At 40.2% G+C, this 63051-nt stretch overlaps 2 protein-coding genes across 5 annotated transcripts in view; both read right to left on the bottom strand.

The window, feature by feature from the left end:
* Positions 1-46, bottom strand: part of LOC122090655 (pentatricopeptide repeat-containing protein At1g06710, mitochondrial) — a 17710-nt gene extending 17664 nt beyond the window's left edge. For all 4 annotated transcript variants that reach the window (XM_042660299.1, XM_042660295.1, XM_042660297.1 and 1 more), the window contains exon 1: positions 1-46. This exon is cut by the window's left edge and continues 3167 nt beyond it. The gene's annotated coding sequence lies outside the window, so the exon portion shown is untranslated.
* A 39892-nt stretch (positions 47-39938) lies between these two features.
* On the bottom strand, positions 39939-52533 carry LOC122091805 (probable methyltransferase PMT19). The gene is made up of 6 exons (XM_042661954.1): positions 51593-52533; positions 48737-48947; positions 48344-48647; positions 47100-47489; positions 41166-41243; positions 39939-40504 (listed from the first exon to the last, which is right to left on the bottom strand). The coding sequence occupies exons 1-6, from the start codon at positions 52256-52258 to the stop codon at positions 40270-40272; spliced, it is 1884 nt and encodes a 627-aa protein (XP_042517888.1). The 5' UTR covers positions 52259-52533; the 3' UTR covers positions 39939-40269.
* Positions 52534-63051: the final 10518 nt, after the last annotated feature.

Below are 63051 nucleotides of genomic sequence, written 5' to 3' on the forward strand. Positions count from 1 at the left end.
GGGTTCTTCAAGAGACGTCCGTTTAGCCGTTTAGGGTTTTTCCACTGGGGAAAAATAAATGGGACAATTACATGATTACCTACTCGTAGAATTGAATTTACAAAATAGCTACGCCCTCTTTCCTTCAACAAATTTATATAAAACCCATAAGCAGGTAACATGTAATTTTACTAAAAAATTATTTAAATATTATGAAATAAATGAAAGAATGGAAGAGGATACTGTTGACTGACATGCGTACGGTAATGGATTCGGCTCTTCAACATACAAGTGCGTACCTCAAGGTGTTTCAGACTATCGGATGTGCGTTGTCACCTCTGTTGTGTTGTGTCACAGGTAATCAGACACTTATGTTTGACACTTGCAAATCAGGTTGGGCCCATCGGAAACATGTGTCAAGTTTCAGTACAGACTATAATTAATTATATTGGGTTGTAGTAAAAGTACAAAATTTTGTTTAAACAAGAGCAAATTTTTTTTTAATTCTTTTTTAATGAATGAACAATTTTACACAATTGAAAACATGGTGGTTCTCTCGCATATGGTGTGAGTTCAAAGGAGTATCTTGCTTTGCCTCCAAATTCTGCTCTATTTCATTACATTTTGGACAAGGTTTTTAACAAGCAAAGAGGTGATGTTGGAATTTGTTGCTTTCTTAATGTTCAATTTTACGGCCTCACATTTTTAACTTTCCGCATTATGTTATAAGCAACTTCGTAGTGCAGTAGCAAATTTCTATATGGATGATTACAATGCTAAACATTAAATTCACTAGATCTCCTAGAAACGACTGTGTCATTCAAAAGAGAAAGGTGAACTTGGTTTTAAGAATCCCTCTCTACACAACAAAGCTCTACTATCTAAAGTGGCGCAACATCTCTGTTATGAATTCACAATCGTTGTGTGTAAAGTTTCTTAAGACTATATAATTTTTGAACTAAGTTGGGCTTGACGAAGCATCATGGAGGGATGTGATGTTCTCAAAGAGGGTTTAATATGGAGGGTTGGCCCATGGTGATCAAATCTATATTTGGAATGAAAATTAGATGCCTTCTGTACTAGATCTAGACAACCCAGTGCACAAGGCTTCCATTACTACAGGTTCTGGCGGGAGCAAGCTTTTGGCTATTAGTGGAATGAGATAGTAAGAATATTGTTGCTTACTTACACCAGGATGCTACTTCATCACCATTGATCATCAAACCAATTAATTTTTTTTTTTTAAGTGAGTGAATACTGCTAAAATCGTCTAATGAAAATAATTTTTCAGACATCAAAACAATAAAAAAAATTTGGCTCACTTTTGGTTTTTAAAAATGTTATAACATACTAAAAATTACAGAATTTTCAGCATTTAGAAAAACCCTGACATTTTAAAGTTAAAAATCACCCTGTCAGAAAAGAAAATTCAGTTTTTTCTTCTTCAACTAAGGGGTTGCCCTTTTATCTTTTCGAAATTTAATTTTGAAATTAAATTTATTGGATCCAAGTGGGGGTATTTTCTTATTTAGAAATAATATCTTAAGTAAATGAAATACAAAATATTAAAAAAAAATTGCTTAAATTATATTTGGCATAAACCAGCACTACAACAAATTTGCTCTTTTACTACGAAAATTTTTCATAGTAAAAAAAATCTACTGTGGCAATTGAAATATATACGACGATTAATATCCGTCGCATGACCATCGTTAAGATTGCCATCGTATTTGTTTATGACGAAACTATGGAATGTGTAGGTTTAGGTTATTAACTACGGAATTATTATACTGTAGCTTAAAATCAAACTTAAACAATGGTAAGTTATTATAGTATAAAATAATTTATTACTACGGAGTACAGTACCGTAGTAAAAGTTTCTCTTTTACTACAGAAATATACCATTGCATAATGTCAATATATACGACGGATACTTGAAAGTGTAGTAAAAAAAATACTTTTTACTACGAAAATGCAGTCCCGTCGTTAATAGTATACATTTTTTTTTTTAAATAACTATATTTACATAAAAAATCCCTGTAATAATACGTCCACGAAAAAAATATTGGGCATATCCCAAGCAAGGAAACTATGTAGTGACCATACTCTCTCCACACTTTGCTTTCCTTGGACCACAACTGGTGAATTGAAGCAGCCATGAGTTGGTTTTAAATTTGAGGAGAGCGAATAAACTTTAGAACCCACAATAAGGAGTGAGCAAATACAAACATCCACAGAACCCCGTGGTTCTAGAAACTGGTATTCGATTGGTTGGATCATCCAATGTATATATAAGTAACAGATGAGAGCAATCCAATCAAGCACATAGCTAGCCACGTATAGTGGATTGGTCGATCTAATAGCAGTATTGGGGGATGTCCTTCACTGGATTAGCAAATCCTTTTGTTTTGATTGTCTATTCCATACAAATTCTGGTCAATATCCCTGAGGAACCATCCAATTTGAAATACCAATGTCTAAATCATTGTGACCCCACTAATACACTAACACAGCTGGTACCTCTAAGGAAAACACATAAGTGGGAATACTAGTGCAAGTTCTACTTCTCCCTTGGTTAGAGTAGTAAAGGAATACTGTAACAAACAAAAGACTTATATGTGCACCTGAGATATCAAAGCATTTGCTGTCAAACTCTTAGATATCTTGTCACACCCCGTTCATACAGAACCGGACCGGTGATAGGGTTAACTCCGGTTAATCCAAACATGTCAGGATCATCTGATACAGTATCCAACCACAGCATACACACAACTAAGAAAATGTTCAACAGTTCAGCGGAAGACTTAATTTACCTATAAATATCCCCATTATACTTGATACCCAAATTGTAGTACATGGTTAAGTACATGTGGGCCCACATGCATGATATTTACACAAAAAGAATACAATTTACATATCAAGTACACAAAAGGGATCATCAAAAGAATCAAAAAGTAACCCTGTATGGAGTCAATGTTGTGGTCCCACAGCACAACCCTCGCACGTGCAATCTGTGCCGTGCTCATAGTCCTCGGGGACCCACCAATCATCTTCAGGGAATTCAACTATGGGGCCCGACCCTTGATCTTCAAGCTGGTGACCTGCAAAATCATCTAAAAGAGGTGTACACGTGGGATGAGCTCACTAGCTCAGTAAGTGAAAAGAAGGACCACACAACATGTCACACCCCATTCACACAGAATCGGGCCAGTGACCGGGTTAACATCGGTTAACCCAAATCTGCCAGGATCATCTAATACAGTATTCCACCACAGCATACACACAACTAAGAAAGAGCTTATCAGTTCAGCGGAAGACTTGGTTTACCTGTGAATATTCCCATAATACTTGATACCCGAATTGTGATACAATAGTTAATTACATGTGGGCCCGAAGGCATGATATTTACACAATAAAAGTACAATTCACATATCAAGTACATAAAGGAAACCATCAAAAATCAGAGTATACAGCTCAGCTCGGTATCAAAGCCTAGAGCTCAGCTTGGTATCAAAGGTTGAGCCCAGCTCGGCATCACATGGTAGAGCTCAGCTAGGCCTCAAAAGTGGAGCTCAACTCAGCATCAGAACTGCGGTCCCGCAGCACAACTCTCACACAAGCAATCAGTGCCGTGCTCTAACTCCTCAGGGGCCCACCAATCCTCTTCAGGGAACTCAACCGTGGGACCCGACCCGTGCTCTTTAGATGGATGACCTACAAAATCATCTAAAAAGAGGTGCACACGTGGGATGAGCTCACTAGCTCAGTAAGTAGAAAGATGGACCACACAACAGTCCACACAACAATCACAACCATCTGCACTATATGCTATGCATTACATTTTAAATCACATCCACCTAAGCAACATTACTAAGTCTTTGGTTTAGTGCTACTACAACCACAGTGCGCGTATACTCCAGGTACGAGTCGTGAACTCCATCCCGCGATACGACCATAGGGCTGTCAGAGAAGGCTCACCGTGAGTACTCGAAAAAATAAAAACATGTCGACCACCGGCTCTCAACAGAAAAATAAATGACTAAAATTAAAGGTGCTGACTCCAGCAATTTAAAAGCAGTACGATTGGCCCTCTTGAATATACCACCGGGGTTGCCGACTGTCCTAATGACCCGTTGGGCGTTATGTCTAACCGCCACAGTGACCCGACAACCGCGACCACTGCTTCCCCCCAAATGGTAACGCAACACCTTAATCCCTGTTGGGAAGGGTCGTAGCACGGGAAGGTGAAAATCCTAAACCATATGCTCCTATATGACAATAGTACGATTGTGTAGTGCCACCGCATCCCATACCACGGGCCACAAATGCACTCGTTTTCAAGCCGACTACGGAATCTAGTCTATTAATGCATCATGCATAATGATGTCAACATTCATCACATAAGCATCTCATCACTTGGTATTTAGAAAGTAAACACAACACCCATGCATAACAATGTGAGGATGACTAATCTACATAGCATTTTCATGATGGCATGGCTAGACTAGATACAATTAAATGAATTCCAAACGATGCCTTGAAACAAGGCCAAACGTCCTCTCCCCACTTACCTGTAGTGTACAAGGACTCCCGTTCGGTACGGGTGAGATCCGATGCGAGAAGCCTGAGATTTGGTGAACCTATCATGAGTGAGCGAGGTTAGTATTTCGCCACTTTGGGATCAAGATTAACATGATCCAATGACACGATCATGTTTAGAATCCTAAAAGAAGGTCACACGTCCGATTTGGGTCCAATCGGACGTAAAAATCACATTCGGAGCCTTTCGGGTGGGTCAGACAGCCCACCTGTCTGACCCACCGGTCTGGACTGGCGGGTAGGTTGGCCCGCCGGTCTGGCCCACCGGTTGGGCCAGAGGGCCTGCTAAGACTGGCAGGCAAGGTGGCCCGCCGGTTGTGCCCGAGGGCCCTGCCCTCTCAGGCGGGTGCCCACAGGCGGGCCATATGGCCCACCGGTCTGGCGCACCGGTCTTGGCGGAAAACCTGCTGTTTCTTCCCAACTTTCTCCATTCTGTGGGGATTCAAATGGGGCTTTTCCAAACCCATTCTTCACACATTCAAGGTTTTATAGGATGGTTCTAACCCAGATCTAGGTTAGATTTAAGGAATGGGAAGCCATCTTACCTTCTTTGCTCAATAACACCTTCAAACCCCAAAAATCACTTCAAATCCACAATGCTTCTCCAACCTTGTAAATACTTCTTCAAATCCTTCAAGATCAACACATAAATCATCTATTAAACGTTAGATTCATCATTTCAAGGGGGATTTACAAGATCTCAAGAAACCCTACCCAAATCAAGGGTTTTACTTGGGTATGGTGAAGGTTTAAGGAACCCAAACTTTGCTCACCTCTAAATGTAGATCTAGTGTTGAAGATCACTCTTCCCGCGTCAGAATGGAAAGATCAAGCCTCGGCGCTACTGAAATCCATCTCTTCTTCCTCTTCCTTCTCTTCTCTTCTTCTTTCCTTTCTTTTCTCTCTCCTCTTTACTCTTCTCACCAACGTACGAGTGTCATAATTGAGAAAAGAAAAGAAAGTATAAATGCTATATATACTTCTTTAAAATACTAAGTAATTCACATGGGTGGGTCACTCAGGTGGGTGGATGCGCCCACCTGTCCACCCACCTGAGGGCCAAAACTTGGGATTTTGACAGAATTCGGCCCTCGGCACGAATCTCACTCTTGGCATACGATGTAATATATGTATGCACCCTAATATACGGCTACATACCTGCTTTTTCCGTACATGGCCTTATGATAGGTGCATGTACACGGCTTGGGTATTCCCGTCTCTTCTGGCATTGGCTCGGACGTGTCGGGCCAGCCGGTGTTTAAGGTCACCCTTGCCATCATAGTCCATAGGGAACCCGCTATAATTCTCTCCGATTCGGGTCCTACATGGTTAAACCAGGTCAACCATGTAATCAGACCGGGTTTAAGAAGTAGGGTATTACACAACAGTCCACACAACAATCACAACCATATGCACTATATGCTATGCAATTCATTTTAAATCACATCCACCTAAACAACATTACTGAGTCTTGGGTTTAGTGCTACTGTAACCACAGTGCACGTATACTCAGGGTACGAGTTGCGAACTCCATCCCGCGATACGCCCATAGGGCTGTCGGAGAAGGCCCACTGTGAGTACTCGAAAAAGTAAAGCATACCGACCACCGGATCTCAACATAAAAGTAAATGATAGAAAATAAAGGTGCTGACTCCAGCAATTTAAAAGCAGTACGATTGGCCCTCTAAAATATACCACCGAGGTTGTCGACTGTCCTAATGACCAGCCGGGCGTATGTCTAGCCGCCACAGTGACCTGATAACCGCGACCACTGCTTTCCCCCAAATGGTAACCTAACACCTCAACCCTTGTTGGGAAGGGTCGTAGCACGGGAAGATGATAATCCTAAACCGCATGCTCCTATATGACATAGTACGATTGTATAGTGCCATCGCGTCTCATTCCACGGGCCACCAATGCACTCGTTTCCAAGCCGACTACGGCATCTAGTCTATTAATGCATTATGCACAATGATGTCATCACTCATCACATAATCATATCATCATTTGACATTGAGAAAATAAACACAACACACATGTCATAATAATATGAGGATGGCTAAGCTACATATAATTTGCATGATGACATGGCTAGTCTAGATACAATTTAATGAATATCAAATAAGCCTTAAAATAAGGCCAAATGTCCTCTCCCCACTTATCTGTTGTGTACAAAGATTCACGTCCGGTACAGGTGAGATCCGGTGCGAGAAGCGTAAGTTTTGGTGAACCTATCATAATGGGGTTAGCATTTCGTCACTTTGGGGTCAAAACTAACAAAATTTGATGATAAAATCATGTTTTGAAGCCTAAAAGAAGGTCGCACGTCCGTTTTGGTTCCATTCGAAAGTAAAAATCACGTTGGGAGCCTCTCGAGTGGGTCGGACAGCCCACCTGTCCTGACCCACTGGTCATGACCGACGGGTAGGTTGGCCCGCCAGTAGGGCCCGTTGGTTGGCCCCGAGGCCTTGTCCTCTCAGGTGGGTGCCCTCAGGAAGGCCATTTGGCCCACCGGTCTTGGCGAAAAAATGCCATTTTCTCCAAAACCTTCCCCAACCTTTAGGGAATCAAATGGGGCTTTTCCAAACCCATTTTCCACACATTCAAAATCTCATAAGATGATTCTAACCTAGATCTAGGTTAGATTTAAGGAATGGAAGCCATCTTACCTTCTTTGCTCAAGAACTCTTTCAAAAACCCCAAAATCACTTCAAATCACCAATGCTTCTCCAACCGTGTAAAAACTTCTTCAAATCCTTCAAAATCAACACATAAACCATCTATTAAACCTTAGATTCATCATCTCAAGGGGAATCTACAAGACTTCAAGAAACTCTACCCAAATCAAGGGTTTTATTTGGGTTTGGTGAAAGTTTAAGAACATAGCCTTTGCTCATCTCTAAACATAGATCTCGTGTTGAAGATCACTCTTCCGGCATCGGAATGGGAAGATCAAACCTTGGCACCGCTTAAATCCATTTCTTCTTCCTCTTCCTTCCCCTTTCTTCTTCTTCGTTCTCTTTTCTCCCTTCTTCTCTCTCTCCTCTTAACTTTTCTCACCAACTATTCAGTGTAATAAATGAGATATGAAAAACATAATAATAGCTATTTATACTTCCTGAAAACCATTGTAACACATGGGTGGGTCACTCAGGTGGACGGATGCACCCACCTGTGACCGCCCACCTGAGGGCCGAAAATTGGCCAACAAGTGGGATTTTGATGGAATTCGACTCTCGGCACGAATCTCACTCTCGGCATAAGGTAGATTATACGTATGCGCTTTAGGATACGGCTACGTACCTGCTTTATCCATACATGGCCTTATGATATGTGCATGTACACGGCTTGGGTACACTCGTCTCCTCTGGCACTGACTCGGACTTGTCTGGCCAATCGGTGTTCAAAGTTACCCTTGCCATCATGGTCCATAAGGAAACCGCCTTAACCCTCTCCGGTTCGGGTCCTGCATGGTTAAACCGGGTCAACCGTGTAATTAGACCGGGTTTAAAAAGTAGGGTATCACATTTACCCCCTCTTTCTAAAAATTTTGTCCTCAAAATTGGCGTACCTGGTTGTTCCAAAAGATGAGGGTACTTGGCTTGGATTTCATCCTCTTTCTCCCAAGATGCTTTTTCAAGTGAATGATTATCCCATCGCACCTTTACGAAGGAAATGGAGCGGTTGCGAAGGGTTTTCACCTTCCGGTCCAAGATTTCAGCTGGTTGCTCTGTATAGGTCATATCAGCTTCTAGCTATTCTGGTTCCACGGGTAATACATGAGAGGGATCATGAACGTATCGCTTCAGCATGGATACATGGAATACGTTATGAACATTCCCGAGTGAAGGTGGCAGAGCAAGCATGTAGGCTATTGAGCCGACTCGAGCTAAGATCTCAAATGGGCCAATGTATCTCAGGCTCAACTTACCCTTTCTATGGAATCTTTGCAACCCCTTTGTAGGAGATATCTTAAGGAATACCTTTTCTCCTGACTGAAATTCAATGTCTTTTCTACGGGTGTCTGCATAGCTCTTTTGACGGGACTGAGCTGCTTTAATCCGTTCTCGAATAAAATTTACCTTGTCACAAGTCATCTGTATCATTTCAGGTCCTAACATTCGGCGTTCGCCTACCTCATTCCAATACAAGGGAGTTCTACACTTCCTACCATATAATGCCTCATATGGAGCCATCCCAATTGTAGCTTGGTAACCGTTGTTATAGGTAAGCTCCATAAGGGGTATATATTCTTCCCAACTACAACACATTTCCATTGCACATGCCTTGAGCATGTCTTCTAATATATGTATGGTTCGTTCCGACTGACCATCAGTCTGTGGGTGGAAAGAAGTACTCAAATTCAATTGTGATCCCAAGGCATGCTGGAAGCTTTTTCAAAATCTGGAAGTGAACCTTAGGTCCCTATCTGATACAATGCTCACTGGAACTCCATGCAAGCGCACTATGTTATCCATATAAAGTTGTGCTAACTTGGCTATAGAGAACTTGGTCTTGATGGGAATGAAATGAGCAGTCTTAGTAAGCCGGTCAACTATCACCCATATCGCGTCCATCCCCTTAGGTGTACATGGTAGTCCGGTGACAAAGTCCATTATAATCCTATCCCATTTCCAGTCTAGCACTGGGAGTGGTTGAAGAGTACCATAAGGTCGATGCCTCTCAGCTTTTACTTTCTGGTATGTAAGACAAGTTGCCACATACAGGGCTATCGTGATTCTCATGCTTGGCCACCAGTAATTTTGTTTAAGGTCTTTATACATCTTTGTACTTCCTGGGTGGAGTGAGTACTCAGAGCTGTGTGCTTCCCGCACTATCTTATGTTGTATATCCAAATCATCGGGTGCACACAATCTGCCTCAAAACATCAAAGCCCCATCACTGGCTAAAACAAAATCAGGGTCGTTCATTGTTTGATCTTGAACCTTAACTCTGATCCGCTGTAATTCAGGATCCAAAGGTTGTTTCATTATCACCTCTTGCCTAATAGTCGGATGCACCTATAGGGCCGCCAGGGATACAATCAACCATTTAAGGTTTTCTAGTCGATGTTCAAGCTCTAAGGTTGCTCCTTCATATAAGAGGATTTCATCTATTAGCGTCACTTCTTGTACAAGTGGTGGTTGACTACTAAGTATGAGAGTGACACAGTCTGTGCCTTCCGACTCAACGCATCTGCCACTACATTAGCCTTGCCGGGATGATACTGGATGTTGCAGTCATAATCCTTTATGAGCTCAAGCCATCTCCTCTGCCTCATGTTCAAATCTTTCTGGGTGAAAAAGTACTTAAGGCTTTTGTGATCACTGTATATCTCGCACTTCTCCCTATACAAATAATGTCGCCAAATCTTTAGCGCAAAAATGACTGCAGCTAGTTCCAAGTCATGAGTGGGGTAGTTCTTCTCATATTCCTTTAATTATCGGGATGCATACGCTATCACCTTATCGCGTTGCATGAGAACACAACCCAACCCCACCTTAGAAGCATCAGTATAGACTGTCATTCCACCTGTGCCTTCGGGGATGGTCAACACAGGGGCCGACACTAATCTTTTCTTCAATTCCTGAAAACTCTTCTCACATTCATCTACCCATTCAAATTTCACACCCTTTTTCTTTAACTTAGTCATTGGTGCTGAGATCCGAGCAAAATTCTCAATGAAGCGCTGGTAGTACCCAGCCAAACCTAAGAAACTTCTAATTTCAGTGACATTCTTAGGGCTTTCCCATTCTACTACTGCTTTCACCTTATCAGGATCCACCTCGATTCTGGCCTCAAACACTACGTGTCCCAGGAATCCAACTTGCTCAAGCCAAAATTCACATTTGCTGTATTTGGCAAACAATTGTTGTTCTCTCAATCTCTGTAACACCATTCTCAAATGTTGAGTGTGCTCCTCTTCTGTCTTAGAGTAGATCAAGATGTCATCAATAGAAATAATTACCCATTTATCGAGGACATCGTGAAATACTTGATTTATTAAATCCATGAATGCTGCCGGTGCATTGGTTAACCCAAAAGATAACACTAGGAACTCATAGTGACCATACTGAGTCCTGAATGCTGTCTTGGGTATGTCGTCGCTCTTTATCTTGAGCTGATAATAGCCTGATCTAAGGTCTATCTTTGAAAATACCCTTGCACCCTGCAGCTGGTCAAACAAATCATCAATGTGTGGCAATGGATACCGGTTCTTAATGGTTAGCTTATTCAATTCCTAGTAATCGATGCACATACGCAAGCTGCCATCCTTCTTTTTGACAAACAATACTGGGGCACCCCAAGGTGAAACACTAAGGCGAATAAATCCCTTCTCCAACAATTCTTGCAACTGCATCTGCAACTCCTTCAATTTGGCTGTGCCATCCTGTATGGAGCTTTAGACACTGGAGCTGCTCTAGGAATCAAGTCTATGGCAAACTCCAACTCTCTATCAGGCGGTAGATGCATCAGATCATCAGGAAAGACGTCGGAAAATTCTTTAACCACCTTTACCTCCTTTAGAGGTGTAACCCTTGCATCAACATCAAGTACCGATGCTAAGTAACCCTGACATCCACCTTCCAACAACTTTACCGCTTGAAGGGCGGACACAAGGACCTTTCTCGCCCGTTTCATTTTATCTGCTCGGTATACCAATTCTTTTCCTTCATCATCTGTCACCCTAATTAATTTCTCAGCACACATCAAATTAGCTCGATGGGCCGATAACTAATCCATGCCCAGTATAACATCAAAATTCTGCATATTGAATTTAATGAGTTGTGCATCCAATTTCTTCCCATTGATTTCCACTGGGCACGGCCCATACACCTCCTTCAACTGTGTAACTTTACCTGTAGGCATACTAACAATCATCCCATGATCTACTGTCCTGGGTGACCTACCCAGTTTCTCAGCAAATCTCTTAGATATGAATGAATGTGTAGCTCCTGAATCAAATAAGACATAGGCTGGTATGCCCGATATAGGTAGGACACCTAGTGTAATAATGCATATAAGTACAGCAGGTCATCAATATTTAACATAAGGGAATTCTTAAATTTAAAATGTACCTGCTACCACTTCCGTGCTGGCCTCAGCTTCCTTAGCTGATAGGGCATACATCCTTCCTTGCGGTTGATTCCCCCGAGTTAAGGGAGGTCGGTATGCAGAGGGTTGACTGGAGGGTAAGGCTGGTCTGACCCGACAATCTTTAGCATAGTCCCCATAGGAATGGCAATTAAAGCAATGGATCTGTGATGCCGAAACTGGGGCGGGGCCCCTCTGCACTTGACCCGCTGTAGATGGAGGTCGGGGCGGCCTTGGGACTGTAGGCGTTGACTAGTGTTTGGGCGAAAAGATGTGGAGCCCGAACCACCAGCTGGTCGAGGAGGGTAGCCAGATGGCCTATAGGGCTGTCTATATGTAGGTCCAGAACTATACGACCCACGGTATGCCTTGGATGAGTTGCCCATGTCCAGAAATGGATTTGACCTTTTCCACAAACCCGAGGCGAGGGACTGTTCTCCCTTTTGCTTATCTTCCATGGTCTTAGCTTTCTACACAATCTAGCCATAGTCTGTCAAATCTAAGACCTCAAGTACTGACCCAATGGATGCCTTTAATCCCTTCAGAAATCTTGCAGCCTTTTCTTCAGCTGACCTCATATACCTAGGGGAAAAATGGAACAAGCTTTTAAACTGCTGCTGATACTCAAGGATAGTCTTATTCCCTTGAGTTAAGGCCATAAATTCCGTCTCTTTACGGTCTCGGAAGCTACATGGGTAATGGTTGGCTAAAAACAACTCCTTGAACTGTTCCCATGTGGGTTCCAGATGTGCAGCCAACAATATGGGCTTGGAGGCTTGCCACCAAGAGTTGGCCTCCTTCTTGAGTTGCAACCCCGCAAAAATCAGTTTTTGTGCCTCAGTGCACTCAATCACCTCAAATATCTTTTCCAGCTCTTGGATCCATTGGTCCGGCTCTAGAGGATCACTTCCCACCTTAGAGAATACAGGCGGCAAGTTCCTCTTAAACAACTCCACTACCCTTGACGTATTATTCGTCGACGGGGTAATTGGGTGCATACGCCAGATAGTAAGGGTATGGAGGGGGCACCACATACGGAGGAATACTGAAGGGTGGAATTGGAGGTGTACCTCCCGCTTGTGGTCCCGTACCAGACCCTACAGGCGGGTCCTGTGGAGTAAGTATCCGGAGAGGTTAACCTGTTTGAGAAAGGTCTAACTGTTGCTGTATAGCAGCCATAAATGCTTGTTGCTACTGAACCATTTGTTGCTGGAAAGCCTGTTGTGACTGCTGAATTATGGTAGCAACATCACTCGGAGTGATGACCGGTGGAGGACCTGGAAGTGTAGTCACAGGTGGGTCCCCTTGTGCCACACCCTGACCAAAGGTTTCTGGAGGTTGTGGGAGTGGGGTTTGCCCCACAGAGCATGACCTTCTAGGATTTGGTGGTCGACCGATCGGATGAGGACGGCGCGAGGTACCTCGTGCATTGCTTCCGGATCTAGTACGTACCATCGTATCCTTGCACCTGGATCATACCATACACCACATTGGTTAAGCACCTTAGAATTTATATCGGCACATAATCATATGCCAACACAGGGTATTATAGTTGATGATGTTTTGCAACTAGCCATAACTTAATCCTGAAAATACAGTGCTAGTGCTTCAACAAGTAGTACGATGGTCCCACTCGACAATATGGTGCTAGCCACACACACCCCTTTTTTTTTCACAGGCATATTATAATAATAATAATAATAATAATAATACCCCCACCCCCTTTTTTTTCTTCAAGTTTTCTCCCAACCGGCGGGCAGGTTGGCCCGCCAGTCGGCTCATCGGTCCGACCCGAGCAAAAATACGAACAGGGCTTTTAAGCCCCTGTTCCTCTTTTTCTCTCATTCCTTCCCCATTCTCTCACTCAGGCGATTTTTTTGAGGGTCCCTTAACGCTTCCACTCGCGATCTCACTCAACGATTCCGCAGATTTTGGGAAGATCCAACTCCTCTACTCTCAAGTAAGTCTCTTCCCCATTTTTCTTCTTAGAACGTGTACTTTGTAGGTAGAATCCATGTGTAGTCCTCAATCTTGATTTTTTCCCGTGTTTCTTTCCATAGAACAATGATTCCATGACAATGTGATGTTTTCTTTGTGAATTATTTCTAGTTTTAGGCTGTACTTCTCAATTTATGAGAGAAAACCCAACCGTGCCCTAATTTTCTCTAATTTGGGGATTTTTTATATCTCCACCATTTTCTCCCCAACTAACGACTCAAATAAGTTCCCTTATGCTTGGTTTGCACTTAAAATGTTGGAGAGATCATGGAAAGTCGTGTATGCTTGAAATCCCATCTCCCTCCATGAAAATCCATCTCTTTTCCATGAAAATCCATCTCTTTTGTGTTGGGTTTCTTTGATTCTTTTTCCACCACTTCATACTTGTGGATTCCTTGCACCTCAATGTCAAAATAGAAGCCTTCTTTGCATATTCTAGATTGTAATACGATGGCATTTCATTCATAGACATGTAGCTTCAAGCTTTAATCTATTGTGAGACTCTTCATTTTCTTAGATTGCATTTGCATATTGAGATTTGGGGTTTTTCCATCATTCCTCACTTGTCACATTTCGTCACATTCTATTTTGCCATGATTTCTGTTTTATCACTGGCCATGCATTTCATCCATAGACTTTCTATCATTCCTCACTTGTCACATTTCTGTTTTGTGAGAATTGGGGTTTTGGGGCTTCCTCCTATTGCTCACCCCTCTATTTATTTCCCTTGTTATTCCTCTTCCTTACTTATCATTCTTTCTCCTCTTTTCTTGCCAGGATGTCCTCTCGCAAAGGCAAGGAACCCGCATCCTCTTCCGCTCGGCGAAAGACCACCGCTTCCAAACGAAAAAGTGCAGGGACTTGTTCCCCAGCCCCTCGCATAAGGCGACCCGAACCTACCCCTATTGATCCTTCCGACTACGATGAGGGACTCTTCCATTGTTCAGAGGCAACAACCAACTGGCAGGCCTTCCTGAAGAGGTCTGTGACGATGGAGAAGACTGTGGTAGCTGGCGACTTCCACAAGGTTCAACTTCAGGAGAGGTTCACCGCACTGGGTTGGCAGTCTATCCTCCACATAGACCGTCCGTGCTATGAGTAGCTGGTTTGTAGATTCTACTGCAACTTGGAGGTCTCTTACCAATATGGAGAGTATGCAATAACTAGCATGGTGAAGGGGGTGGACATTTAGTTGATTGTGGATACCCTGGCTAGCATCTTAGACATCTCCTCAGTTGGGCAGCATTTCTACAGTCCTCCAAGGAGTAAGCCCGTGGGCCTATTCTTGAGTTTGGAGACACAGGACCACATCTATGAGACCATCTCTGTCAACAAGGAGCTTTCGGATTCTAAGACGTTATTTTACCCAGAGGTTCGTGTGTTTACCTATTTGGTCCAGTTCAACTTGCTCCCCAGAGGAGGTCACCAGAACCAGGTGGGCTTCATGGCAGCCTTCTTAGCCTTCTGCATTTATACGGCCTTAGAGGGAGGTGCCGAACACTTGTGCTTGCCTTACGTCATCCTCAAGACGATGGAGCACCATACCTCACACCCCGAGGACGGAGGGTTTCCATATGGTAGGATCCTCACTAGGATCTTTGAGTTCTTTGGGGTGGATCTAAGTGGCGAGGAGGGGAAGACTCCAACAGATAAGTTTGATAGGGGGAATCTATTGAGGATGGGTCTCCACACTCTCATGGATGTACCTCAGAGAGCAGGGTCTCAGAAAGGCAGGGATAGGAGGACTGCCCATAGGGAGGATGTTCCCATGGAGGAGAAGTCTAGTGAGGAGGATGAGGACTATGTTCCTCAGTGTGAGGAGAAGGATTTTGTGGACGAGGATATCCTTGAGGAGGAGCCTCTTAACTCGAGAGGTGCTAATCTCGGCTTCACGAGAGCTGCAGGCCCACAACATAGAGCCCCACCACCTGAGAGTGGTGCATATGATTTTGAAGGCATGATGTCTACTATGAGGGCCTTGAAAGATGGGCAAGATCAGCTGCTAAGAAGACTGGATGAGAGTGCTTCTAGGGAGGAAAACATCCTAGAGAGGTAGGCTACCTTAGAGAGTTCCTTCCTCAGATTGGGCCAGGACTTGAATACAATGGCCAATGCCATTACAGTAGATTTTTCTCAACTTTGGAGGGATGTACAGCTGGTGAACTCGAGGTTTGACTACTACGACCATCGACTCAACGTTAACTCAAGACCTCGGAGGAACGGAGTAATAGTATTGGACGATGACGATGATCTTTGAGGACTTAGCTCATCCGTTTACACCAGCTTCTCACCTGTTTCCATGTTGCTGATCTTATTATATATTTCTTTCTTTTCTCATTTCTTTGTACTTAATCTGTCATTAGACTTACTTGTGGGGCGTTATGTTTTGTTGGTGGCTTGTGCTAGTTTTTTGTATGTTTGATAACCTGTGTATTTTAGTTGTGGCTCATTTGTTAATTATGATCATTGATCTATATATATGTTGTTTATCAGGTGTTTGTGTGTGAAAATTTTTAGAAATCTTGTTTTATGCCGTTACGCTGCCGAAATTTCGTTAAATTCGTACTCGATGGATTATGACATCAATTAACTAATCTTTTATTGTTTCCAAGTAACTTTCTCTCATGCATGCCATGAAATACGTTAACTAAATGCAACCATTATTATTACTTCTTTTCTTTGGCTTTTAACTCTTTAAGTTTTTATATTTACCCAATCCCATTTCCTATTATAGATTCTATGGGGTCTATATGGTATGCTGTGAGTGAATAGAGCATCACGCTCTGATACCACCGTTGTCACACCCCGTTCATACAGAACCGGACTGGTGACAGGGTTAACTCCGGTTAACCCAAACCTGCCAAGATCATCTGATACAGTATCCAACCACAGCATTCACACAACTAAGAAAATGTTCAACAGTTCAGCGGAAGACTTAATTTACCTATAAATATCCCCATTATACTTGATACCCAAATTGTAGTACATGGTTAAGTACATGTGGGCCCGTAGGCATGATATTTACACAAAAAGAATACAATTTACATATCAAGTACACAAAAGGGATCATCAAAAGAATAAAAAAGTAACCCTGTATGGAGTCACTGCTGTGGTCCCACATCACAACCCTCGCATGTGTAATCCATGCCATGCTCATAGTCCTCGGGGACCCACCAATTCTCTTAGGGAATTCAACTGTGGGGCCCGACCCTTGATCTTCAGGCTGGTGACCTACAAAATCATCTAAAAGAGGTGTACACGTGGGATGAGCTCACTAGCTCAGTAAGTGAAAAGAAGGACCACACAACAATCACAACCATATGCACTATATGCTATGCAATTCATTTTAAATCACATCCACCTAAACAACACTACTAAGTCTTGGGTTTAGTGCTACTACAACCACAGTGCACGTATACTCTGGGTACGAGCCGCGAACTCCATCCCGCGATACGCCTATAGAGCTATCGGAGAAGGTCCACCGTGAGTACTCGAAAAAGTAAAGCATGCCGACCACCGGCATTCAACATAAAAGTAAATGACAGAAAATAAAGGTGCTGACTCTAGCAATTTATAAGCAGTACGATTGGCCCTCTTGAATATACCACTGAGGTTGCTGACTGTCCTAATGACCAACCGGGCGTATGTCTAACCGCCACAGTGACCTAACAACCGTGACCACTGCTTCCCCCCAAATGGTAATCCAACACCTCAACCCCTGTTGGGAAGGGTCGTAGCATGGGAAGATGATAATCCTAAACTGCATGCTCCTATATGACATAGTACGATTGCATAGTACCATCGCGTCCCATTCTACGGGCCACCAATGCACTCGTTTCCAAGCCAACTAGGGCATCTAGTCTATTAATGCATTATGCACAATGATGTCATCACTCATCACATAATCATATCATCATTTGACATTGAGAAAATAAACACAACACACATGTCATAATAATATGAGGATGGCTAAGCTACATATAATTTACATAATGACATGGCTAGTCTAGATACAATTTAATGAATGCCAAATAAGCCTTAAAATAAGGCCAAACGTCCTCTCCCCACTTACCTGTTGTGTACAAAGATTCACGTCCGGTACGGGTGAGATCTGGTGCGAGAAGCGTAAGTTTTGGTGAACCTATCATAAGTGAATAGGGTTAGCATTTCGCCACTTTGGGTCAAAACTAACAAGATTTGATGACAAAATTATGTTTTGAAGCCTAAAAGAATGTTGCACGTCCGTTTTGGGTCCATTCGGACTTAAAAATCACGTTGGGAGCCTCTCGGCTGGGTCGGACAGCCCACCTGTCCTGACCCACTGGTCATGACCGGCGGGCAGGTCGGCCCTTCGGTAGGGGCCCACCGGTGCAGGCCGAGGGCCTACTAAGATCGGTAGGTAGGTTGGGCCGCCGGTCGGCCCGTCGGTTGGGCCCACCGGTAGGGCTTGCCGGTTGGCCCTGAGGCCCTGTCCTCTCAGGTGGGTGCCCTCAGGCGGGCCATTTGGCCCACCGATCTTGGCCCACCGGTCTTGGCGAAAAAATGCCATTTTCCCCAAAACCTTCCCAACCTTTGGGGAATCAAATGGGGTTTTTTCAAACCCATTTTCCATACATTCAAAGTCTCATAAGATGATTCTAACCTAGATCTAGGTTAGATTTAAGGAATTGAAGCTATCTTACCTTCTTTGCTCAAGAACTCTTTCAAAAACCCCAAAATCACTTCAAATCACCAATGCTTCTCCAACCGTGTAAACACTTCTTCAAATCCTTCAAAATCAACACATAAACCATCTATTAAACCTTAGATTCATCATCTCAAGGGGAATCTACAAGACCTTAAGAAACTCTACCCAAATCAAGGGTTTTATTTTGGTTTGGTGAAAGTTTAAGAACATAGCCTTTGCTCATCTCTAAACGTAGATCTCGTGTTGGAGATCACTCTTTCGGCGTCGGAATGGGAAGATCAAACCTTGGCACCGCTTAAATCCATTTCTTCTTCCTCTTCCTTCCCCTTTCTTCTTCTTCGTTCTCTTTTCTCCCTTCTTTTTTCTCTCCTCTTAACTTTTCTCACCAACTATTCAGTGTAATAAATGAGATATGAAAAACATAATAATAGCTATTTATACTTCCTGAAAACCATTAGTAACACATGGGTGGGTCACTCAGGTGGGCGGATGCACTCACCTGTGACCACCCACCTGAGGGTCAAAAATTGGCCAACAAGTGGGATTTTGATGGAATTCAACTCTTGACACGAATCTCACTCTCGGCATAAGGTAGATTATACGTATGCGCTTTAGGATACGGCTACGTACCTGCTTTATCCGTACATGGCCTTATGATATATGCATGTACACGGCTTGGGTACACCCGTCTCCTCTGGCACTGACTCGGACTTGTCCGGCCAACCGGTATTCAAAGTTACCCTTGCCATCATGGTCCATAAGGAACCCGCCTTAACCCTCTCCGGTTCGGGTCCTGCATGGTTAAACCGGGTCAACCATGTAATTAGACCGGATTTAAAAAGTAGGGTATCACATATCTCCTTAGCAATCTCTGTGGGACTTGACATCCACTTCTTGCCTTCCTTGACAGTTCCATTTGACAAAGTAATTCTACACACAAGTACCCAAAAGATAATTTTAGAACAAACTATAAAATTAAGACAACAAAAAATAAAAAAGGATCATTATTGCCATTATATAGAATGAAAAGGATCACTAGTGATGGAAAATAACTTATTACAACTCTTTATAAGATGACATTCTCCCAGAAGATGTGTTCTTTTCATAACTTACAAATAGAGAAGCATATACACTATTTGTTAGCTTAACCGAAACTAAGCGGAAAGTAGTAAAACTAGATTTACTTACAACTATATAATTAAATTAAAAATTATATTGGATGCTCTTTTGACCAATTGTTGGAGTATAAGTACACAAAAATCAGGACTAAGAGGTGTGTGTTTTAGTGTGCTGGCCAGCAAAGATAGAGTTTTGAAAACTTAATTATTAAACTACATTTTCAAGGTTGATTTTATCCCATTTAGATTCTATGAGTTCTGGAGTAAAAAAGCCAAGGTACTAAAGTAATACTTAAAAGGAATAAATTTTGATAAGTGGGAAACTTCTTGAACCATAAAGTAAGATTACCTTGTTTTGTTCTCTAATCAAGGAAGCAAAATTTTAGATTCCAATCAAAATTAGAACATCTAAGAATAAGCAAGACCTTAACAAAAAATTTCCTTATGGAGCAAGAGTCCTTCACTACTTTCTAGTTAAAAGGGGTTCACTGATTTAGAACACATCTTTCTTGCTCTTAATGATTTGCCCAGTGCTGTACGTAAGCGAGTTGGTATAGGATGTTCAAATAACTTATGGTTTGATCCCTACATTTGTACTCTTGGCCCTGTTTGTTTAGAGGGATTTTAGTGGGATGGGTTTTGAAGGGGTGGAGAATAGTATTTATTTTTCTAAAAACTTAAAAAAAAAGAAAGGTATATCATCTGAAACAAGGGTAGAGATCATTCTTCATTGAATTTGACAATCTCTACACCAACAAATTTAATGAAGAAAATAAAGACTGAATAGGTATATCATCTGTAATAAGTATGATATGACAGTGAAAAAATGATGGAATTGAATGTTTTTCTCAGTTAAGAAGAATGTTTACAACAAGTGAGCAGAGTCTTCTATAAATCTGGTGAGCTGAGAAGTATATAGGTTTGGATCGTTTCTGAAATGATCGACATGTGGAGCAGAGAGAAAATTGGAAGCACTGACCTCTTGGCCAGCCCTTTGCTTCTTCTCTATGAAAGATTCCACTGCCTCAGCTGGAATAATCCTATTTGCAGTGTTGTAGATGTATAATTGTGGACATCTTGGTTGTTTTGATGATAGCAGATCCAGCACATCAGAAAGCCTCCTGTGTTGTTCAATAAAGAGAAATATTTACTTTAAGATGTTAATGCAAGACTGAAATTCTGAGTAGCAGAAAAATAGTTGCAAATCACACAACACTTATAGTGTTGCTGTGGGTGATTTATAAGTGAAAAAAACAGTTCAAGCAAGACCCTTTGTCAAAACCTTTGTAAAAAGCACCAAAGATGCAATGTAAACATATCCATTTAAGAGGCTTTAACCAGGGAAAGGCAAAGGTGAAATAATCAAAAAATGTCAAATTACCTATTAACTTAAGGAAGATTCAGAACCACCTTGAATAACTTCTCCAAAACAACTAGCAAAGCTGTTTCAGTTACAGCAGGTTTGTGTTCCTCACTTTTGCTATTGCCACTTGCCTCCACACTAGAATCAACACTAGCCAGTCCTTTTGTTGCAATGCTCTGCTTTTTCAAAAATGCAGCAAAGAAACCTGAAGCCCAGACCTAGAAGATTAAAATAGAAAAAAAGAGAGGTGATTTAACATTAGTAAACAAGTAAGGAGGTGAAGCCAACGAAATGAAGTTTGACACTTTTTGCTTCTTCATTTTTAAGAAACACCTCACTTACAATAAAGAAATCATTACTAAATTAAAATTGATTAAACTACTTTAAAACATTTTCACTGACAACAAAGAAATCATTACCAGATTATCCCCAGCATGCCCTTGCATTACTCGCTTCCAATGAACACGTGAATCAACTCCTTGATCCTGTGGTTCATAACCAATAGTAGTGGGATAAAACAATGTCTCTGCAACTTCACAAGAGAATCCTTGTGAAATGTTGGTTTCGAAGACCTATTTTTCTGCAGCATCAAGATTGCCGTAAGTATCATAATATAACCCAAACCACCAGCTGAAAATCAATCTATGTTTAAGTTAAAAGTACAGCAAGCTCCCACCTTGAAACCAATATTATCTGAACTTCTCCTGGTAACATGAAGAGGACAACAACTGTTAAAGTTAACAATGATAAGCGTAAAAATTGCTTTAAGGGAAACCCACAAAAAAATGCACTTACCTGGTCCGTTTGGGATATGGGATAAGGGTTGCAACTGCATCACAAGCTTACAAGAAAGGAAAGAGTAATATACAATAACACATGCTCATAAGACATGCTCAATTTTATGCTATTAAACACATTCTATAATGAAGTGATCATTCATTACCTCTGATACTTAAAGCAACAGCAAAGAAAAATGAAAGAACACTAGTTACTATAATTATTAAGTCTGATGATTGTTAGGGCACCTAGAAGTCTGATTTAGATCCATCTTCTTTTGCAAAAGTCATTTTGAACAGCTGCAAACGATTGGGACACAGTCCATCTGGGTGCTTAAAGTCCCTCCATCTATCTCCTAGCTTTCTATCAACCCATTTCCATTTATCAACCGAGAGATTGAATTTTTCCTACAAATAAGACAAGATAGAGTTATAACCAAGTAATAAACATAAAGGAGAAAAAAAAAAAGCAATCTTTTTTTTATATTACATAAATCTTATCCATAGCATCATCTTTCATTGGTTTAGGAATTTTCCTCCAATCTGAGTATGTTAAAGGTAACAAGCTTGTATTTCGAGCTTTAACCCTATCCAAGTCATCAATTGTGCAGTCTTCTCACTGCAAGGCTGATCATGATCATCAAATTACATATCAATTTTTGTTCCAGCGTCCATTGGTGCAGTCTTCTTACCACGAGCATGTCCTTTGCCCGTTCTACCACTTAAAACATTCAATATATGTTAAGTACAAAGTATTTATAACACATGTAATCTACAGAAATATAAGTAAATATGTTTGTGATTTTACTTGAACATGCTGAGCTTGAGGAACCGTCATAAAACATTTCTGAACTCATTCTGAAACCTGATTAACAATAAATAAATGATGTTAGTACAATCATAGTACATAAATTTGTATTTGTAAACTAAAAAGTAATGATGCAATATTACTTATATGCTCATCATCAATTCATATGGTCATTCAATTTGACATATCATCATCTGAACTTGCAATTTCATTGATTTTTTCAATGGAGGTCTAAATTATCATCCCTTCAATATCGGACCTAGTCCAACCAAAATCTTCATCACCTTCATGTTCTAATTGTTGCATATTTTGCATAGGTTGTATTATTGTCTGTGTGGATGCCTGATTTGGAGCATTTATTTCCTCCCCTTCCAAGTCATATGTATCCCTAACCTTGGTACTTACGACAACATGTCAATCTGCCCTCTTAGATCTGAAACGTAAAACACTTGTTCTACATTTGAAGCGATGACAAATGGCTAATCATACTCATTTTGTTCTCTATATTTCAAGTGGTTAAAATTTACCAGTGTAAACTCGAAGTCATCTTTCTCCACTCCCCTATCAGGATGAACCCAATCACATTTGAATAACATTACTTCATTGTTTCAATGCATTACTTTGAAAAGCTTTTGGTTAATGCAAATTCGAGGACCCCAATGTTTTGAGTTTTTCTATTAATTTCTTGCTTCTTAATATGAAACCTGGTTCCAATCATAATGTATCCCATGTAACTTCTTGCCTTTGAGTTAGGACCCCTAGCGAGACATTTGATGTGCTCAGGTACCTCAATCCCATTTTGACGGAGTTTCAATAACTGGTAATTCAAAATGGGTTAAAATATGGTAGAATAATTTCTTAGAAAATATTCATATAGTTGTTAAACTTACATACTCATTGAACCACTTTGGAAAGTCCTTATCATGCAAATCCATAACCTTCTTAGGACAAGAACTATTATCTAACTGTCTTTTGATTTCTTCACAATGGAGACTAAAATAAAAAGAGAGCCCAAAAAATATTATTCACTTACACGTTATATATGCATATCGAATATGTTATTAAGAAAATGAGTGAAAATTAAGTAATCCCATATCTATTTCATACTTATTTCTCAAAATATTTTATTCTTTCATAATGGATGAGCACACAACGATGTGCTTGATCCCATTCTCTCTTGTCAAGACGTAATAGTTCATATTTCCCTAGGGGCCTACCTTTGTTTGAGAATACTGAAAATGGACCATCTACATCCAATAACACATAATTTCTTGTTGGCCGATTCAATCTCGTTTCAACATCTTCATAGTATCTAGAACAAAATGTTAAACAATCACCTACAAGATATCCTTCTGCTATTGATCCCTCTGCCCGACTATGATTGCGAACATTGTCTTTAAGTTGTTTGAGGAGCCTACACAAATCCACATTTAGTTTGAATATTTAGTATTTTTGTCATAATTTTTAAAATCAAATAATTAAGATGTATTATTACACTTCGTATAATTTAACACTGACCTTTCAATTGAATACATCCAATGGTAATGTACAAGACCAGCCAAGCTCGCCTCATAGCCTAAATGAATAATCAGATGCACAATAACATCGAAAAATCCAAGTGAAAAATACGTTTCTAGGTTACACAATGTGACAGCAACATTTTCGTCAAGTCTCTTGAAATCCTCATCCGTACTTACTTTACTACAAAAATCCCGAAAGAACTCACATAAGTCGATCAATATTGTGATACCCTACTTTTTAAACCCGGTCCAATTATGCGGTTGACCCGGTTTAACCATGCAGGACCCAAACCAGAGAGGATTAAGGCGGGTTCCTTATGGACCATGATGGTAAGGGTGACTTTGAACACAGGTTGGCCAGACAAGTCCGAGTCACTGCCAGAGGAGACGGGTGTACCCAAGCCGTGCACATGCACGTATCATAAGGCCATGTACGGATAATGCTGGTATGTAGCCGTATCCTAAAGCGCATACATATGATATACCTTGTGCCGAGAGTGAGATACATGCCGAGAGTCAAATTCCATCAAAATCCCACTTGTTGGCCAATTTTCGGCCCTCAGGTGGGCGGTCACAGGTGGGTGCATCCGCCCACCTGAGTGACCCACCCATGTGGTTACTTGTGGTTTTAAAAAGTATAAATAGTATTATTATGTTTTTCATTTTCTCATTTATTATATTAAGGGGTTTGGTGAGAAGAGTAAAGAGGAGAGAGAAAAGAAGGGAGAAAAGAGAACGTAGAAGAGGAAAGGGGAAGGAAGAGGAAGAAGAAATGGATTTAAGTGGCACTAAGGTTTGATCTTCCCATTCCTACGCTGGAAGAGTGATCCCCAATACGAGATCTACAATTAGAGGTGAGCAAAGGCTATGTTTCTTAAACTTTCACCAAACCCAAGTAAAACCCTTGATTTGGGTAGAGTTCCTTGAGTTCTTGTAAATCCCCCTCGAGATGATGAATCTACGGTTTGATAGATGTTCTATGTGTTGATTTTGAAGGATTTGAAGAAGTGTTTACAAGGTTAGAGAAGCATTGGTGATTTCTTGAGCTAAGAAGTGATTTTGGGGTTTTGAAAGAGTTCTTGAGCAAATAAGGTAAGATGGCTTCTCAATCCTTAAATCTAACTTAGATCTAGGTTAGAATCATCTTATAAGACCTTGAATGTGTGAAAAATGTGATTGGAAAAGCCCCATTTGATTCCCCAAAGGTTGGGAAAAGTTTCGAAAAAAAAGGGCACTTTTTCACTTTTTTAGGTGGGCTGAGACCGATGGGCCGAACGGCCCGCCTGAGAGGGCGAGCCCTTGGGGGACGACCAGTGGGCAGATCGGCCGGCCAACCAGTGGGCCAACCCACCCGTTGGTCATGATCGGCCCTCGATCCCCACCGGCGGGCCGACTGACGGGTCGACCGATGGGCCGACCCGCCCACCTGAGATGACCGGTGGGCCGTGACCGGTGGGCTGTCCGACCCACCCGAGAGGCCCCCAACGTGATTTTTGTGTCCGAATGGACCCAAAACGGGCATACAACCTTCTTTTATGATTCTAAACATGATTTTGTCATCAAATCTTGTTAGTTTTGACTTCAAAGTGATGAAATGCTAACCCCATTCACTTATGATAGGTTCACCAAAATTTACGTTTCTCACGTCGGATCTCACCCGTACCGGGCATGAGTCTTTGTACACGACAAGTAAGTGGGGAGAGGACGTTTGACCTCATTTTAAGGCTTGTTTGGAATTTATTCAATTGTATCTAGACTAGCCATGTCATCATGCAATTATGTGTAGCTTAGCCATCCTCCTATGTTTATGACATGTGTGTTGTGTTTTACTTTATCAATGCTAAATGATGATGTGTTTATGTGATGAATGATGGAATCATTGTGCATGATGCATTATTAGACTAGATGATGTAGTCGGCTTAGAAACGAGTGTATTGTGGCTCGTGGAATGGGACGCGGTGGCACTATGCAATCGTACTATGTCATATAAGAGCATGCGGTTTAGGATTATCATCTTCCCGTGCTACGACCCTTCCCAACAGGGGTTGAGGTGTTGGGTTACCATTTGGGGGGAAGCAGTGGTCGCGGTTGTCGGGTCACTATGGCGGTTAGACATACGCCCGACTGGTCATTAGGACAGTCGGCAACCTCGGTGGTATATTCAAGAGGGCCAATCGTACTGCTTTTAAATTGCTAGAGTCAGTACTTTTACTTTCTGTCATTTACTTTTATGTTGAGAGCCGGTAGTCGGTATGCTTTATTTTTCTGAGTACTCACGGTGGGTCTTCTCTGACAGCCCTATGGGCGTATCGCGGGATGGAGTTCGCGACTCGTACCCGAAGTATACGCGCACTGTGGTTGTAGTAGCACTACACCAAAAACTTAGTAATGTTGTTTAGGTGGATGTGATTTAAAATGAACTGCATAGCATATAGTGCATATGGATGTGATTGTTGTGTGGTCCTTCTTTTCACTTATTGAGCTGGGGAGCTCATCCCACTTGCGCACCTCTTTCAGATGATTTTGTAGGTTACTAGCCTAAAGATCATGCGTCAGGCCCCACAGTTGAGTTTCATGAGGAGGATTGGTGGGTCCCCGAGGAGTATGAGCACGGTACGGATTGCATGTGAGAGGGCTGTGCTGCGGGATCGCAGTATTGACACCATACAGGGTTTTACTTTTTTATTCTTTTGGTGACCCCTTTTTGTGTACTTGATACATGAATTGTCATTCTTTTTGTGTAAATATCATGCCTATGGGCCCACATGTATTTATCTATATACTACAATTTGGGTATCAAGTATATTGGGGGTATTTACAGGTAAGTTAAGTCTTCTGCTGAACTTTTGAACGTTTATCTTAGATGTGTGTATGCTGTGATTGGGTACTATATCAGATGATCCTGGCAGGTTTGGGTTAACCGAAGTTAACCCGGTCACCGGTCCGGTTCTATACGAACGGGATGTGACAACGGTGGTATCAGAGTATGATGCTCTATTCACTCACAGCATACCATTTAGACCCCATAGAATCTATAATAGGAAATGGGATTGGGTAAATGTAAAAAATTTTAAAGAGTTAAAAGCCAAAAAAAAAAAAAATGGTTGCATTTAATTATTGCATTTCATGGCATGCATTAGAGAAGGTTTACTTGAAATAAATAAAAGATTTGTTATTTGATTTCATAATCCATCGAGTATGAATTTAACGAAATTTCGACAGCATAACGACGCAAACAAGATTTCTCAAATTTTTCATACACAAGCACCTGATAGACAACATATATATATATATATATATACCAATAAGCATAATTGATAAAGGCTAACTAATGATGCTACAACTAAATTACAATAAGTTATCAAGAATACAAAACTAACCACAAGTCACCAACAAAACATAACACCCCACAAGCAAGTCCAATTACAGAGAAAAGTACAAAAAAAAAATATAGTAATATAAACAATATAGAGACAAGTAAAAAAAAAAAGCTGATGTAGACGGGCGAGCTAAGTCCTCAGAGACCCTCGTCATCGTCTAACTTTACTACTCCATCCTTCCTAGGTCTCGATCTAACATTGAGCCGACGGTCGTAGTAATCAAACCTTGAGTTCACTAGTTGTACTTCCCTCCGGAGTCAGGAAAAATCCATGAAAATAGCGTTGGCCGTTGTGTCCAAATCCTCGCCCAATCTTAGGAAGGAACTCTCTAAGGTAGCCTGCCTTTCTAAGATGTTTTCCTCTCTAGTAGCACTCTCATCTAGTCTTCTCAGAAGCTGATGTTGCCCATCTTTCAAGGCCCTCAAAGCAGTCATCATACTCTCAAAGTCAAATGCACTTCTCTCAGGTGATGGGGCTCTATGTTGTGGGCCTGCAGCCCTCGCAAAGTCAGGACCAACACCTCTCGAATCAAGAGGCTCCTCCTCGAGGATATCCTCATCCAGAAAGTCCTCTTCCTCGAACTAAAGAACATAATCCTCATCCTCCTTACTAATTTCCTCCTCCATGGGAACGTCCTCCCTATGGGCATTCCTCCTGTCCCTGCCTCTTTGAGCTCCTGCTCTTTGAGGTACATCCATAAGAGCTTGGAGACTCATCCTCAGTAGGTTTCCCCTGTCAAATTTGTCCACTGGAGTCTTTCCCTCCTCACCATTCAAATCCACCCCAAAGAACGGAGGATCCTACCATATGGGAAACCTCCGTCCTCGGGGTAGGAGGTATGATGCTCCATAGTCTTAAGTATGATGTAGGGCAAGCAAAGTGTTCGGCACCTCCCTCCAAGGCCTTATAGATGCAGAAGGCTATGTAGGCCGCCATGAAGTCTACTTGGTTCCGGTGACCTCCTTTGGGGAGTAAATTAAACTGAACCAAGCAAGCAAATACACGAACCTCTGGGTAAAATGTCATCTCAGAATCTGGACGCTCCTTGCTACCACAAATGGTCTCGTAAATGTGGTCCTGCGTCTCCGAACTTAAGGATGGGCCCACGGGCTGTAGAATTGATGCCCAACTGAAGAAATGTCTAAAATACTAGCAAAGGTGTCCACAGTCAAGCGAATGTTCACCCCCTTCACCATGCTAGTGATTGAGTACTCCCCATACTGGTAAAAGACCTCCAAATTACAGTAGAATCTTCGAACCAGTTGTTCATAGCATGGACGATCGATGTTAAGGATGGACTCCAACCCAGTGCAGTAAATCTCTCTTGGAGTTGGATCTTGTGGAAATCACTGATTACCACGGTCTTCTCCATCATCACAGACCTCTTTAGAAAGGTCTGCCAATTGGTTGCCGCCCCCAAACTTCGAAAGAGTCCCTCATCATAGTCTGAAGGATCGATAGGGACATGTCCTTGTCGCCTTATGCGAAGGGCTGGGGAACTAGTCCCTGCACTTTTCCCCTTCGAAGTTGTGGCCCTGCGTCGAGTGGAAGAGGATGCGGGTTCCTTGCCCTTGCGAGAAGATATCCTAGCAAGAAAAGAGAAGGGATGATATAAGTAAGGATGTTGCATAACAAAGGAAGCAAATAGGTGGGTGAGCAAGCATATGTAAATGCACCTAAATACATAATGTGGATTATTATAGAAAGAGAAGTGGATAAACCATGGAGAAGTGAATAGGAGGAAGGCCCCAAAACATGATATCCACTAGCACATTGCAAAATAGAAATGTAACAAAGGCGTATAAAGCATGGCAAGTGAGAAATGATGGAAAACCCCAAATCTCAATGTGCAAGTTCAATCTAAGAAAATGAAAAGTTCCATAATAGTGTAAAGCTTGAAGCTCACATGTCTATGAATGGAATGCCTATCATTATACAATCAAGATTATGCAAAGAAATCTTCTATTATGACATTGAGGTGCAAGGAATGAAAGAGATTTAAGTTGTCCATAAGTATGAAATGATGTGAAGAGAATCATAGAAACCTAGAAATTTTTTCAAGAAACCCAACAACAAAAGAGATGGATTTCATGAAAAAGAGATGGATTTTCATGAAAAAAGAGATGGGATTTCAAGCATATACAAATTTCCATGATCTCACCAACATTGTAAGTGCAAATCGAGGATAAGAAATTTCATTTGAGTTGTTAGTTGGGGAGAAAAGGGTAGAGACAGAAGAAAACCCCAAATTAGAGAAATTAGGGCATGGTTTGGGATTTCTCTCATGGATTGGGTACTAGAGCCCAAAACTATGAATGAATAACAAATAAAGTATCATATTCTTATGGAACGATTGTTCTATGGAAGGAAACATGAAAGAGATCAAGTATTTGGGAGCATAAATGGATTCAACCTCTAAAATACATGTTCTAAGAAGAGAAATGGAGAAGAGACTTACTTGAGAGTGAAAGGAGCTTGGATCTTCCAAAAATCCGGGAATCGTTGAGTGAAATCGCGAGTGGACGCACCAAGAACCTCCCAAAAATTGTCCCAAATAAGCCAAGAGAAGGAATAAAAGAAAAAGGAGAAAACAGGGGCTTAAAGCCCTGTTCGTCTTCCGCCTCGGGTCAGACCGACGGGCCGACCCGAGCTGCCCGCTGGTGGATAGCCCGCCGGTTGGGAGAAAAGCACACAAAAAAAGGGGGAGATTTAATATATATATATTATTGAAAAAAAAAAAAAAAGTCAAGTGGGACCATCGTCCTACCTGTCGATGCACTAGCACCATATTTTCAGGATTTAGCTGTGGCTAGTTGCAAGACATCATACACTATAATACCCCGTGTGTTGGCATATGATTTATGTGCTGATGTAAACTCTAAGATACTTAACCAATGTTTGTGTATGGTATGTTCTAGGTGCAAGGACATGATGGTACGTACTAGATCCGGTAGCAATGCACGAGGTACTTCACGTGGTCCTCGCCCGGTCGATCGACCACCGAATCCTAAAAGGTCCCACTCTGTGGGGCAGAGCCCACTCCCACAACCTCCAGAAACCTTTGATCAGGGTGTGGCACAAAGGGACCCACCTATGACTACACTTTTGGATCCTCCACCGGTCATCACTCCGGGTGATGTTGCAACCATAATCCAGCAGTCACAACAAGCCTTCCAGCAACAAACGCTTCAGCAGTAGCAGGCATTTATGGCTGCTATATAGCAACAGTTAGACCTTCCTCAACCCGGTCGACATCCCCGGATAATTACTCCACAAGACCCACCTGTAGGGTCAGTATGGGGCCACAAGTTGGAGGTACACCTCCAATTCCGCCACTCAGCATTCCTCCGTATATGGTGCCCCCTCCATACCCTTACCATATGACATATGCACCCAATTACCCACCGAAAAATAATACATTAAGGGTAGTGGAATCTTTTAAGAGGAATTTGCCACCTGTATTCTCTAATGTGGGAAGTGATCCTCTAGAGCCGGACCAGTGGATCCAAGAGCTAGAAAAGATATTTGAGGTAATTGAGTGCACTGAGGCACAGAAGCTTGTTTGTGCGGGGCTGCAACTCAAGAATGAAGCCAACTCTTGGTGGCAAGCCTCTAAGCCTATATTGTTGGCCGCACATCCGGAACCCACATGGGAGCAGTTCAAGGAGTTGTTTTTGGCCAACCATTACCCTCGTAGCTTCAGAGACCGTAAAGAGGCGGAATTCATGGCTTTAACTCAAGGGAATAAGACTATCCTTGAGCATCAGTAGCAGTTTGAAAGCTTGTTCCATTTTGCCCCTAGGTATATGAGGTCAGCTGAAGAAAAGGCTGCAAGATTTCTGAAGAGATTAAAGGCATCTATTGGGTCAGTGCTCGAGGTCCTAGATTTGATAGATTATGACCAGATTGTGTAAAAGGCTAAGACCATGGAAGATAAGCAGAAGGGAGAACAGTCCCTCACACCTGGATTGTGGAAGATGACTAATCCATTTCCAGACATGGGTAACTCATTCCAAGTATACCGTGGGTCGTATAGTTCTGGGCCTACATACAGACAGCCCTACAGGCCATTTGGCTACCTTCCTCGACCAGCTGGTGGTTTGGGCTCTACATCTTTTCGCCCAAACACTAGTACGGTGCCTACAGTCACAAGGCCACCCCATCCCTCATCCGCATCAGGTCAAGTGTAGAGGGGCCCCGCCCCAGTTCTGGCGTCATAGATCCGTTGCTTTAATTGTCATTCCTATGACCCTATGCTAAAGACTGTCGGGTCAGATCAGCCTTACCCTCCAGTCAGCCCTCTGCGTACCGACCTCCCTTAACTCGGGAGAATCAACCACAAGGAAGAATGTATACCCTATCAACTGAGGAAGCTGAGTCCAACACGGAAGTGGTAGCAGGTACATTTTAATTTAAGATTTTCCTTATGTTAAATATTGATGACATGTTGTACTTATATGCATTGTTACACTAGGTGTTCTACCTATATCGGGCATACCAGCCTATGTCTTGTTTGATTCAAGAGCTACACATTCATTCGTATCTAAGAGATTTGTTGAGAAACTTGGTATGTCACCTGGGACACTAGATCATGGGATGATTGTTAGTATGCCTACCGGTAAAGTTACACAATTGAAGGAGGTGTATGGGCCGTGCCCAGTGGAAATTAGTGGGAAGAAATTGGATGCACAACTCATTAAATTCAACATGCAGAATTTTGACGTTATACTGGGCATGGATTGGTTGTCGGCCCATCGAGCTAATGTGATGTGTGCTGAAAAATTAATTAGGGTGACAGATGATGAAGGAAAAGAATTGGTATACCAAGCAGATAAAATGAAATGGGCTAGAAAGGTCCTCGTCTCCGCTCTTCAAGCGATAAAGTTGTTGGAAAGTGGATGTCAGGGTTACTTAGCATCGGTATTTGATGTTGATGCAAAGGTTACACCTCTAGAAGAGGTAATGGTGGTTAAAGAATTTTCTGACATATTTCCAGATGATCTGATGCATCTACCGCCTGATAGAGAGTTGGAATTTGCCATAGACTTGATTCCTGTAGCAGCTCCAGTGTCTAAAGCTCCATACAGGATGGCACCAGCCGAGTTGAAGGAGTTACAGGTGCAGTTGCAAGAATTATTGGAGAAGGGGTTTATTCGCCCAAGTGTTTCACCTTGGGGTGCCCCAGTATTGTTTGTCAAGAAGGAGGATGGCAGCTTGTGTATGTGCATCGATTACCGGGAATTGAATAAGCTAACCATTAAGAACCGGTATCCATTGCCACGCATTGATGATTTGTTTGACCAACTTCAAGGTGTAAGGGCATTTTCGAAGATAGACCTTAGATTAGGCTATTATCAGCTCAAGATAAAGAGCGGCGACATACCCAAGACAGCGTTCAGGACTCGGTATGGTCACTATGAGTTCCTAGTGTTATCTTTTGGGTTAACCAATGCACCTGCAGCATTCATGGATTTAATGAATCGAGTATTTCACGATGTCCTTGATAAATGGGTAATTATTTTTATTGATGACATCTTGATCTACTCTAAGACAGAAGAGGAGCACACTCAACACTTGTGGATGGTGTTACAGAGGTTGAGAGAACAATAATTGTTTGCCAAATACAGTAAATGTGAATTTTGGCTTGAACAAGTTGGATTCCTGGGACACGTAGTGTCTAAGGCCGGAATCGAGGTGGATCCTGACAAGGTGAAAGCAGTAGTAGAGTGGGAAAGCCCTAAGAACGTTACTGAAATTAGAAGTTTCTTGGGTTTAGCTGGATACTATAGGTGCTTCATTGAGAATTTTGCTCGGGTCTCAGCACCAATGACTAAGTTAACCAAAAAGGGTGTGAAATTTGAATGGGTAGAGGAATGTGAGAAGAGTTTTCAGGAATTGAAGAAGAGGTTGGTGTCGGCCCCTGTGCTGACCATCCATGAAGGCACAGGTGGAATGACAGTCTACACTGACGCTTCCAAGGTTGGGTTAGGTTGTGTTCTCATGCAACGCGGTAAGGTGATAGCGTATGCATCCCAACAACTAAAGGAATATGAGAAGAACTACTCCACTCATGACTTGGAACTAGCCACAGTCATTTTTGCCCTAAAGATTTGGTGACACTATTTCTATAGGGAGAAGTACGAGATATACAGTGACCATAAGAGCCTTAAGTACCTTTTCACCCAAAGAGATTTGAACATGAGGCAGAGGAGATGGCTCAAACTCATGAAGGATTATGATTGTGACATTCAGTATCATCCTGGCAAGGCTAATGTAGTGGCAGATGTGTTGAGTCGGAAGGCACAGACTGTGTCACTCTCATACCTAGCAGTCAACCCACTACTCGTACAGGAGGTGACACTAATGGATGAAACCCTCTTATATGAAGGAGCAACCTTAGAGCTTGAACATCAACTAGAAAACATTAAATGGTTGACTGTATCCCTGGCGGCTCTACAGGTGCATCCGTCTATTAGGCAAGAGGTGATAATGAAACAACCTTTGGATCCTGAATTGCAGCGGATCAGAGTTAAGATTCAAGATCAAACAATGAATGACTCTGATTTTGTTTTAACCAGCGATGGGGCATTGTTGTTTCGAGGTAGATTGTGTGTGCCCGATGATTTGGATATACAAGACAAGATAGTGCGGGAAGCACACAGCTTCGAGTACTCACTCCACCCAGGAAGTATAAAGATGTGTAAAGACCTTAAACAAAATTACTGGTGGCCTAGCATGAGAATCACAATAGCCCTGTATGTGGCGACTTGTCTTACATGCCAAAAAGTAAAATCTGAGAGGCATTGACCTTATGGTACTCTTCAACCACTCCCAGTACCAGACTGGAAGTGGGATAGGATTACAATGGACTTTGTCACTGGACTACCATGCACACCTAAGGGGATGGATGCGATATGGGTGATAGTTGACCGGCTTACTAAGACTGCTCATTTCATTCCCATCAAGACCAAGTTCTCTATGGCCAAGTTAGCACAATTTTATATGGATAACATAGTGCGCTTGCATGGAGTGCCAGTGAGCATTGTGTCAGATAGGGACCCAAGGTTCACCTCCAGGTTTTGGAAAAGCTTCTAGCATGCTTTGGGATCATAATTGAATTTGAGTACTGCTTTCCACCCACAGACTGATGGCCAGTCGGAGCGAACCATACAGATATTAAAGGACATGCTCAGGGCATGTGCAATGGAAATGTGTGGTAGTTGGGAAGAATATATACCCCTCATGGAGTTTTCCTATAACAACAGTTACCAAGCTACGATTGGGATGGCTCCATATGAGACATTATATGGTAGGAAGTGTAGAACTCCTCTGTATTGGAATGAGGTAGGCGAACGTCGAATGTTAGGACCCGAAATGATACAGATGACTTGTGACAAGGTCGATATTATTCGAGAAAGGATTAAGGCAGCTCAGTCACGTCAAAAGAGCTATGCAGACAACCGCAGGAAAAACATTGAGTTTCAAGCAGGAGAAAAGGTGTTTCTCAAGATTTCCCCTACTAAAGGGTTGCAAAGATTCCATAGAAAGGGTAAATTGAGCCCGAGATACATTGGCCCATTTGAGATCTTAGCTCGGGTTGGCTCAATAGCCTACATGCTTGCTCTGCCACCTTCTCTCGGGAATGTTCATAATGTATTCCATGTATCCATGCTAAAGCGATACGTTCATGATCCATCGCATGTATTACCTTACTTTTTAAATCCGGTCTAATTACGCGGTTGACCCGATTTAACCATGTAGGACTCGAACCAGTGAGGGTTAAGGCGGGTTCCTTATGGACCATGATGGTAAGGGTGACTTTGAACACAGGTTGGCTAGACAAGTTCGAGTCAGTGCCAGAGGAGACGGGTGTACCCAAGCCGTGCACATACACGTATCATAAGGGCATGTACGGATAATGCTGGTATGTAGCCGTATCCTAAAGCGCATACGTATGATATAGCTTGTGCTGAGAGTGAGATACATGCCGAGAGTCGAATTCCATCAAAATCTCACTTGTTGGCTAATTTTCGACCCTCAGGTGGGTGGTCACAGGTGGGCGCATCTGTCCACCTGAGTGACCCACCCATGTGGTTACTTGTGGTTTTAAAAAGTATAAATAGTATTATTATGTTTTTCATTTTCTCATTTATTATATTAAGGGGTTTGGTGAGAAGAGTAAAGAGGAGAGAGAAATGAAGGGAGAAAAGAGAACGTAGAAGAGGAAAGGGGAAGGAAGAGGAAAAAGAAATGGATTTAAGTGGCACTAAGGTTTGATCTTCCCATTCCTACGCTAGAAGAGTGATCCCCAATACGAGATCTACAATTAGAGGTGAGCAAAGACTATGTTTCTTAAACTTTCACCAAACCCAAGTAAAACCCTTGATTTGGGTAGAGTTCCTTGAGTTCTTGTAAATCCCCCTCGAGACGATGAATCTAAGGTTTGATAGATGTTCTATGTGTTGATTTTGAAGGATTTGAAGAAGTGTTTACAAGGTTAGAGAAGCATTGGTGATTTCTTGAGCTAAGAAGTGATTTTGGGGTTTTGAAAGAGTTATTGAGAAAAGAAGGTAAGATGGCTTTTCAATCCTTAAATCTAACTTAGATCTAGGTTAGAATCATCTTATAAGACCTTGAATGTGTGAAAAATGTGATTGGAAAAGCCCCATTTGATTCCCCAAAGGTTGAGGAAAGTTTCGGAGAAAAAAGGGCACTTTTTCGCCCTCTCAGGTGGGCTGAGACCGGTGGGCCGAATGGCCTGCCTGAGGGTGCCCGCCTGAGAGGGTAGGCCCTTGGCTACGATCGATGGGCCGATCGGTAGGCTGATCGGTGGGTCGACCTGCCCGTCGGTCATGATCGGCCCTCGGTCCCCACCGGTGGGTCGATCGGTGGGCCAACCTGCCCACCTGAGATGACCGGTGGGCTGTCCGACCCACCCGAGAGGCCCCCAACGTGATTTTTTTGTCCGAATGGACCAAAACGGGCGTGCAACCTTCTTTTATGATTCTAAACATGATTTTGTCATCAGATCTTGTTAGTTTTGACCCCAAAGTGGTGAAATGCTAACCCCATTCACTTATGATAGGTTCACCAAAATTTATGTTTCTCGCGTCGGATCTCATCTGTACCGGGCGTGAGTCTTTGTACACGACAAGTAAGTGGGGAGAGGATGTTTGACCTTATTTTAAGGCTTGTTTGGCATTCATTCAATTGTATCTAGACTAGCCATGTCATCATGCAATTATGTGTAGCTTAGCCATCCTCCTATGATTATGACATGTGTGTTGTGTTTTACTTTCTCAATGCTAAATGATGATGTGTTTATGTGATGAATGATGGGATCATTGTGCATGATGCATTATTAGACTAGATGCCGTAGTTGGCTTGGAAACGAGTGTATTGGTGGCCCGTGGAATGGGACGCGGTGGCACTATGCAATCATAATATGTCATATAGGAGCATGCGGTTTAGAATTATCATCTTTCTGTGCTACGACCCTTCCCAATAGGGGTTGAGGTGTTGGGTTACCATTTGGGGGGAAGCAGTGGTCGCGGTTGTCGGGTCACTGTGGCGGTTAGACATACGCCCGGCTGGTCATTAGGATAGTCGGTAACATCGGTGGTATATTCAAGAGGGCCAATCGTACTGCTTTTAAATTACTGGAGTCATCACTTTTACTTTCTGTCATTTACTTTTATGTTGAGAGCCAGTAGTCGACATGCTTTACTTTTCTGAGTACTCACAGTGGGCCTTCTCCGACAGCCCTATGGGCGTATCGCGGGATGGAGTTCACGACTCGTACTCGGAGTATACGCGCACTGTGGTTGTAGTAGAACTACACCAAAGACTTAGTAATGTTGTTTAGGTGGATGTGATTTAAAATGAATTGCATAGCATATAGTGCATATGGATGTGATTGTTGTGTGGTCCTTCTTTTCACTTACTGAGCTAGTGAGCTCATCCCACGTGCGCACCTCTTTTAGATGATTTTGCAGGTCACCAGCTTGAAGATCATGGGTCGGGCCCCATAGTTGAGTTTTCCGAGGAGGATTGGTGGGTCCCCGAGGAGTATGAGCACGGTACAGATTGCACGTGCGAGAGCTGTGCTGCGGGATTGCAGTATTGACGACGTGCAGGGTTTTACTTTTTGATTCTTTTGGTGACCCCTTTTTGTGTACTTGATACGTGAATTGTTATTCTTTTTGTGTAAATATCATGCCTGTGGGCCCACATGTATTTATCTATATACTACAATTTGGGTATCAAGTATATTAGGGGTATTTACAAGTAAGTTAAGTCTTCCGCTGAACTTTTGAACGTTTATCTTAGATGTGTGTATGCTGTGGTTGGGTACTGTATCAGATGATCCTGGCAGGTTTGGGTTAACCGGAGTTAACCCTGTCTCCGGTCCGGTTCTATGCGAACGGGATGTGACAAATATTTTTTCAATATTCTTGGGCAAAACAGTCCGTAAGGTGACTGGAAGAAGTTGTTGTATCAAATTATGACAATCATGACTTTTCATTCTTGATATTATCCTCTCCTTGACTTGCACATTACGAGAGATATTACCAGCAGAGCCATCTGGAACCTTCACACCACTTAATATTGTGCAAAACACCTCCTTGTCCTCATTTGACATTGTGTAGTGTGTTGGAGGTAAAATGCCTTTATTCTTGCCTTCAATTACCTTTAGATGTAGATCAGTACGTATTTTCATATCTTTCAGATCTAGACAAGTGTGCATGTGATCCTTCGTTTTGTTTTTTATATTTAACAATGTGCCAATGATACTATCACATACATTCTTCTCAATATGCATCACGTCTAGATTGTGTAGGACAACATTATGTTTCCAATATGGCAGATCAAAGAATATACTCTTCTTCTTCCAGTTAAGTGGGAGTTCTGGTTGTTGTAATCTCTTTCTTTTCTTCTTTCCACTATTGTCAACAACTTCTTTCCTGAATGGAGGAAACTGAACATCCCATAATTGCTCCAACACATCAAAGCCAGAAGGTGTCTTTGGTTGCACTCTATGTTCCTCATAACCATCAAAACTTCTTTTATCACGATGAAATTTATGAGCTTGTGGAAGGAATCGACGATGGCCCATGTAACAGTGCTTTCTTATGTATTTTTATCATATGATATGAAAATCTATAGACCGTAGTATATGCCTAAGTTTATACGTGGATCCCTTAACAATATATACTACGGAAAACGGAAATATTTCCTGTAGTATATATTACTATGAAAAATACTACTGTTGTATAAATTAAGTAGGTACTTGTATTCTTTGTTATTTAACTATATACTACGGGAAATTATTACCCTATTATATACTTAACTATATACTATAAGAAATTATTTCCCGTACTATATACGTGATTATATACTACGGGAAAATATTACTATCGTATATATTTAATATATACTATGGAACATATTACCGTAATATATAGTTAAGTATATACTACAGGAAAATTTTACCGTACTATATATTAAAATATATATTACGGTAAAATTTTACCGTACTATATGTTATCAATTATTACGGGATTTATTTCCCGTAGGAAAAAAAGTGTAGCAATTGACCATTTTTCTTGTAGTGCAGGGTAGAATCTAGAAGTAATATGGAATCAGGAGGGATTTTTTGCAAAACCATGGGCATTTTAGAAATTTACAAAAATATCAAGTTGAAGGAAGAAAGGAAACAAAACCTTTGTTCCCATTTTCTTCTTCCCTCTTCATTTCTCCCTTTTCCCTTAAAACCCTGCACCATGCTCCTTCATTTTGAAGCTACAAAACAAAGCTACTATGGAAAAGGACTCCGGCCTCCTTATCTTCCTTCTTCTGAATTTGGGAAATTCAGGGTGCATTTATAAGACACCTCATTTTATCACCCCTAGAGGTTGCTTAAGGATTATGAATTTTCTTTGAAGGATCTTATATCTAAAGAAATGACACATTCACAATACATCCATGTGAAATGACCATAATACCCTAAGAAGGGAATCTTATCCAATGTAGTCCAAGAATCACCAAGATGTCCTGATGTTGGATTATTTTGCCATATCTCCATTATGGGATGGAATCAAGCTCATTAGCTCCACACTTAAAAAATTGTGTCTCACTTACCGGTAGCCTGTATATTAGCCTAAGTTATAGGCGTTTCAAGTTCATGGTCCATATGTTGGATAAGCTAGCCCTAGCCCTAGCCCAGTTCTTCTTGGAATTAGCCTCTGAACTGGCCAAAAGGGTCTGCCACCAATGAAATTACCATAAAAAAGGTTGACTGCCCCTTGACCAACACCAAAAATAAAAATAAAAAGATATTAGTTTGGCCTCCCCTTACTTTCCCTCAGACCCCAGAGATGATCTCAGTCTTCTTGGCATTGCTCATGTTGCAAAGTCTATACCCACCTTCAATACATCAATAACGAAGAGGCAATACTATCACATACAGGTAGGTTTGGTATAAAGAAAAATTGTGATCACCCCCTTGCCTTCAGAAAAAGAAGCCGTTGGGGAAATTGGGACATTCTGAATCATATTCTCATTCAACTAGAATAATCCAAGAGAAAATTTGAAATTCTAAGGCTAAGCCATTCAAGATGCAGCATCCAAACAGACATCATTAACCAATCCTGAACCGGGAATCACAGCACAGGCATGGTAAGCCTTAGCTTACTTACATTGGCAGGGATTAGGGATAATAACTGTCTCCCAGCGAGAGTTACAGAACATCTGTAGTCTAGGAATGGATAACTTTGAAACGTGGCTTATGCATTCTACTTATACATTGTAAAACACTCAGCTTCGTCGGTGTCAACTTCTTTGTCAATTGTTCTACTTCCTAAATAAAAAAGGGAAAGGAAAATAGGAAGAGAAAAAGGAAGCAAGACAAACTACACTATGCTTGGGAGTATTAAGTTAATCAAAATTATTGTTTGCTCGCAACATCATTTGAATAATCAACCTGTTCTGAGTTGTCAACAAGGAGGATCTTTTCTGGATGGAAAGGCCCATGCTCACTGTGTATGATCCTACTGGTCCATTTCATTCTATCAATGATGCCTTTTGCTTTTACAATGATGTCTATGTGATCTCTTATTATAACGGCGCCTTCAGGGCGAAGAATACGATGCATCTCAAACAAAATGTCAACAATGTCACACCTGCAATAGACATTAGAAAGAATTAGTAATTCAAACAAATCAACAAACAGCATATGCAACATATATATCATACATTTCATGACTGATCCGAGTTATCATTGTTCTAAATCAAATATACTACGTCCATCCCACAATGGTAATCCTGTTTGAGGTGTTTCGCTGTCCCAAAATGTTTGTCCATTTTAAATCCAAGATATGAAGTTCTGTTGGATTCCCCATAAAGCGCCTATTTAAACATCCACACATTTATTGTATTCACTTGTCATAATTGTTTTCCTCTATTAATAAGCCAAACTAATAGAGGTAATGTTGGAAAAAGGGTTTGAATTAGTTGGCGACTAACAACAAACTCCTTAAGATGTGGGTTTTATCATACAAGACAGTCTTTTGGGGATAGCAAGAGCAGTATTTTTATGCATGTCATATGTATGCATAAATTTGACGAGAAAATATAAATTTCCATCTATCATGAGATGGTTGTGTTCCTTCATGAAGGTGATTACTAACCCGGTATCATCAATGGGTGGTCAAAGCAATAACCAAGTCAAAAGATTGTTTATAGACTTAGATTCCATCATTGTATTGATTAGTAGCAGATAATCTGACAATTGAATAATTATGATTAAGTGATTGATTGAAACAAGAACACTAGAGAACTTACTTGTCCATGTACATGCTGAATACCCCATTGGCATGTATCAGATCATAGGTGCGCGGATATGTTGAGAAAGCCTCGCACCTGCAAGCAAGAATTGTTCTATTGTCAATCTTCTCTCCTCCCAACATAAGGGGAAAAAAAAAAAGACAAATTAGTCTAGGAATTTCTTTCCTCAATTAAGTGATAGAAATATTTCTCATGGTCAGCTCTCACTAATAGTGTTTAATTTTATCAAAGAAATAAGAATATCTGAGAAAGTGAAGATTTCACTGACGATGTCACATCTTCAAAAACAACAAAATAATATACAATATTTGTAAAGCCCCCAAATCCGGGTGAGATATGGGTGTAGTCCCTCGCGGGCCACCATTAAATAACGGCGTAATCTTCCAATTCTCTTACATAAATACATATATGGAGCAGAAACTAATCTAAAAAGACATCACAAACGCTACAGTGGAAGCTAAGTCATACTTATAACTTCATTATACATCGAAAGTCTGAACATGTCTATCTATCAAATACATGAAACGTATTGTTACCCATCGTAAAGTTATTACAACATTCTGTCAAGTAGTCTAAGTGTCTAACAAAGTCTAAAATATTTATATCTTCAGATTATTCCACTGGGGGAGGAATATCAGTACCTCTATCACCAAATACATATTGTGCACAATGACATGACACATGTTCTGGCTCTGTAAAAGAGTTATATATCATAGGGTAAGCTCAACTAGCTCAATGAGGGAAACACAATCATATCATGAAGTAGAATATGCATGACTGAGGAAACACCACACAAATCACATGCTGCTTTTGTGAATGCATAAATCTGAAAATATAGCATATCTGGTCATACCATATACTGACATGCATAGCATTCAAAAACAAATTGTTATCAAACTCAACATTATCCTTATCCCCGTTTAACCTATCTTTTCTTTCTTACTCTTTCTCTTAACTTTACTTTTACTTTCTTACTTCTGGGTAGAATGTCTTCCCTCAACGTCTCGCCCTTCTCTTACTCTTGAGCACAAAGGATCTGGGTCGTGTCTTGAGAATTCATCTCACATGCTACTCTCTCAATGCCTCTCCCTTTTCTTGCTCTTAAGCTCAATGGATCTAGGTCATGTCTTGAGGGTACATCTTTTATCTTTTTCTTTACTTTTCTCTTCTGTGTTGTCTTGCTTTATCAACTTCGGCGTCCATTTTTCACTATCAATTTCAATAATTGGGTGGAGCGGGATATTGATGGAGCCCTTATTGGTCCTCCCCTGACTGTCCGAAACCAGCAGGGTGGACATTGGAAGACCCCATTATCCTTCTCAGTTCCTTTGTTGGAAAGGAATTTGACAGACTTTTAACTTCGGTTATGCTTTACTTTTATCTTATGTCTATCATGCCTCACACTTATAAAAAAAGAAAAAATCATGAAAACAATATTTTGATAAATATAAAGACATCAGACAGATTTTAGAGGCAATGACATGCAAATATATGTATGACAACATGCAAGTATATGGAAGAATTCCCCTCACCTGTAGAAAATGTCCAAAAATTACAGTGAGAACCAGTTTCTGCTAGTGTTCTCTGCCAATTGTATCACCTACATAAGAATGTCTTTCTTTCCTTAGAATATTACTACTTATTACTCCAAACTTAATGACTCAAGTATGTAATCACTCCTAAACTTAAGCTTTCACTTTGTTATGTATGCTATCAACTGCTGGACTCAATGCTTTACTTTAAACTCACCATCCAACCAAAACTTGTATACTTAAGCTCTTACATAGGTTTCTTAATCCCCGATTGATGTGGGAACATTTCCAGATGGTCTACAACCCATCCTACTAAGTCCACAAGCCCAAGTCAAAGGACTGAAACTGAATACAATAACTGCAGTCCACTGTTTTACGGTAACTTTACCGTCAAACCTGAGCCTACTCCAAAGGAACTAGAATCCGTGCCCTATATGGATATAAAGGTCTGAGTCTATTTTCTTACAAAAAAGATGGCACATCATTTTATATTTTCTAAAAAAAGTTATGGCCATTTTGGTAAAGTGCGTCTGGACTGACTGCATACTCTTGGAATTCAAGAATTCCTTCAATGATCAAACTTTCATATTACACAGCAGTCCATGGTACATAATTGACTCTTAGTAGTACTTCAATCAACATATAGAGCCCAAAAAAGTGGGCAATTAACTTATCAGATCATGGCCCACTATGTTCTCTAATGGTTATGACAAATCCATATTAGTAGTCTTAGTAGGATGTTAGTAGGACCATGTTGCACAATCATTTCATATCCACGTAGTAAAAAACTTCCACTTTTTTTTTTTCTCTCTTTTCCTTTACTCTTTTCCATCAAAGCTGATCTCTTGGAAAACTTCCAATATAACCAAATCGGCTTTCGAATATCCTAGTTTCCATATATATATTTCAATATCTTGAAAGTAGATTCCCATTTTTAAACCCAATCGGAATATATCTTTTAAGAATTCAAATAACAATGGAATTCTAACTACAGCTGTAGTAACTCTTTTCATAAGTATGCTAAACAAAGTTGACTTTAAAATATATTAGCTAAAACCAGCAATTAAACAAAAGGGAAATTTACATCCACCACCCCTCGCGTTTGTCCCAATTACATCATCCCCCCTCTCGTTTCGTTTTTTACATTTAAACCCAAAAAACTAACACTGCAAGAGAAGTGTTAGTTTTTGCAATTAAAAAGACGATTTTACCCTCCTTCTTCAATGTCGAACCTGTCCGTTCAGTCCATCTTTGTTTCCTGTGAAGTCTGAATTGAAATCTGAACTCGCTGGAGAAGAAATGTTAGGGATTTTTAATGGCACAATATTTCTTCAACTGGTGTTATCGATTTCAAAACCAGGACATGCAATTATTAGAACTTCGCGGACCATTCCTTACTTCCTTACCAAAACCCTAACTCGGAAGTCAGGAAGATTGAGAAGATTTGTAGTTTTAGCAGAGAATGATAACGAGCTGAACAGAGAACCAGAGAAAAAAGATAATGGGTTCAACGGTCAGGGAAATTCGAGAAACGGTGAACAGAAATTCGAGAAATGGTGACCGGCCTACATTGAATTTGATATGGAGGGATCTGTTGGATCAGATCCGGAGAACATCTTCGCCGTGGGACTGATGGGCCTCCTTACCTGGGCAAGCGTACAAGTCCTCTAGCAGCTCTTCTTCATCTCCCTTGCTATCTTGGCTGCAGCTGTTAAGTACTCGTTCATTACTGCATTCTTTGGGTAATTAAGTTATATCGTTCAGTGATGGTCTCCTTTGTAGACTCAGAAATGCATGTATGTGGGATTGCATCCTACTAAATATTTGATACTCTCTATCTGTGTGTGTGTTATATTTTCCTCCTTGGATCTCCAATTTCTCCGAGTTGAGTGACCAGATCTTGATTGGCTTTATTTGATTTTTTTCTTTTTCTTTTTTTCCCTTTTCCTTTTCGGGAATTATTGGGTGTGAATGGTGAAATTAGAGTGAGTAGCTCCATTTTTAATCAACTGGGTTTGTATTTTCATTCTATCTTCGTGCGATTTAAAATATTGGTTTTCGGTTTTCCTTCCTCTCATCTTCTTAACTTATTATTGTTTGATGTATTTATTAAGCTCTTTCATGCGTTCTTCCACAAGGCCATCCATCATGTATCTCCTACACTTCCCTCTGGAAAAGCTTAGGAACTATCATCACAATGGAATAATTGTATCCCCTATTCTCCATTCTCCAATCCCTTTTTGGGTTTTGTCTCCTGTGGTAGATTTCAATGGAAGCCCAAACCTTTCTTTCTAGGTTTTGTTCGAACTCGGCAATGCCACTACTTCAAAAACCTGGAATATCAACAGTTGTAAGATTACTATCTTCGTCTTCTTCTTCCTTCATTGAATCGCAGAAATGGGTTACTCTCAAAACCGGTTACACTTCAAAGCTAGTTTCACAAAAAGTGAGAACTAGAAAGAGATGAGTGTAGAAACGCAGTAGAAGTGGTAGGGGACCTTACGGAAAGTGGGAAGGTTTCGGTTAATGGCGTTTGACAGAAAAAAGGTAAAATGTGGTGCCGCCGGCGAGAGGTTTCACCATGAACAACAGAGAAAGGGAGTAGTGGACAAGTATGAGATTTTAAGGCTAAAAATGTTCAGATGGTAAAATGGTCATTGACTTAAGATGTTTTAGGTAAATATAACAGAAGGGTAAAATCGTCCTTTATGTTTAAAAAACTAACACCAGTCTCACGGTGTTAGTTTTTTGGGTTCAAATATAAAAAATGAAACGCGAGGGGTAGTAGATGTAAATTTCCCTAAATAAAAAGACCCAATAGACTTTCTAAATTCAATTTCCTTGCACAATCAGGTAGCTTTGTAAATCTCTACAAAATAAGAGACTTTTGCTGGTAGATTTTTTCACCTAAAATCACTAAGCTGAACCCATATCCAGCTATTGACAAACACTATATCCAACCACAAGATTAAGTAGATGATCAAATGGGGTCTACAAAGCCTCTCCAGAAGAAAAAAAAGAGGAATTGTACTAGAGGATTCAGAACTTTAAGCCTGGAATAGGTGAAGTGTAAATACTGCTACGACCCACCAGTTTTGCCTTTCTTTTCACTGTGAATTTCTGGTTCTAGACTGCTCCTCCTTCAAACATAAAGGATCTCACTCTCAAACGTGGGGAACTCACTTGCCCTCCAAATCCCTCTCTTCCTTCCTCTTCTTTCCTTTCCTCTCTGTTTCTTCGTTTCCTTTCTTTTCTCTTTCTCCTCCTTTCCTCCACTTTCTCTACCGACACAATAAACAAGCCCCCCTTTTGAAAGAAAATAATATTGTATATATCTTTTTTTTATTCCTTACTTTTTTTGGTAAACTTTCTTTATTCCTTACATATCTAGATATGCTTGTTTTGACCCATCCTGCTCGCTTGTGTGTGAGTGTGACTCTCTCCCTTGTGCCACAAAAGTCACAACTGACACAACCACTCTCTTTCTCTTTTGGTATAAAAATTTATGAAGCCCTTTCTCTCTTCTTCCCTCTTTTCTCAATAAAACAAATCCTCACATGGTCACTTTGTTGGTTTGACGATGATGGCATTTAATGATCATATATATATATATATACAAGCAAGGAATGAAAGAAGCTCATATGTATGAGCTAACAAAACTCCTCTTCTTTATATAAAAATCTCATTATTGCTTCCCTATGAAAATCCCACTTTACCCTTCTTTGACTTATGCGTGTACTTGAATTTTCCTTTGGCTTGGGTACCCTTGTCCCTTCAATTACCATCTCACTCTTGCCTTAATCTCTTTACTTCCACATCCCAACCCACTGTCTATTCCATTGAACCAAGTATTAATCCAATGATTCAACGAACTAATTGGTTCCCCTTAAATCAAGCAACTCATAATTGAACCTTAATTGGCCCAATCAAACTCAAATGGCTATCACCCCCCTCCCCTGTTGTTATCACCTGGATTGTGATGTTTTGTTTTTGTTCTATTGTTGATTCCCCCTGGGTAGGCTTCTCATTGTTGGCTTAAGCCTTCCCCCCCCCCCCTTTTCCCCTTGTATATTCTTCTCTTCTTGGCAATAAATTATTTATTCATCTAAAAGAAAAAAAAAAACTCAAATTGAATCAGACTTTCATTAAACATAACTTTGGATAATTTAATACTCTTCCAGGGATGGGGCATCACATTGATGAGGACAAGTTTGATAGAATTAACAATCAGGATCACTAAACCGCTCTACCCCAAGCATTAGTTTGAATGTTGCATTTAGTTAGTAAAGAAGACATTGGACAACATATACACAAGCTGTTATTTCCATAAAAAAAATATTTCAGTCAGAATGTTGTACAGAAGCAGTATTAGGTTCAGAGAGTGTCACAAAGAGCATACCAGTTCATGTAGGTTCCAATGAGGCCTCTTTCATAGATGACACCAAGACTGCTGTTCTTCGCATCAAATGGAACTACATTCATAATCCAGACAGAATATTTGGACATTGCAGCGGCAAAACCTCCTAAGCCAGCTTTCATGTCCATAACATTTCTGTATTTACCTGCAGAGAGAAATTTGAGGAGACTCTCATAATGAGAAACTCTGTGGTTCCATATATGATTATCTTGAAGAAAATCCTGAATAGTAGTTCCCTCAATTTCCCCACTTCCGATCCTCGGTGGAACAGCATTCAACCTTTTAGGCCATTTCTCTAGATCTCCTCCTGATATATCTGTGATTTTTTTCACCTTTGGAAGAGGGGTAATGCATGCCTCCATCTTCTTGTACCTGTAGAGAGCGTCAATCAAAACAGACTGACAGAGTACAGGACTTATGGGATGTAAAATTCAAATAAGGAATATAGATACATTCTCTAAATGGTTATATACTATTGGAAGTGGGTTTCCTGCCCCAGTGCAGAGGGCGCACTAGCCCCTCCCATCCTCCATCTCTCTCCATGGGGGAGCAAGGTCATTTCTTGTCCTGAGGAGAGAGATAGAGGGCAAGAAGTGTTAGCACACCATCCACCCCTGGGTAGGAAACGTTACCCCTATATCTATATAGGACTTCAGCCATAGCCATGAGATCGTACAGAGAAAATGGATGTATCACATAATAACAATCAGAAAATAAACATTTGAATAAGACTTCAATTCAGTCATTCAAATAGGATAAATGAAACCCGTATAGTATACATCCTATGTTTTAGTAGAACACAAGGCAAACAAGTATGACAGTACAGAAGCACTGATTACCATTTTTGATGAAAAATGTATGAACATTAAGCCTTAAAATGCAATTAATATTTAAAAATAAGAAAAAGCATTTAAATGGGCTACAAAATTACAAAACAAATGTACTAACTGATCTCCAAAACAGAAAGTAGGCACTGAAAATTAGAGTTTCCCATAGTGTGTGTGTATACATGGATATTGATGGTTCTTTACTTTTTCCTTCCTTTTTTTTTTTTTTTTGGGGTGGGGGGGTGGTGTGGGGAATTAAAATTAGAGAATTAAGAAGGAAAGAGTAATGTCTGAGTGTTTCAAATAAACTGCATGAACAGTATGGTCAAGAAGCTGACGAAGATATGGTGTTCTGTTCATTTTAGGCATTGGACACTTAAGATGGCAAGAAAACCTCACCAACCAGCATCAGCATCAGCATCAGTGTCATCACAAAAGCGTGGAGATTTCAAGGTCTTCGACTTCTGAACACAATGAACATGATTAGTGGGCTTTCTCCATACAGCAATAGGGCCCCGTTCTGCAACCTTCCTCCAGCACAGTCTCCTTGCAAGGTCCTCCAAATTAGCCTGCTCTTGTTCTAGGTCCTTAGGTTGTCTCTGCCAACCCTTGTAGTTTACTTTCCAATTGATGGGTGGCCCAGACAAAACCCAATACCCACCAGGACGTAAAACCCGATCAATTTCCATCAAATACAGCCCCTCTGGTAATTCGAGTAAGGAAATCAGCATTAGCATTAGAATACAAGTTGAATGACATTTATAAACCAAAATGTAGATTTCTGTACCATACCTTCACCAGTCCATGGTACTAGGCATCTTGAGCAGTGAGCCATATCAAAGGATCTTGATGGATATGGTAGCCTGTAGGTACTTAGTACTCCCAGCATTGCTGGTAGTCCCCTTTCCAGTGCAAACTGTACTTGAGCTTCATGTATATCTCTTGGTGCCATAGACATTGTCAAGATATTAAAGTCCATTAGAGATGCACCAAAGCTTGCAACCTAAGGAAAAAGGTGAACTTTGTTAAAAAAAAAAAAAAAGACAACAAATTCTAGTTCTCGCAATCTCATGATCATCATAGAATCCTCAAAATCCAAATCAACATGCAAAAATAGAAAATTCACTATCTGGAACATTACAGTTCCATAATTCCCAAATGTTTCATTACCCAGATAATCATACAAGAGAGAGAGAGAGAGAGAGAGAGAGAGAAAACTGAATCTGGGAAAATATTAGGAAGATGTATATGTGCGACAAAATAAGCAGGACATCATGGAAAATACACGAGAGAAACTAACCACCATGGCGCATTAGTCATCAACCTCCATAAATGTCAAGGAACTGCAAGAGTTCATATTAATAGTGAAAATTGAAAAAATGGAATTATATAAAACATGCTGCCATTAGAAAATGAGAAGTAGATTTCCTTTTCTGTTATGCTTAACAAAAAAAAAAAAAAACCCAGATTTCAGCAGTAGGGAAAAATAAAACAAAAATAAACAGATAAAAAACCACCGACTACAAATAAGGCTCTGAAAAATGAGGGTCCTACATTCCTTTCACTAGAAGAAGAGATCAGCCGATTCTTTTGTTGATGGCCTTGCTAGAAGTGGGGTTAATAGGGAATTCCTTAATGTAGACAATTAACCTATTGAGTAGTTCCCTGTGGGTGCATATGATCTGCCCTATAGTTGTTGTTGTTATTTATTTATTTATTTATTTTGTGGATGAATTTTTTCTTAAAAGGGGTGCAACACAAGGGCTTCCCAGGAGTTCACCAATCCTAGTACTCTCTCGCCCAAGCACGCTAGACTGCGGAGTTCTAATGGTTGTTTGCATTTACAATAAAATTACCTTGTTAACTACTCAAGAAAAACAAACAAACTTACTCTATGGTATACAACTTAACTCAACTCAGCCTTATCCCAGCCAAATGGGGTCGCCTACATGGATCCTTTTTTCTCCAATCAGCTCATTCAAAGACATACATGTTCCTAGTCCTAAGCTATGCATGTCTTTCTTCACCACCTATCCTAGAGTCATTTTAGGCCTACAGCTGGCTCTCTTAGCTCCTTCTGAATCAAATCACCCCTTCGCACTGGAGCATTAAAAGGCTTCCATTAAACATGTCCATGCCACCTTAATGGCTTCCTCGCAACTTATCATGTATCGGAGCCACTCCTAAATTAGCTCTAATTTGTTCATTTATTTCATTTTTTCTAGTTTAATTCGCTCTAATTTGTTCATTTATTATATTTTTCTTAGTTTTACCACTCATCCATCTCAACATTCTCATTTTAGCTTACTCTATTGTTACCATCACCTCAAAATAACAAGAAATTTATAATGACAATTGCTCGCTACCGTTCCACTTAAAAGCTCAAACTGTTAGGGAAGGGCAGCATTAATGTACATATCAACACTCCCCCGCACGTGCAAACCAAGATCCTATGGTCCTTGAATGTGGAGGTCATGCGGCATTTCCTTCTCGCGGCACCGAGGGAGAAGTGTCAGGAAAACTCTTCTGATGCACTTCCTAGGAGTTGAACACTTGACCACCCTACTCTAATACCATGTTCGCTACCGTTTCACTTAAAAACTCAAACTGTTAGGGAAGGGAAGCATCAATGTATACATCAACAACAATAAAGATGATGATGGAATTATAAAAATAATAATAGAGAAGAATTTGTCCTTGTCTGCTTTACCTGCCATGTGGAGTGCTAATTGATATTTTTATCATTGGATTGTATATATGGAGCATCCTCTTGACCGGCCACATATAACATTTAGATGCCCATCTCTACTGCAGGTCCACAATATATTGGACTCTAGCCCTCCTATTTTCAGCAGTCCGAAATTTTTCAAGAAAGCCGACTTTCCAGTCAATTTGAAAACTTTATTTTGATGCTTGAAGAATTCAATCAAGCTGACATTTAACACATTAGTAGAAGGTGACATGGAAAAACTGTCCAAGAAGTTCAAGTATAACAATAACTGGTTTTGTCATTCCTCTTAGGGGGTGCGGTTGCTGTATAACTACTGTTCTCTATTCTCCTACATAAATTTTAAAATTGGTAAATATAAAACATTTCCATTAAATTAATACATTTACTATAGACACTTAAATGATATAATTCACAAGAGGAAAGCTAATATATCATGCATTATGATAACTGCAATATTAGCAGTGCAGCAGGACCACATGCTCACTGTACAGCATTTTCATTCATATAATGTCAAATTTTGATATTGAATACCCTTCTTCAACAAGCCCCACCAACGTTTAAATTTCTGAGTTAGTCATGAACATGTACCCTACTATAACTGCAATTTCTATATTCACCCAAACTGACTAATAAAAGAAGCCACCAAAAAATAAACTACCAAAGTGAAAAAATGCGTCTCAACTTTTTCCCATAATGGTGGCTATTAAGAACAGTATTTTCCACAATAATCTGCATTTATTTTAATTTGTTTTATTTTTTGTTTTTTATTTTAAACTCCATCTTCAAATTTAAGCTGCAAGCCTAACAAACAAAATGAGATCAAAGTTAATGCAAGACAGATCAAATATAAAAAATGCTAACATAATTCTTCCCAAACAAAGCAAATACAAAGAGGTGCAACAAACACTAAAACTCACCCCACACCCAACATCAAGCGCTGTCCTCACAGTACCCGACTTCAATGGCACAAGCTTCACGAGCTCCTTCACGTAACCCATCACCCCCATTGGAAAAGAAGTCCCACCTCCAGGAAAGACCAGCCGGTCCCCTTCCAACCGAACCCAATTCTGCTTTTTCTTATCCACAGCCAGTCTCTTGAATGGCACATTCCTAAACCAAGCAAGGTTTCTGTTCTTCGGCCACGGGAACGGCGTCTTGTAACCGACCGGTCTCGGAATTAAGCACTGGATCATCTCATCCTTCCCTGGGCAATGCCTCTCTCTGTGAAGCATCTTCTCCATATTGAACTTCCTTTCTCTCACAGAATCCTGACATGGGCAGTAATTGGTGAAGTTCTTAGGACAAAACTCGAAGAACCGGAGATCTACTGAGGTCTCTGAATCTAAAGGGAGATCAATTTTATGGCGGGGTTCAAAAACTAAGTTTGGTGAAGGGCTTTTATGGACTGTGAGGTTGAGTTGCAGGCAGTAAGGTACTTGGAAATGGGTATGAGAGATTGAATTTGAATTTTTATAAGAACCCAGAATGTAAGAGAGAGAGCAGAGTAGTGTCATCAGTAACACCTTAACTAGGGTTCTTCTTAGAGGGTTTGAAGCAGGAGATTGAATTGGTGGTTTTGCCATTTGTCTCTGTTTGATTTGGTTGATGGGTTTGGACTAACTTCCACAAATGGTTTACAAATGATTGAAGGATCTGAAGCTCTGCCTCACATTGAATTGAAAAAAATTTAATAAAATTACTAAAATTGAGTGAAGGGGGAGACTCTGGAGACTGGAGACTGGAGACTGGAGACACATTAGATTGGGTGAAGATATATATATCCGCTGGTCTTCTATATATTTTTTGAAAGTGGGTTTCTGAAAGGCAGCGTGGCTTAAAGAAATTTAAAATAAAAAAATAGTTACATCATGAATCTAAATTATTATGAATCCTAGTTTTTTGACACAACCTATGGCTACAGGGACATAATCAATGAATGAAAAAGGAAAAAAAAAAAATTGTCTATCCACTGGAGGTAATGCTTGGTATTCAGGTAGGGACATGAAAGGCAAATAACTTAAATGATCAAAGTGGTAATAGGACAACAAATGGACAACATGCTAAGGTTACAAACAGAGGAGAGAGAGAGAACTCTATGTGAATGACCAACATCCCTTAGCCCAAAGTATGCTATGCTATGAAAGATGAAGGAAAAAGGGTACCACAAGAAGAAAAAAAATATCATCTAGGCACCAATTCTTTTTCCTTACAAAATTTTCTTAAAATTATTTTAGGGTCTTCTTATAAAACACTCAATTTGATAATAGATACAAATCTCACTTGACAATAAATATCTACCACATGGACAATATCTACTACATGGCAGCTCCAAGGTGGTCATAATTTGAAAATCAAATCAAATTTGGTGGGAATTTGTCGATTCAAATCAGTATCCAACAATCATGTTTCCAATTTAAACCCATTCCGGGATGATTTCAATTAGAACCAATGGAGACTATTGATCTTATTCTTGATTTCGAGTTTTCAAAATTTGAAAGTTGCCCAAAAGTACAACACTTTAACGTCCCCAAGTTCCCCTTGTCCACATAAATTTAATCAATTCAGTTTTTCCTAGGTGGCAAAACAAGCCAACCAAAAAATGAAATTGTAAAGCTACATAGAAGGCTCATAAGACTATATATGAAGGGGTGCATGGTTATACATAGAGTTATATCAGTATATGGGATAGTAAATTATTGAAATTTAGATTTATATTTGACATGTGATCAATCTAAACCTTGACATTTCTATCTAACAATTAAATTGTCAAACTTTTCTTAGAAGGCAATTGTTGCCAAGTGTTAGCTATAAAATCACCTTTCCTGATAAACATATTTTTTTTTCTATAGTAAGAACAAAAATATACATGTTCAAAGTTTAAACTTGATTTGAGTGACGAAAAAAATCATTGAGATCTTCCATAGTGTCTTTTTCTTTTCTTTTTTTTTTTTTAATCTTCCATAGTACCAAACATATCAAATATTGACGACTAAGATGTCACCAATTAAATTAACACCTTACATTTAAAAATAAAACTTTCGACTAAGTTTCCTTGCACTCACAATGAATGGAAATCCATTCATCATGAATGATTAGGATCATGGGAGGGGAAAGGGGAGGGATGCGGTTTCTGAACCATTGAGTCATGTGATGAACTTCACCATGTGGTGAAGAGAAACTTTATCCTAAAACTTTTTTAAATTAATTTTATTTTCCTTTTGCATAAAAGAAAACAAAATCAGAATTCAGCTCTATGAAGATGATAGCCCCATGACCATGCTGAGTTGTGGGTCCAAACAGGCAAATAGATTAAACCAACATGGAGTCAACAAGAGTGAACCAAATTAAACCATTATTGAGTCAACCTACCAAGCAACAATCTAGGAAAAAAGTTCGCTTACATGAGGACTCAACTCTTTGATTGGTCGTTGGTCAAGCCCAAAAAGTGGTACTGGCGGCCCACAATTTTCCAGCTAGACACTAACCTGACCTAAAACTGGGATCAAAATCCTCTATTTTTCTCATCCTTGTTTTTCCTTGTTTTGCTACCTGCAGAACACAACACGTGGACAACAGAGGATCCAACGGTCAAGGTTGAGTGAGGATTATTACATCCGGTGCGTTGGTCTTAAAGTTGTCCACGTGTCGTGTTCTGCAGGTAGCAAAACAAGGAAAAACAGGGATGAGAAAAACAGAGGATTATTTTCCCTAAAACTGTTGCCCTGCAATGTCAGCTTGGGTACCCTAAGAAGATGACGAAAATGCCCGCAACTTCAGCCAGACCTAAAATTAAATGGTGGATATGGGAGAGTAGTGGGGAGAAAAAGGTTTAATAGTGATCAGGTTGCTTTTGAGTGGATTGGGATGTAGGGGTGGGGAAGGTGCTTCACCTGGGGGTGTTACGATGGTGGGAGAATTGAGAATGATGGGGACAGTGAGGAGGGGTTGCGAAAGGGATGGGGACTGAGATTGGGTAAAGCAGGGAAGAAAGAGGGGGCTAGGATTATTGGGAAGGAGGGAGTGAGGGAGGAGTGGATGGAAGAAAGGTAAAAAATTGGGATAAATATATGAAGGGAGAGGGTTCTTTCAACAAGCGAGGTAAACTACATCCTCTCACAATAATTTGTTTAATTATTCTTTTTCTTTTAAAAAAATAATATAATAATATGAAAAGATGTGTATTTCAAGAACCTTTTACCATTAAAAAAAGAAAAAAATAGGGAATCTCAGATAGTAGCGATGAAACCAAATGCTTCAAACATCATATTATGAAATGTGAGATACCCCAAATGATAAGATTCCAAAACGTTAGGTCCCCTATGTATTTGTCATTTACTCCCTCCCCCCAAAGACAAGTATTTCTATCCGAGAGTGGCCCTTGTGTAGACATATGACACATGCCCCCAAAAACGGTACGGTGATCATTTTATGCCCCCTGTGTCTGCAGTGTAGGGGCCACTCTTTGACAAAAAACCTTGTCCAAGAAAAAATAAAATTGTTTTCTAATCCATTTCCAATAGCCGGGTTCAACCTTGGAAATAGACCCGATCAAACCACGGTTGCACAATGACCCACCACCCCTTACACGTCCATGACGATTGCATATTAAAATGGACCATGTTTATCTTAAAAGTCAAAACACTTCTGAATAACACTTTGCAACAATTCTAGTATCATATTCTATTATCTATTTTCTTAAAAATCATATTTTCTACTAAATGATTTGTGGACTTCCTTTAATTAAACTAACCTTTTTATTTCGAAAAAAAAAAATTGTAGGGTAGACATATTTATCACATTCATAATGTAACCAAGTGGTCACAGCGTCCCTATCTGAAGGGAGTAACATTAGCATTGAGTAGACAATCTTGTAATCATAATACCTCCTTGGAATATAATGGTTCTATATTTGTACTCGAAGGATCTCGTTCATATCAAACAATATAATCATCACGATCACATCATGTAAAATATGGGCTAGTAGAGAATTTTTTTTTTTTTACTATAGCATCAATGGATTTAGATTCCTTTAAAACCCAAATAATCTAGGTAATTACCAAGAGACCAAATTTCAAATCAACTCATGGAGAATTAGATGAAATATAACCCTCCACCAACCTCCCCGATGCATGTCTTCTCTCTAGGTACTTACTGAGAACACTGAGCAGCTCAATTATATGTATATATTCATTTGTTATATCAAAGATTATGATATAATCTCCACCAATGAGCCACCAAAGGAAACCTAAAGAAAATATTGTGTGGCTTTGAACAAACTGAAGTCACAATCTAATGTTGCTGCCCAACTCTCTTCATGTTCTAGCCTCAACAAAATATATGTCAAATGACAAAAATGAATTTTGTCTCTTATTTTGTTTAATAGACGATAACAACTTTGAAATATTTTGACCGAATAACTGAGAAGACTACAGGCAACCACTATGCAGTCATTTTTATCCGATTTCTCCCAATTTATTTTAACCAAAAATTTTTTTTTTTTTTGGCAAGTAGGATACTTTAGTAACATATAAATCCATTAGCAAAACAAATTTCTTTGGGAGTAAATTTATGCAATTCTCTTGAAAAATACTTATCACACTTTAATAGGAAATGTAAGTCAAGAAAACACCATCGACGTCAAACGAATGTTCGCTCTCTTAGATTAAGAATCCAAATAAGGTATGTGATCTTTGTATCTAAATATGGATGAAAATAAGTTCAATAATCAGGCGGCGCCACCCTGTAGATACATTTTAGTTTGAGAAGATTTTTCAACTGGTAGTCGTGATAGCATTTTTGTAAGTATATCATTGTTATTCAAGTTTTTCTTATCCCCATCAGCTGGAATATAAACATACAAACTTAGATATTTATGTGTCAAATATTAAATAGAAAAAGAAGCAAAGATGAAAAAATGAATTAAGTAGACCACCTTATAATCATAATACCTTTTTAGAGTACAATAGATTCTACATATGGTTCTCAGGCCCCATTTGCAACAACCAAATATAATCATCACAATCAATATGATGTAAAATATAGACTAACAAAGGATCTTCTGTTACACTATCAGTGATGGATTGAGACTATTTCAGAACCCAAATAATCTCTGTAATTATCAAGAGACCAAATATCATATCTAACTTTAGAGAGTCAGATGAAATGTAGCCATCTTCTAGTCTCTCCTATACATGTCTCTACTTTGTTCTCACTGAGCACACTGGGTAGCTCAATCATCTATACATGTTCATTTGATATGTTGAAGATTAAGATATAATCTCCATGAGTGAGCCAATTTAGAAAACCTGAAACAAATATTCCGTGGGTTTTGAACATATGGAAATTGCAATATAATGCTCTCTCTGAACGTTCTCCATATTAGTTCCACTCTTAACATAATAAATGGTAAATGAAAAATAAGAATTTGTTTCTATTTTTGTTTCATGTATAGTAATTTTTAAAATACTTTCAACCAGATGGTTTAGAGGTCTGATAGCAACCACTATTAGGGGTGTCAATCCATCAGGTCGGGCCAATTTCGGTTGGGCTTAGCCGGGCCAAGCGGACATATACCCTTGCACCGTGACCTACCTATTTAAAGAATGAGTCGGTCTCATGTCGGGCTTGGTCAGATTTTGAGCTTTAACTTGGCTTCTCCTAATCGGGCTAATCGGGTTATAATTGGGACTTAAATAGGGTAATGTACTGATAAAGCTTTAGGTATTTAATTGTCTTAAATTTAAGAAACTTTAATATATTTTATTAAATCATCAACAATTTAGAAAATATATTACCCTTAATTACATTCAATATATAATTCATAAGAATAATAAAATGTATCAAAAAAATCAGAAATATATATATATATATATATTCGGGCTAAATGTGTTGGGCCAAGTCAGGCTTATATTCAGGCACCCTTCGGGCTCACCCCTTGTACCTTGTAATACCTGACTATAAACAAACTAGCTGCCACATTTAATAATATGTGCAGGTTGGGCTAGTCTATATGAGTTGGGCCTGGTCAGTCAAGTCGGTGTAGGCTTGGGATTGGCACCCCTATAAACACTCAATTTTATCACCCACCTCTAGCAATGATGATTTATAAGATATAGAAGCGATCTATGCTTTCGATTGATGAAGAATATGAACCTTTCAAATAAACCTGGACTCAGTCCGAAAGTTGTAGTTCAACCCAAAACCCCTAGACCCAAGTCAACCCAAATCCTAATTCATACAAGGCCAAACCATACCCAATCTTGTGACACTCAATACTAACAAATTATACATTGAGGAATCAAATATAAGTATTCTCTGACATTGCGGGAATGGCACGAAAAAGGATTGTCTGATGTCCCCAAGGTGCAATAGGGCAAGAGACCTTCTTTGCGAGTCCTTATTGATTATGAGCCAAAAAGAGGCTTGACAATCATACTGATGGATAATACTCAAAATACAATTCCAACGACGTATGCCGTGCAAAAATTTGACCACCAAACCTCCCAAAATACTCCCAAAAGCCTAAAGACCTGTAGAGGGTAGGATCAACATCTTTCTGATCTAGGGAATATTCTTTTCCCATGCCCCGCAAGAAGTTGGCGGCCCCATGAAAATTTGGTAGCCTTGCGAAAATTCAAAATTGATTGTGGCCCAAATGTGCGTAGGTTCGCACTATTTTTTTTTTCTTATGCCACTTTTGGCGGTGCATGAATATTCACCCTTTTGGATTCGAATCACTATAAAAAGGGGACTATTCACGCATCCCAAGACACACAAGGTCTTACCCTTTCACCTATGCCTCTTCTTGTGAACTCCCTACCCTCCCAAGTGTCCCAAAGTGAGGAGAAAGCCCTTCAGCCTTCACTTTTTCCATCCTAACTTTTGTAACCGAAATACTAATGAAATACTCGTCAGTTCGATAACCTCGACTTACGTGCTAAAACAAAAAGGAAATCTTGAAAATACAAAAAGTACCCTAACCTTTAGAAATACCTTAGAAAGTATTTAGCTGCCTCATCTTCTCCAAATTCTTCTGAATCCTATCAGTATAATCCAAAGATCTCGGAACTCTGCAAAATTCCCATTAATGTAGGAAGGCTGAAATCTCCGAAGAAGGAAAGTAGATGGTCAAATCCACTTCCACCTGAGCTGGGGAACATCTGTCAAAACCCAGGACTACACTAGTTGGGGCCTACCCCTCTCTACCCGAAATAGGGGTTGAGCACAAATTTAAACTCTCACTCAACTAGTCATGTAGACCCCTTAACTTACATATGGTAGTTTACATAGTAGTTTAGTAACAACTTAGCCATACATGCGGTGTAGGACTAATTAGGAGAGAAAGTTTTTTATTAAATATCTAGTAGGAAGACCAATTCAACCAGGTGGAGTGGGTGCCTAATATCTTCCCAACACCGCAACTGGACACTTACCCTCATCTCTAGACTAGACCAATTTCTAGGCTCTTTCCTTATGGATCAGGCCCACCCATCGGGTCCAGGCTCTGACCCTAGGTGGTGACTCCAAACCTTATGTTTCTCAATCCGTAATATTTGTCAATTGTTAATGTTCTTTCCCAAAAAACTCCCTAAGGGCTAAGAGAGATAGAGAGTTGATGGTGTGGGGCCATAGATACACCTGAAAGAGGGCCCGAGGATCCAAATCCCGGCCGTTACCCTCACACACCCTTAATCATTATGCTATCTCTTCTATCTATTTTTTTTTCCAACTTAATTTTAGCCATTGCTTTTGCGAATAGTTACAAATATATGTATTTGGTTTTTTAATAGTTAGGAAACTCTATGGATTAAAATTTTAATAATTATCTTGAAAATTATTTAACTCCCTTATAATAGGAATGTAGGTCAAAGAAACATTTAAATCGCACGGATGATCCCTCTCTTGGATTAGGAATTTACATAAGGCATGTGATATTTGCATCTAAACACAGATGAAAGGAAGATCAATAATCAAGTGGCGCCACTCTGTAAGCACACATTTTAGTTAGAGAATATTTTCTATTTATAGTCGTGATAGCACTTTCATTAGTATATTATCATCATTTAATTTTATTTGTTTTTTATCTCCACTAGCTAGAAATAGGAATAACGAATTTAGATAAACTAGTGGCAAATATTAAAAAAATATATATAGAAGTAAAGATGTCAAAATCTTTTTGCGTAAACTATCTCACAATCATATGTAATACCTTATTAGAGTGCAAGACGTTCTACATATGGGTTCACAACAGGGGTGTAAGTTTGGCCCTAACGGTCGGAGCCTGCCCTAAGCCCAAACCCTGTCTAACTAGGTTGTAAGGATCAACCCGGCCAAGCCCGACCCAACCCTGACCAGGGTAAGGATCGGTAAAGTATCGGAGATTGTACAGTTTTTTCGGATCGATCACAGTGTTAGCTAGGATAGAATTTTTTTTTAAATCTAGAAGAAATTAGAAAAATGGAAAAACCAAAATTTGAGAAGGTGTGACACCCAAGAATATGGCAAGTACCAAAGGGTTTGAGAGATCGGTGAAGGTGTGTAAACTTTAGTCCCACATCGCTTAGGGAGAGATTACTAGGCTAATTAATAAACTCTAGCCTCCTTAACATGGCACAACACGTTTTAAAGCCTTAAGGTCCATGGGCCAAAGAGGGGACAATATTGTGCAAGGTTAATATGGGGTTGAGGCATTTAGAAATGGTATCAGAGCAAACCCTAACAGCCTGTGGAGCCACAACGGAGATGCTTTGCTAAAAGGAAGAAAGTTGACCCAAGGATAAGATAAGTACCAGATCCACCTGGGAGTTCGGTGAGGTATCCCCACCAAGAATACGACAAGTACCAGTGGTTTTAGGAGATTGGTAAAGGTGTACAAATTTTAGTCTCACATCGCCTAGGGAGAGATTATTGGGCTAGTTAATAACCTCTAGCCTCTTTAATATGACACAACGCGTTTTAAAACCTTGAGGTCAATGGGCAAAAGAGTATAATATTGTGCAAAGTTAATGAGGCTAAGGCGTTTACAGAAGGAAGTAAGAAAAAAAAACCTAAAAAATAAGTTAATTTGTAATAAAACACTTCATTTTTGTGCTTGTTCCTTTGTAAAAATAAGACAAACCATCAAAACTATATCACATCCACCACATGCAAAGGAGTAAAATAGTCAATCCTCTATAAACAACTTGAATAGTAGCATATATAAATATTACCATACACATCCTAACCATATGGAAAATGCAAATATAATTATATGATAATTAATTTCATTCAGTAAAAAAAACATCCAAACTATACTACAATCTGAAGATAGACTAAATCAATTATCTCATTAGAAAGGATTTGCCCAAATGAAAGGAGACAAAAAAAAAATTCAATCTTAAGAATGAAATAAATTACAAAAAATTTCACTAATGAAAATAGGAAAAATAGATTCTTAAAACTTCAAAATTCTAACGATGTCACCTTGTCCAAGGTCAAGAGCCCAACACACACTTGTATGATTTGCTACGATCTGTTTTTCTTGTTATACATACACACCAAAAAGTCTTACGTTAAAATAAAATCTTAAAAAACAATAGAAAATGGATAAAGTATTGAAGTAACAAAGAAAATTACCTCAAATTATTATACTATCAACTATGGACTGAATGTCGTGGTCCATTATATCGTTGATTGCTACTGTCATCATCCCATCCACTTTGATACTGTTGAATCCCATCCATCGGCTACGGTGTAAACTCGATATATCCACGTTATTGGGTAGTCATCCATGGGTTCGGTTCCTGAGTCTCAGAATATGGAATATGCTCTCCTCTATTGCTCAACATACCAATTATGAATATCACCTAAGATGTGTTGGGCGTTAGCACCATATGTTTGTCCCGTAGACCATGTGGGCCATATATGTCCTTCTGACATGTTGACATTAGTGATTAGTCTTGTCATCTATATCCTTATTCACATCACCACTAGCTTGATCTAAAGAAGCAGTCACTGTCTCATCAGAATCAATCTCTTCCTTTTCAAATGGTAACTATTGATCCTCTTGAATTAGTCCCTTACCATGACAATGGCGTGTCTATGATCGCGTAATTCAACGCTCGGATGTCTGAGTCGACTATCGATGCCCGCGTTGCTTACTTCCATGACCACTATCACGCTTTCTATGTCTAGCACCACTAGGCGCTACGATTCCTCCACTGCAACCCGAATAAACTGTACGTCAACCACTCTCTGTACGGTCTCTTACTCCACTACAATGACCTTGCAAATCTCTACGTCCATTGCATGGACGCAACTGAAGATTTGTCTGATCTTCAACCTCTTTTCTATCAGGGACCTCTAAGTCCAATTGAGTAGGAGCATCACCACCACGTCCGTGATAGTTATTGTGGATTTGCTGAAATCTCATCAAGACCTTGCATTGTGGGTTCATATTGGGTAGACTTACCTACAAGCTCTCTGTCCAACCAGGATTTGTCACTATTAAGTAGAGGCTTAGTAGCCTCAGTATCCATATGCACATGTTGATGCATCCATCGCCATAATCATAGATGTCACACCCCGTTCACCCTGAACCGGAGCGGTGACCGAGTTAACACCGGTTAACCCAAACCTACCAGAATCATCAGATATTGTATTCCACCACAGCATACACACACTAACATAAGTTCATCATATCAGCGGAAGACTAAGTTTTACCTGTGAATAAATCCCATATACTTGATACTCGAATTGTGATACAATGATTATATACATTTGGGCCCGAAGGCATGATATATACACAAAAAGAATATGATTCAAATACCAAGTATATATAGGAAATCATCAAAAACCATCAGAGTACACAGCTCGGCACGGTTTCAAGGCTGGAGCTCAGCTCGGCATCGGGGTTGTGCCCAGCTCGGCATCACATAGAAGAGCTCAGCTCGGCCTCGGAAGTAGAGCTCAGCACGGCCTCCAAGGTGGAGCTCAGCTCGGCCTTAGAACTGCTGTCCCGCAGCACAGCTCTCCACAAGCAGTCAGCGCCGTGCTCTAATTCCTCAGGGGTCCACCAGTCCTCTTCAGGAAACTCGACTGTGGGACCCACCCCATGCTCCTCAGATGTATGACCTGCAAAATCATCTAAAAATGGGTGTACACGTGGGATGAGCTCACTAGCTCAGTAAGTAGAAAGGTGGACCACACAACAGTCCACACATCACAACACATCATATGCACTACATGCCATGCTATTCATTTTAAATCACATCCACCTAGCAACATTACTAAGTCTTTGGTTTTAGTGCTACTACAACCACAGTGCGCGTATACTTCGGGTACGAGCCGCGAACTCCCTCCCGCGATACGCCCATAGGGCTGTCGGAGAAGGCCCACC

Source organism: Macadamia integrifolia, chromosome 10, assembly GCF_013358625.1.
Source record: "Macadamia integrifolia cultivar HAES 741 chromosome 10, SCU_Mint_v3, whole genome shotgun sequence".
In the NCBI taxonomy this organism is placed as follows: domain Eukaryota; kingdom Viridiplantae; phylum Streptophyta; class Magnoliopsida; order Proteales; family Proteaceae; genus Macadamia; species Macadamia integrifolia.

Excerpts from the sequence above, each read along its gene's own strand:
- LOC122091805 (XM_042661954.1), bottom strand. The coding sequence starts at position 52,258 with ATGGCAAAACCACCAATTCAATCTCCTGCTTCAAACCCTCTAAGAAGA. Across the intron at positions 48,948-51,592 it reads CGCTTGATGTTGGGTGTGGG|GTTGCAAGCTTTGGTGCATC; the intron begins GTGAGTTTTAGT and ends CTTTTTCCTTAG. Across the intron at positions 47,490-48,343 it reads GCTGATGCTGATGCTGGTTG|GTACAAGAAGATGGAGGCAT; the intron begins GTGAGGTTTTCT and ends CGCTCTCTACAG.